The sequence below is a fragment of the Chenopodium album genome, chromosome 26 (genome assembly GCF_948465745.1).
Source record: "Chenopodium album chromosome 26, dcCheAlbu1.1, whole genome shotgun sequence".
Taxonomy (NCBI): Eukaryota; Viridiplantae; Streptophyta; class Magnoliopsida; order Caryophyllales; family Amaranthaceae; genus Chenopodium; species Chenopodium album.
Window position 1 is genome coordinate 29,836,778 of NC_137859.1, and position 72,089 is coordinate 29,908,866.

The 72,089-nt window shown below is 34.6% G+C and overlaps 5 protein-coding genes across 7 annotated transcripts; 3 read left to right on the top strand and 2 right to left on the bottom strand.

The window, feature by feature from the left end:
• Positions 1 to 10,856: 10,856 nt before the first annotated feature.
• On the bottom strand, positions 10,857 to 15,565 carry LOC145617424 (conserved oligomeric Golgi complex subunit 4-like). Its single transcript, XM_081672125.1, has 3 exons — positions 14,798 to 15,565; positions 13,281 to 14,213; positions 10,857 to 11,767 (listed from the first exon to the last, which is right to left on the bottom strand). Exons 1-3 carry the CDS (start codon positions 15,494 to 15,496, stop codon positions 11,138 to 11,140), a joined length of 2,262 nt encoding a protein of 753 aa, XP_081528251.1. The 5' UTR covers positions 15,497 to 15,565; the 3' UTR covers positions 10,857 to 11,137.
• A 9,648-nt stretch (positions 15,566 to 25,213) lies between these two features.
• LOC145618543 (uncharacterized) lies at positions 25,214 to 27,953 on the top strand. The gene is made up of 3 exons (XM_081673315.1): positions 25,214 to 25,425; positions 27,509 to 27,587; positions 27,687 to 27,953. The coding sequence occupies exons 1-3, from the start codon at positions 25,274 to 25,276 to the stop codon at positions 27,753 to 27,755; spliced, it is 300 nt and encodes a 99-aa protein (XP_081529441.1). The 5' UTR covers positions 25,214 to 25,273; the 3' UTR covers positions 27,756 to 27,953.
• Positions 27,954 to 32,291: 4,338 nt separating this feature from the next.
• Positions 32,292 to 41,345, top strand: LOC145617392 (thylakoid lumenal 15.0 kDa protein 2, chloroplastic-like). The gene is made up of 6 exons (XM_081672089.1): positions 32,292 to 32,554; positions 35,193 to 35,296; positions 40,340 to 40,430; positions 40,565 to 40,633; positions 40,715 to 40,824; positions 41,066 to 41,345. The coding sequence occupies exons 1-6, from the start codon at positions 32,368 to 32,370 to the stop codon at positions 41,156 to 41,158; spliced, it is 654 nt and encodes a 217-aa protein (XP_081528215.1). The 5' UTR covers positions 32,292 to 32,367; the 3' UTR covers positions 41,159 to 41,345.
• Positions 41,346 to 54,904: 13,559 nt separating this feature from the next.
• On the bottom strand, positions 54,905 to 55,267 carry LOC145616994 (auxin-induced protein 15A-like). Its single transcript, XM_081671702.1, has one exon. It carries the CDS (start codon positions 55,265 to 55,267, stop codon positions 54,905 to 54,907), a length of 363 nt encoding a protein of 120 aa, XP_081527828.1.
• A 7,034-nt stretch (positions 55,268 to 62,301) lies between these two features.
• LOC145618571 (uncharacterized) lies at positions 62,302 to 71,057 on the top strand. Of its 3 annotated transcripts, XM_081673343.1 has the most exons (5): positions 62,302 to 62,730; positions 64,048 to 64,129; positions 68,411 to 68,936; positions 69,039 to 69,308; positions 69,392 to 71,057. In XM_081673343.1, the coding sequence occupies exons 3-4, from the start codon at positions 68,424 to 68,426 to the stop codon at positions 69,099 to 69,101; spliced, it is 576 nt and encodes a 191-aa protein (XP_081529469.1). In that variant the 5' UTR covers positions 62,302 to 62,730; positions 64,048 to 64,129; positions 68,411 to 68,423; the 3' UTR covers positions 69,102 to 69,308; positions 69,392 to 71,057. The 3 variants fall into 3 exon arrangements, 2 of the variants coding, with proteins under 2 accessions (XP_081529469.1, XP_081529470.1); XM_081673344.1 differs by lacking the exons at positions 62,302 to 62,730; positions 64,048 to 64,129 and adding an exon at positions 67,952 to 68,087; XR_014107947.1 differs by lacking the exons at positions 64,048 to 64,129; positions 68,411 to 68,936; positions 69,039 to 69,308; positions 69,392 to 71,057 and adding an exon at positions 63,264 to 63,472.
• Positions 71,058 to 72,089: the final 1,032 nt, after the last annotated feature.

Below are 72,089 nucleotides of genomic sequence, written 5' to 3' on the forward strand. Positions count from 1 at the left end.
AATCTAAAACTCATAAATTTAGAAAGAAAGGAGTATACCCATCAAAACACGAATTACTAACTCTAAAATTTATATAAATAAAAAGGAAAATTTAAAGATTGAAGGGAAGTGAGGTAAAGAGGAGAGAGAAAATTTTAAATTGTGAAGAAAACTGAAGAGAGAGAAAAATAATAGAGCTAAGGAAGAAGAAGAAGAAAGAGAATTAAGATCATATGAGGAAGAAAAAAAAATTGATGTTCATTTTAACGTCCTACATGTTCATATTTAATGCTGTTGCAGCTAGCTTGGCTGCACTAGAATGCAGCCAAGAATTTTCGTTGGATTGTCTATCCTTCATTAAATGCCAAGTTGGCCTTACCAGTTTACTGGGTCTTAGGCCTGGTACAGGTCCAAGTACCCATACAGACATCAATGCCCCTCCTTCCTTATATAAAAGAAAGATAATTTAATTGTCAATCAATTAAAAAAAAAAAAGAAGAAGAAAGTTTAATTAAATTTTAGCAAAAAATACAATCCAAATAAATGATACCAATCACTACTCATCTATTCTCATAAATGATAAATCAATCAATAATTTTTTTTTTTTTTTTTTTTTTGAATCTGAACAATCATATCATCTTTAATTTAATTCAATAAGATCATTGTTTTTTGAATCCATATATAATCCACTTATCTGTATTATATTATCGGTATGCATTAATATTAATATCAATTATCATACATGGACAAAAAAAAAGTCAAATAACAGTTATTTTTTGTTTCAGATTCAATCACAATAAGAATACTCTATACATTGAGAGCCATAATAAAAAATTTATATACAAAATTTTCAAAATTATCACATGCATTGCGTGCAAAGAAAGCTTTACAGTGATAAGCTTTTGGTTAAGATGATACATCATACCTATCTACCTATCTATTTTATACTACTAAAGCAACACTCACTAAGGACATTTTCCCTTCCAAAATCCCTATCCATTTCCGCCCAAGGTTGTACATTGACGATTATTTTTATTTTTTTTATTTAATTTATTATTTCCCAAATATAAGGTCAATGCAGACATAGTGACATATTTATTCCCCACACAAAATCATCTTCCCAAGGCCCATAGCTCTCATTCCCCATGTGCTTTTTAAAACTTTATTTATGTATTTTTAGACATCCTTTTTTATTCATTGTTTTATTTATTATATTTCCATAACACTAACGTAAGTAATAAAAAAAGAGTATTTCTCTTTCAATACACCATATTCCCCACTTCCCAAAAGTAATCATTTTTTTTAACTCCAGAAAACACATTTCTTCATTTTCCATAAAATTACATATCTATCTATATACTTTACTAAAGCAATAAACGTGGTTTGACATTTTCCTCCTAAAATTCTATCAATTTCCCGCCTAAAACTTCCTATATTTTTTTCCTATTTTGAATAGTTTAGAATGATACACAATTTCGTATAATTTCTATAAGAAAATGTCATGCTACGTATTTTTATCATTTATTCAATCTAAAAAACAGTGCATCGCACAGGTATTATCTACTACTATACTAAAGCAGAGTCCATTATCACAACAACTCGACAAGTGTCGCACTCTCAATTAAAAAATTTCCTGCCTATTTTCCTCACCTTTTTAGGGGGAAAAAAAATCACAATAGTATATTATCCTAAATTTATCTTCTTTCCAAATTATACAAAAAATATGGAATATAATCTCAACTTGAAAAAATATTACAAAAATAAGGTTGTAATGTCATATGAATAAGCCAACTTTTCGATTAACTTTAAATAAGTCGACTTTTAAAGGTATTTTCATTTAATAGGTCACATGACTTACAACCTACCAAACAGGTTAATTTTGTCATTAAAAATAATTTGTTTAATGTAAGTAAATGTTTAACTATAATTATGTCAATTAAATAAATTATAAACTTAAATACAAATAAACACTTTGAAAAAAGCCTAGACACTCCCTCTCCCCCACCTCACCCCCCCCCCCCCCCCCCGCGACTGCCAGCCCCCCCGCCAGTGGTCGGTGGCCGGCGACCAGTACACGAGCCAATTCTGTTTTCAGGCACCGGCGACCCCTTTCACGACAGCACATCCCTTCCTTTTCCCCATTTTCGCTTCCCAACTCCGACATCACCCCTCCTTCCTTTCCCCCTAATCGTAAACGACCTCCCTTTCCGACCCTGATTCGACCTACTTTCCCCTTCTCCACTATGAATCGTCACCCCAAAACCCTAAACCCGACAAATTTGTTTTTGATCGGAGTATCAGACATCGCAACCAACTTGGTTCTACTTGACTAATCCCCGTTCGGTCGTCCTCGGGATGTTTCCAATACAGGGAAAAGGGGGAGGGTGGAGGAACGGGAATGGGCCCGCGTGGGTTGGGTGAAAGAGAGGAATGGGGTCGCGACGGCGCCGGGGATGCATCTGGTCGCCGGCCGCTGGCTGGAGTGAGGGGCTGGGATATAATTTTTTTTTATTGTATTTTAATTATTTAATTGTTCATTGAATTTTTTTATTAATTAATCAAAAAGAAATCTTAATTACTTTTTTTAAAACAAAGGACCAACTGCGTAATGACACGTGTGATATTTTACCTTAATAACCGGTTATATTTTAATCTTAATAGGTTTTGACTCATCTTGAGAAGATATATTATAAAAGTCGACTTATTTTGAGTTAATCGAAAAGTTGGCTTATTTTGAGCTAATCACACAAAGGTTGGCTTATTCTTGACAAATTTTCTAATATTATATTAATTTTAATATTAAATAAAGAGTGTTTTTTAGAGGAAAAGAGTATAGTATAGAGTAAGTTGTTTTATTTTTAATATAAAAATATTTGAAATGGTAGTGGGGCGGGGAGTTGAGAAACACTAGAAATTGTTCATATTTATTTAAATGGTTGTGTGGAGTGAAATATAGCATAAGTTGGTTTTTTTCTTTTCTTTTATTTTATTGTTTTCTAATTTAAGTGATGGGAGGGAGGAGAAGTTAGCGTATTGTTTTTTTGTTATTACAAGTTAAGAAGTGCACGCAATAATTATCTTTTTGTTTAACCTCAAATATTATGACATTATATTTATGTTTAATGATAAGGATTATGATACTTTTTTCATTTTCTTTTCAAATTTATAAACAATTTAAAATATGTTTGAGGATAAAATGATCCATACAAAATTTATCAACCAAACTCATTGTTTGGCTTTAAAGATTAACAAATTTTTGTTGAATTTAACTATTTATATTATTTTATGAGTAAAGATATCTATCTTATTTTTGGTTTAGATAAAATAGATGATGAAGTAAGGGTTTTTTTTTTCTTTTCAGAAGTAACTATGTTTTTAAGAACTAATTATTTTAAAGTAAAAGTTTATACGTAGTAGTGAAAAAAGGTTATGTTAGTTTGTTAAAAAGGAATTAAATAATTAAAAAAATAGTGGATGATGGATCCCAGTCACCCTCACCAAAATGAGAAATGGGGTTTATGTTAAGGGAAAGAATTTTGGGTGAATTAAGGCTACTATATACAGACAGAGAGAGGACTTTTTTATGTTGTGTCTTAGGAACTTTTCTAATACGGTCCGGATTGCTAGCTCCCAGATAAAATAATAATTCCTCCATTATTCATTAAGTACAACTATTTTGTAACGGCCTATATATATATATATATATATATATATATAGGGGAGGAATCCGGTGAGAATAGCTTCATATGTGAGAATTCATACTTATATGAGAACTAATTTAAAATTTAGAACATGTGAGTAAAAATTTAGAACATGTGAATAAAATTTTAGAACATGCGAGTTAAAATTTAGAACATGTGACTAAAATTAAATTTTGAACATATGAGTAATAATTTAGAACATTTGTGCGAGTAATAAGTTTAGAACATTTGATTTAAGAATTAGAACAAGTGATTAAAATTTATAAAATTTGCTTTATGAAATTTTAAACATACTAGTAAATTTTAGAACATCTGAATTAAGATTATGAACATGTGAATAAAAATTTAGAACATCTGATTTAAGATTATAAACATGTGAATAAAAATTTAGAACAAACTAATATAGAATATAGAAAGTGTGAGTAAAGTATTTAGAACATACGAGTAAAAAAATAGAACATATGCTTCGAAATCTGGAACATATAATTAAAATTCTTAGAACACACATTTTAAAATTTAGAACATATAAGTTAAAATTTTGGAACAAGTTATTTAAAATTTATGACATCAAACTTAACTAATTTATGGTTTAGAACATGTGAGTACTAAATTAGAAAATTTGATTTAATTTAGAACACCTAAGAAAAAGTTTAGAACATCAGATTTAAAATTTAGAACATATGAGTAAAAATTTAGAACATAAAAAGTGTTCTCACATATGAAAAATCCTCACATATGAAAAATTCTCACGAGAGCCTTTCCCTATATATATATATATATATATATATATATATATATAACGTCATGTGTCGTCAAAGGCATGTAATTTTGCCATGTGACACCATTACTTGGCATAAAATGTGGCGCCATTTAAATAATACTATTAATGATCGTCATTAATAGTGCCACGTGACGTCATTACTTGGCATAAGATGTGGCGCCATGCAATAATACCATTAATGATCATCATTATTTCCTCAAAAAAAAAAATATTGTTAGCATTGATATTTGAACTTATTATCACCATATTTATTAGGAAATTTTGACTTCTGCTACTTGTGAAAAGGTGTATTTCACTTTTGCAACCTAGGAAAACTTTTATTTTATTTTGCTACCTATCAAATGCCATTTTTTAAAATTTGCTACCACTTAACGGAATCCGTTAGGGTATCGTTAAGTTTTTTTTTTAAAATAATAATAAATTAAAAAAAAAAAAACCAGCCCTTCCCGTTAACTAGAGTTGTTCATGGGCGGGAACGGCCCGCCAAGCCCGCCCAACCCGGCCCGCAAAAAAGGCGGGCTTGGACAACCTTTTTTTAAAAAATTGGATTTTTGGGCGGGCTAGGCCCGGCCTGTTAATATAAATGGGAGGGTATGGACAAGAAAATATGTGTCGTGGGCTAGCCGTCCGGCCCGTTTATAATAATAATAATAATAATATTTTGATAATTTTATTTAGTTAGTGTGATATTTAATAATAAAAATAATACATTGTGTATTTAAGAAAATAAAATAATAAATACAAAGAGACTATAATGAACTATAAGCTTTTATTTGTTACAATTATTTATTTTAATTTTATATTATGACATACTTTGTGTGTTTTTAATTTATATTATCATTATTTGTGGATAAAATAATTTAAGATAACTCTACCAAAATAATTTTAGCACATGTAAATAATAAATAGATTAATTAGTGTTATAAAAAAAAAAAAAAAAATTTTAAGGCTCGTTAGCCCGCGGGCAAGCCCGGCCCGCTTAGTAAGCGGGCGTGGACTCAAGCCCGCATAAAAGGGCTCGGGCTTGATACATGAAGCCCGTTGGACAAAAAAATAAGCATAAGCCCGGCCCGCTACCCGCCCAAGCCCGCAAATGATCACCTCTACCGTTAACCACCCTCCCCCTGCCGGCGGCCGGCGCCAGCGACCCCATCCTTCCCCCTTTCCACCCACAAACGCAACACGATCCCCCAGAAACGCAACCCCTTCCCTTTTCCCCTTCTTTCTTGCTGCCCGACCTTCCCGTTAACCACCTTCGTTCTTGCTGCCCCAGCAAAGGTAACAGTCTCGTGGGCTCCAGAATTGCGCCGGCAAAGGTAACGATCTCGTGGGCTCTCCGGAATTTCGCCGGCGGATGAAACTCGACCCATTTTTTCAATTTTTGGGGGGAATCGGTGTGGTGGCTGGTCGTGGCAGCAATAAGGGGAATTGGGCTGCTTGGTTGGTTGAGGAAGGAATTGTTGCTGCCCTGTGATGCTGGCGTGAGGTGGTGGACTGTACGGCTGTTGTGCTGTTGGGTTGGAGATGGAGCAGCGGAGGTATTGTTGGGTTGGAAATGGAGCAGCGGAGGCAACTGCGATGTTGGTGCGAAGGTGGTGAATGGTGCTGCGATGGAGGGGGAAAGGTAGGGGTGGCTGATGGCTGGGCTGCGTGCCTGCGTTGGTGGGGAAAGGGAGTGGGATGGATTCGCCAGCACCGGCCGTAGCTTTGGGTGCCGGTCGCCGACAAGGGAATTGGTGGCTAGCAGGACTACGGGAGGGGCTGGGCTTGGTGGCTTATTTTTTTTAATTTTTTTTTTTATTTTGGTGGCTGACGGAGGTAGTTAGGTCGGCTAAAGAGAAAGTGGTGGCCGGAAAGTGGTAATGAGGGTGGCTGGATCTCACTAACGGAATTATTAACTGGAAGTGTTAAGTGGTAGCAAAATTTTAAAAAAGGGCATATGTTAGGTAGTAAACTAATATAAAAGTTTTCATAGGTAGCAATAGTGAAATTGATGTATTTGATATGTAGCAAAAGTCAAAATTTCCTATTTATTATATCGTTATGATTCAACTTTTACCACCTTTTCAATAGTTAACCATGTTCTTAAATTTTAAACTTTAATAATATATATATAGATTTTATGCATATATGTTTAACAGCAACATATGGAGTATAATATGATAACAAAATTAATCTCATCTCTTACATTTGCTCAAACATACAACCCTACAACTATTTAGAATACGTAACCCAAAATGTATAGTAATTTTCGTGCTAATTGTTTTTTGGAAAAATTAACTTCGTTAATCCCAACTTTGTTTGTCCTTCTCATTTTAATCCATACTTATATTTAACTCAGAGTAATCCTAATTTTTTATGTCATATTCTCAAATTAGTCTATGAACATTGGTTACCTGGTAAACATGTTACTTACTTTATTTCCCTTCATATCAAACGTAATTCCTAACTGCACCCTTAATCAAAACATCAGTCATCAAAAAAATTAATTTGTTCCTCCATTATTTTTACAAAGTGAATTTTCAATCGTTCAAAAATTTTGTTTCTCCATAATATAAGAAGCAAAATTTAAGGTAAGGCTTAAATTTGTTTTTCAATCGTTGTTGCTTTTGGCGATACAGTGGATAATCGGCATGGTAAGTCTAATAACTTTGTAGTTAATTATGTTCATGTCTATTTTAATCATTGACGATTGAATTAGGGTTTATCATTTACATTATATTCATTTGCCCTCAATCTAGCATCAACATTTGTAATTACATTTAACCTTCAAATTTATCCTTAAACCCACTAAATCAGATGAAGTCGCATACAATTTGCCGCCGAAAATCATGAAAATTCCTTAGATAAAAGATGAGCTTAGCTTCTTAGTTCTTAACCAAAGTCCTTAGCCTAATTTGAGAATATGACATAAGTATTGTGGTGTGGTTTTAGTGGTAAGAGAGTTTACAGGTTTGGTTGTTGGGGATTTGAACAAGAAGTTGGTCTTGGCTAAGGTAAAGTGTGTATGTTGTTGGAGTGGTATTGGTTTGGTTTTGATTCCCTCGGTTGTAATGATTTTTGTGATCATTACTCTTGAAATTTGTTATCTGAAGCAGGGGCCCAAACTTTGTTTTAGGGTTTCTCGAGCCCCGACGTTGTCAAAGCTTTCTTGCCAACAAGGAAAGCTATTGATTGAAAGGTCACTAGTTCAAGTGACCTGTTTGATGACCTTACTTGGTGATGAGTTGATCCCGCCAGGTAAGGAAAAGCTAGCCATGGTCAAACAGTTTCAATTCTCTCCATTGCTCTCTTTATGGTGTGTAGAATGTTTTTGCTCCTTGGTTTGTAAGGAGTCCCTTATTTGCAACAGGTGCTGCCAACTCAAGTTTATCTTTATTTCTAATGTCAAAAGTTATTGTAAAGGCTTAAGTGTTAAAAACCATGCTTTATGTTTGTTGTAAACTCTGATTTTATAAATACATTTACTTTTGTCAAAATAAAAATAAATAAAAATAAAAGAGAGAGAATGTGACATAAACAATTAGGATTAAAATAAGTTGAATAAAAGTATGGATTAATATGAGAAGGGTAAACAAAGTTGGGATTATTTACGTTCATTTTTCCTTGTTTTTTTTTTCAAAAATTTCATTTTAGGAGAATTCTTAGTACAATTGGAGAACAGTAGATACTCACTATTAGATAATGAAATTTGATGTTCAATAATTTTTGGAAAAAAAAAAATACAAGTGCTTTTATATAAAATAATAATAATAATAATATAAATAAAAACAATAATTGCTTAAAAATATTAACTAATCTATAATTATATTTCACGTAAATTAATCATATTAAAATTTAGTTTCAATATACATACCCGCCGGGTTAAAAACTAGTTCTTATTATTTCTCTTCTCGTAACCACAATCTTTACTATCAACTCCTGTCACTTTCTCACAATATATAACCCTCCAACGAACTTCACTTGCATTATATAATAAAGCTCCTAAAACTCCTCACATAACCTAATGTGTCACTTACCAAAAAACAAAGGGAGTACACAACTTTAGGTATGTTATTCTATCACCTCTTCCTCCTCCTTTATTATCATCAACATAGCTTTATACTGATAACAAACTTCTGCAACATTAGTTCCCTTTCTAACAGAATTACTATGAAGAGCCCATTGTACCTTTAATGCCACATTTAGAATATGTTAGCATGAATTGGGATTTGGGGCCGTGAGCAGAATCACAGAAGGCTGCCTGATCTTTATCATTAATTCTCAAGAGTGCAGAAAACCGACAGATCCAGCAACAATTGTTCTCTATCACACCACAAAATTACAATGAAGTGCACATATACCCTTAAGTTTCATTCCTCGTTGCTATATAAATTTGTCGGATAGATGAGTAACATCTATACTGCTATACACCAACAGCATGAGCTGTTTTATCAAGCTCGAAGAATCCTCAAGTATATATCCCCTCCATGCCATAGGAAAGCTATATGTATTATGAAGTACTATTTTCGGTGTCCCATATTAATTGGAACACTCTTTTGTGCAAAGGTTTTCCACTCTACTTCTAAACTTGGGCCCTGCATGCCCGTTCTCTTCTTTCATCTTCAATATTCTTAATATCTGCATATCTCAACGTAAGTATTAATATGGGACTTAAATTTTATAGAAACCAGTAGTACAACATGGATGTATTATCTTCATACGAAAACCAGGGTTTGTAACAAAGTTTGCGACTTGCTACCATCTATCTACGGAAAAATCTACAGGCAGAGGATCAGGGTATGGACTTTAGGGAACTAGGGAGGAGAAGATTTTAGGGACTGCATACAAAAAGAGAAAAGAAGACGACAAGCACACGAGCACAAAGATGGCAGTCATCGCTTCACTGAAATGCTAAGCATCACATAATGCAAAACACATTACACAAAAAGCAGCATTCTTCAACATATCATAACACAAATTCATACTACCTCTGTTTTGAAATAATGTACAGTATACAATTTCCTAGTTGTCTAGAAAAAACTGTTACTTCTTTTTTTGATGTAGAGAGAGCCACAAAAGACAATGATATAGACGGGATTTGCTCCCAAATTTTGAATACCACCTCCCAAAACTTTTAACTAACTAAGCTAGTTGGCATCCACACACACACACACACACACACACAAAAGGTTCATTTCCATACTCTTCTTGTACATAAACGATAAAGCACCAAAAATAAATCCAAAGTGGGGAATCGAACTTGAGACCTCTCTCACCATGTAAAGCTCCAACAAACCAACTAGGCTATCACTAACAACATGGTATGTAGGACAAATATTAGCTATTTATTAGTTATTCTAGGGGGGGGCAGACTATATATTACATCACCAGTTGGGCCACGGGGGCCGGGCCTCCACCCCCCCCCCCCCCCCCGCCTGCCCCGCGGCTCCGCCCCTCCACTTTTGGGTCCACTATTTATTTATTTATTTATTTTTGTTATTTTTTATTATTATTATTACAAATATTCCACTTTATCCATTTCTCTCTCTTACTTCCCAATTATTTTCTTGAAAAGTGAAGTGTAAATCGAAAAGGAGGGAGTATATGAAACCAGGCAAAAATTTAGACTCAAGTGTAGTCATTATATATTTGAAAAAGGAGTATATGAAACAAGGCAGAAATTTAGATCAAGTTCAAAGCCACTGACCTCAACCACAGGATCCGACCCTTGAAGACTATCAACTCTGCAACTGAACAAAAGCCATCCTGAAGTCTTAAAATCCTAGTTATTACTCAAACACACCAATATAAATCTTCAAACACTACGACCACATATCATTACCCTGCAAAATCCTAAAATTTCAAAAACACAATTCACAATCAAATATACTCAAAATCCTTGTAAGAGATGCTTGAGTAAACATTGAGATTATACACAAAGAAATTATTACCAGGACAACAGACAGAAATAAAGCCAAGCAGTAGCAAGGTTTTTATAAAAACCTTAGATGATGGCACCTATAGTTTTGCACTTTCACCTTCTTCAAACTGCAGAACCTACCTCACTAAACTGAAAAACATCAAGCAAGGAGCTAGAGCAAAGTTTTAGAACAAAGTAGACAGCTGAAATAAGCAGAAGGGTGCTACTTTTGAGGGGTGAAAAAATGCATAACCCTTCTACACTTTTTGGCATAATGTTTCTAGCTGCCAAGAATAAGCAAAAGGTTAATATTACCTGGAAGTAAATGTAATAACACACAAACATGCACTGATTAGCTACATAACAAAACATGTAAAATAAAAATACAAAATAAAACAAGGGCTGCACAAGATATGGAGCCAAAGAAGGATTATCTGAAGAACTATCAGAATGAGCTAGAAATTAACTGTTTTATCAAGTGAAAACTTCAATAACCTCGGTAACTAATACAATAAAATGTCACTACACAGCATGACCAAGAGAAAGAGCCTCGTTAGGTTAGCATAGAGAGTGTCTAAAGTACAACACAAATGCGTAAGAAAAGAACTTCTATTGAATCAAGGTAAAAACTCTGTAAATGTTACAGGTTGAGAGTTTGTACATTCTTAGCCGCAAAAGATGCTCATTCACGTATATAGAAAAATGGGAAAAAAGAATAAGAAAGATAACAAGAAGATATGAAACAGAGTAGACAAGTAAGAAACCTACAAAGAATTACAGCTTCAAAGCAGCAATTGCTTCAGGCTTAAAATCAACCCTCAGACCCAGCACTCTCCTCACGTCTGCAGGAGTTAGTCTCCAAGTCATTGGCCCTGAATTCTCACCCCAGAAATCCAAAATCTCAGAGACCTTTTCCAAGTTCAAAATGGTGGCCATCTGGGTAAGTCGAGCAAATTTATCTCTCACGGTTCTTTGAGTCATGCTTGAGAAATGGCTTACCAAAGTCCTAGTATCTCTGTCAAGCTGTAAACCTCCAAGTTGACTGAACCTTTTCTGCATCATTATGAGTTCAAGCCTCTTGGTGATAAAATCTATGATGAGATGGACAAAGGTATCATAGTTGTTGGCGGTCATTACAGGCTGAAGCCACGCTGCATTAGTTTCAACAGCATGAAGAAGCCTCTGGACCCATGGATCATTCACCTCATTATCTGCATATTCAGCCTCTGATAACTCATAACTAATGGTTCCCACATTGTCCACAATTGGTCGTATTCGAGGAGTAATAGTTCCAACAAGTTGATCCATGCCAGCATTTAATGCCTGCTTGAAAATGTTGTTCGTTTCTCCCAACATGGACAGACAAGACTTTATTTTCTCTCGATCAGCTGGTGCCGGAAATACCTATTAAAATGGACAAAGGCTCCTCAATATATGGAACTCAGAATCAATCCCTTGACAGGAAAGACATACATCTAAAGAAAATTGTGTGTAAAGATGACTAAGTAAGCAAGTCTTGCAAAACATAACTTGAAATGACTAAGGTCTTACTTGAGTAACACATCAAAAATACCGATTAATATCCCAGAAAGACAAACACTACTAATCTCAGTGGGAAGGACATCACACGGAGATCCTAATCTCAAAAAGAGGGAAGAGGAGGGGGGGGGGGGGGGGTAAGGCGAAATCGGTAGACGCTACGGACTTAATTGGCTTGAGCCTTAGTATGGAGACCTACTAAGTGAAAACTTTCAAATTCAGAGAAACCCTAGACTTAATAAAAATGGGCAATCCTAAGCAAACTCCTCTTGTCAAAAGCATGAGATTCCTTGTTCTTATTCTTAAACAAGTTCCCGAGAGGGCTTAGTTGATCCATGATGTATCTTTCATTTGTATCGAGAAAAGAAAGAAATGTATCGATCAATTCTGATTCTTTTTTTATTATTATTGATCCTTTTCTGATCGAGATGTATGGAGACTGACATTATACGGTTATTGACTCTTAGTAATCATTAAAGAATATGATACTATCTAAACTTCAATCTTCCTCTAATTTCAATGTCCTACAAAAACAATATTCTTAAGAAACTTGACCAACTGTGAATAATCATTGATACATACATAAAAATGCAATTATAATGATAAGAAAATACAATGAATCAACCCACACTACCCATTGTCTACACGCACAGCAGGAGGCCGCAGAGACAGGGGAATGCTCACAACCCACAACTACAACATGCAACAATCCACAAAAGCTGCAAGCAGCTGTTTTGGCTTATTAGCTTACTTATTGACTTATTGTGCTCTTGGGATGAAGACAAAGTTAATTAATGTAGTAATTAAGGCTATATGCCACATCATGTAATAAAGTAGAGTAATATGAATAGGAGAAGCTTAGGAGAAAGAAGGCATTCAGAAATTTGTTTAGGAACATTGGAGAGTCATGACCTAAAGCCATTAGTTTGTATCTTGAAGCCATTGGCTATTATCTATCAATCATCGTGTCTTTCCCAATTCTTGTGCTTGATCTTGTTAGTTAATTTGTTCAACCACGAAGTCCGTTGCAGAAAAGATAAAAAGAATGAAGTTTCAACATGAATAAGGTCTTTCTTTTTGGGGAGAAGGTCAACATATTAAAGTTCAAAATAGAAGATTGAGTTTCAAAAAACATTTAAAGTTTTATCATCTAAAATCACATGTAAAGTTACGTGAGAATATAAAATGAGCTCAATCTATCATGCAGCACTTTACCTAGTCAACAAGTTCCTCGAAAATAGTCAAGATACTAAAATGAAGCATACATCACATCAGTTCAATTTTCAGACATACTGTACGCAAGCAACAAACATATCAGGAAAATAGGTATATTTTCATTGGGCAATAAACTAATTTAATTAAGCAATCTACGATTTACCTCTGCACATTGCTCCTCAATCTCATGGCGTAGTTTAAGAATGTATTCGCAACTGACGTCTATATTATTCAAAGCTGTGGCAATTTCTGTTCCAGTCTTCTGAACACCAACACCTCCCAAAAACAACTTTGCACCTAGATTAGGCTCCCTCATCTTCTGCTGCAAAGCTTCTAGATACTCATTACTCAACAAGTTGGCAGCACCATTCAAAACAGAAACCACAGACTCGCTTTTGGAAGTGGATATCGCCCTTCGACAACAACTTTGCAAGACATAAAAAACATCATCCACCATGGACGTTGTCAAGCTGTCGGACACATGCTCATCGATCTTAATAGCCTTTTTTACATTCTCCACCATGAAGAATTCCTCCAAGACGACATAATACTCAGTTACCTCATGAAGACCTGTACTAAATTTCCCATTTCTAAAAGCCTTGGTAGCTCGTGGGCCAAGCTCTAGATCAATCGAACTAAGCCCTTTGATCTTTGACACCATATACACAATGTAATCCTCACCTAATCGGGTGAGGGACAAAATCTCCTCTAAATAGAGCTCCACCTCCCTTGGATCAGGACCCTCCACACTCCCAACTGAGAGCAGATTCTCGCTATAAGAGTTAATATCTCTGGTCAATTTCATCAATTTTCTATACTCCATATACTTCTTCAAAATTAAGAAACCCCTTGAATCACACTCTTCTTGCAGCTCACAGATGGCATAGACTATTCCATCCTCCCCACACAATATCCGCAAAACCTCATCATTTTCCTCAATAGCCAACACAATATCCGTAAACAAATTAGTCAAGCAAGCAACAAAATTAACCTGGCTACTGCTATTCGTATAACTATTCTCCATCAACTCCACCAATTGATCAAACTCCATCCTAGACCTCATAGAAACTACCTTCTTCAAATAATTCACATATACCTGCAGCACACAACAACAAAATTATTCAAATTCATACACATTCACTCACACGCCAAAAAATTTCCAACATTAACAATTACAATAACCTACATTTCCCACATAAAAACTACCTACATTTTGCCCATATTAACAAATACAATACTTAAATTTCACTACTTACATAACCCAATCTCATATAAATTGAAAACAATCCAAACTTACACATTAATCATGAATCAAAAACCATTATTGTAGCTAAATAAATACTAAAACCTTCTGCAACACTCAAAAAGACAAATAAATAAATCCAAATTCTTACTCATCTAATCACACATTCCTACATTTCCCCACATAAAAACTACCTACATTTTGCCTAAATTAACAAATACGATTCCAATACTAAGACAACAACCCAATTTCATATACCATGAAAACAATCCAATTCTACCCATTACACATGAAACACAACCATACCAAGCATCGCGATTCCAATACTAAAATAACAACCAATTTCATATACAATTAATTTAATCCAATTCTACCCATTACACATGAAACCCAACCATAATTGCAACATGATCAACACTCAAAATCTCAAAATTTACCTGCAACCCCTCTTCTTCGATTCCGAGAAGGGGATAAAGGCGAATAAATCGAACAACAGAAGGATGATCCCTTTGATCAATAGCAGCAAGAAGCTTCTTCTTAACAATACCCTCCAACTGTTTCTTATAAGCAAGCAATTCCTCCTTCTGAGACGACCCAGAAGAATCCCGAAACTTCAAATCAATCTCCAGAAACTTCTTAACATGTTGAGCAGCCGATTCAAAATCATCAGACTCAAGCGAAGCTTTAACCGAATCAATGCAAGCAGATTTCTGGGAAATGGCATCAAGTCGCAAAAGGGTGGAAGAAACGCGGGATTGAGCGAGGTCAAGTTCACGGACTTTAGCAGAGACATTGTCGGCGAGAACAGAGGTTGATTTGACGGAGGAGAGGATGTGGTCGGCGTCAGATCGGACGATGGAGAGGACTTGAGAGGATTTGAGGAGGGAAGAGAGATGGGTGTCGAGGGAAGAGCGCTGGGAAAGGAGGGATTCGAGGTTGACGTCGAGGGAGCGTTGGTAGGCGATGCATTCGTGGAGGAGACGAGTCATTGTGCCGACGTCGGTGAGGGACTGGAGCTGGGAGAGGGCTTCTGGGGTGCCGAATTTTATGGAGAATTGTGGTGGTTGTGTTGTGGTGGTGGGTGTTGATGGGGTGGTGGTGGTGAGAGGGGGTGGTGGAGGCGTCTTGGACGCCATTGATGAGATCTGGAAAGTGGAAGTGAGAAGTTTTTTTCTGGTGAATTGAAATGTGTCGACGGTTTGATGACTGGTATGAACTTGTGAAGTATGAACTGTTATGGAGTCACTTTTACGGATTATTGTACAATTTAGGCCTATTCCGATTTAATGAAAACAATTAAACTGATTGGAGCTAAATTGAACTAAACTGTTTATGAGATTAAGAAATTAGGAAATGAACTGAATAGAACTGAAAATAAGCTGAACAGAACACGCCCTTACCACTAGCTGAGAGTTTGAGGCTGTAATGTTGAATCGCAGACGTAGAGCAATTACCTGTTGATCATGGATTCATGGCAATTCTAACCTGACCCGTGACTAGAAACTTGATTCGAAAACAACAGCCCAAAACTGATATGAAATCCGAAATCTACTCGAGGCGTCCTGAAAGTGGAGTTGACTCGATACCTGAAGTTAACCCAATTTGATTTTAACCTGAATTGCTTGACCCGAACAAACCTAATACTCGAAATGTCCCGAATTAAATTTACCTAATGTTCTAACTAAAAATGCATGGTGCCATACTCAAATTGTTTCATCCCAAACTGTAATTAAACTCACAAAACAAATAAAATTAATGAATTGAGCTTGATCCATAGTATCTACACAAAATAAACGACCCAAACATGACCCGACTCGAACATACTCGACTCGAAATTGACCCGACCTGAACATACCCGAACTGAAACTAACCCGACTCAAACTTTACCTTACACTTGACCTAAAACATACCCGAAACCCAAATTGACCTAACCCGAGCCTGAACCCAACTCGAATGACTTGTGTTGCTTGGTGTGGTTGAGACTATTAAGGTCTTTGTTTTCTTCACATTATTTTTCTGCTGAACTAAAATTAATTTTATTGCTTCTCTATCATATTTCGTATTCCTTCTTTACATTTACTGATTTTTATAGAACTAAACTTATTTTTACTGAATTGAAATTATCTTTACTAACTTTAAATTATTTTTGTTGATTCTCTATTAAATTTTTTCTTTACATTTACTAAACTAAACTTTTTTTTACTTAACTAAAATTATTTTTAGTAATTATTATTTTTTAAGGTGAAGAGAACATGGCTTTGCTCGAAAAATTTGTCAAGTGCATGGATTACTCTTCATTTACGTAGTACATTTAATTTAGGGATTAATCTTCTCTTGATTAATTTAATTTTCAAATTATCATTTACTATATTGATATCTATAATTATTTTTATGTATTAAAAAGAGTTTATATTGTTTATGCGTCACTTGTCACTTTCCTTTTTAGCTACACGATTGATATCTACAATTAAATAGTCAATAATTGTTAACATTTTGGAGCATAACATGCAATAATACTTTGGACATGATTTTCAAAAAAAATTACGAAATATATAGAAAATTACTATAAAAAAAAAGAGAGAATAAAAAACTCCAAATAAGTTAGCTTCATATGTATATATTTTCAAAATGTGACACTTTTTAGATGATTATTGTAAAATTAAGAAGAAGAAAAGTCAAACATATATACTTAGGCCCCGTTTTTTAGATCTGCTCTGCTCTGCTGAAATCTGCTCTGCTCTGCCTGCTCTGCTTAAAAATAATACTTAATACTGAATTATTATAATAAAAATAATAATTAATATTTAATAATAATAATAATAAATAAATAATATTTAATATTTAATAATAATAATAATTAATTAATATTTAATAACAGAGAGACTTTTGAGGTATGTCTTCAGGCGTGGTATTTGGATGACGGCACTATTATTGGAGACACTTTGGTGGTAGGGAAGGTTCTACAGTTGATTATGGAGGAAGGACATCGTTCTGGGTTACTTCTTAATGTGGAAAAAACAGAAGTATTCTGGCCTACAGAAGACCCTCGAAGCAGGCTTGTGGGTGTTTTTCCACCTAATATTGCTCGACCTTTGCGTGGTGTTAAGTTGCTTGGTAGTCCTGTTAGTTCTGATTCTGGTTTTAGTGGTGAGCTTGTGATGCAGAGGGTTACCAAGACTATTGCGCTTATGGATAAGGTTGCTATGCTGGATGATCCTCAGTGTGAGCTGTTGTTACTTACGGCATGTACTGGAGTTTCTAAACTCTACTTTGCCTTGCGTACTTGTCCTCCAGGTGCTTTCGAGGCGGCTCAGCGCGTTTTTCGACGAGGCTCTTCGATCTTCCTTGGAGCGTATTAATACTACTTTAGGGCCCGGGTTTGGTGATTGGCAGTGGCGGCTCGCCACCTTACCATTTGCGTTTGGAGGGCTTGGTGTTTATTCCGCAGGTGATGTTCGTCATTATGCTTTTCTTGCTTCTCGGTTGCAATCTGTTGGGTTGCTGACACAACTTTTGTGTCAAACTGGTATTGTTAGTCTTGGTCAAGCCTTTGAGGATGCATTGGGTCTGTTTAATGGAACGGTGGAGTTTGACATTTTGAGTAATCCTAGTGAGGTCACTGCCCTTAAACTCATGAAGAAATTGGCAGATATATATTTCACAAAGGTTACTGTTTCTGCAGAATCCAACTTTTCTTTGTCTCCTCGGCAGTCGGCATTGTGGAAGTCGCAACAGGGTGATCACACCTCTGCTTGGCTTCAGGCAGTCCCTATTTCTGGATTGAGTCAGACGATGAACGCTAAGACATACCGATGTGTGTTGTGTTATCGGATGGGTGTTCCATTGTTCTCTGTCTCGACACCGTGCTCTGCTTGTTCGACGGTTTTTGCTGGGGATATTTTCGGTGATCATGCGGTGTCTTGTGCTGGTATTGTGGGTGTTCTCTATTGACAAAAACAGGGCTTTCTGACTTTGTTTCGGGACGGGTTGTGGCTGATGCGGCTCATCGGAAGCGAGTTAAATATGAAGCACGTTGTCTGGCGATTGGATATGGTTTCATCCCCTTCTCATTTTCTTCGCTTGGGGAATTGGAGAAGGAGGCTGTTGCGTTGCTGAATCGGATTCAAAGGTTCTCAACGACGCAAGACATTGGGGCTCGTGCTGCAGCTCATATATTCACTAGGGTAGGCTTTGCTATTGCTAGAATAGTGGGGGCCCAGATTGTATCTCGACTTCCCACTAATTTATTGTAGGTTGTATGACTTTTGTTTTTGATATACAATAATAATAGTAGTAGTAGTAGTAGTAGTAATAATAATAATAATAATAATAATAATAATAATAATAATAATAATAATAATAATAATAATAATAATAATAATAATAATAATAATTGATTTTTTATAATAAAAATTAATATTTAAAAATAATAACTAATATTTAAAGATAATACTAATTATTAATAATCATAATAAAAATAATACTTATTAATTTTTAATAATAATTAAATAATAACAATTATTATAATTAATATTTAATAATAAAATTTAATAATTATAATAATATTGCGATAATATTAATCATAGCAATAGTAGTAGTAGTAGTAGTAGTAGTAGTAGTAGTAGTAGTAGTAGTAATAATAATAATAATAATAATAATAATAATAATAATAATAATAATAATTAATGTTTAATAATAATAATAATAGTAATAATAATAATAATAATAATAATAATTAATATTTAATAATAATAATAATAGTAATAATAATAGTAATAATAGTAATAATAGTAATAATAATAGTAATAGTAATAATAATAATAATAGTAATAATACAACAACAACAACAACAACAACAACAACAACAACAACAATAATATATAATAATGAAATCTGCTCGGCTCTACTCTGCTTCAATCTGCTCTGCTTTGCTGAAATCTGTTCTGCTCTGCCCAAAAGCTCAAAAGAACGGGGCCTTATTAAGCAAAACGAGTGTAGCATATTCAAAATAATAACGAACCCGAGGCATTGTCAGAATTACACAGTAATTTTGTTGTCAATTTAAGAACAAGAAATGTGAAATTATTTGTGTTTGCATGTTTGAATCTTGTATAATTTTTATATACCACACTTGCAATTTAAAATAATGAATGTTGGAGACTAGAAAGTGCTTCATGGCATGTAAATTTCTTTAGAGAATTTTCTTAAATAGATGATAATATAATTTAGCTTACAATTTGATAATTATGTCTTACAATATAGCAATATATGGTTAAATTTTACATACTGTAGACTTAATTTTTCTATAATTTTAAACCTAATAGCCAATATTGTTTGAATTTATAAAAACCAACTTAGGTAGGTAACATATTTTTTTTTATAGAAAACGTGATTAAAAAAATCATTTAAAGCGTCATAAAGAATGATATTTTTATATATTTTCATATGATATATTTATAGTAATTGTTTTTTTTGTTTTGATGTTAAATTTTCACTTTTAATCAACAAACTATTTTGACATATATTTTGTAATTATAATTAAAAACCAATGCTCCCTCCATTTGAAATCAAGTCGTTTTATCTTATCAAGTCATGTAAGCTGGACTTTCGACTCTAATTTGATTATCGATTTAGGTTAAATCATTCAACCTAATTTTTCCACATTTGTTTCCATTTCCTTTTAAAAAATAAATAAATAAATAAAAGCTAGACCTAATCAAAGCTAGTACATCCCAGATCGAAATAATGTTGTGTTTGGACAAATTTTTTGGGCTTGAATTTTGGGCCCAATCTGGCTCAACTTCATTACAATTTTTTTGGACTTGGTTTAAAATTATAGTTCGGCCTTAAAAGACTGCTATATTGAACCCAAAAGGGTATTCTGAATTGGGAACTGTTGATAAGTCTATTTTATTTATATTTTTGTCCCCCGTCCCACGGTCATATTTGTGCATATTTGAGCTCTGCGGAGCTATTTTTATTACTAATATACGTTTTCTAGTGTTTTTGTAGAGTTGGTATTATTTCGTAGGAATTTGCAGATTTATTATAATTCCCCGAGCTTATTTAAGCCACTACAAAAATATTGGAGACGGAGCGTATTTTATGACCGTATATTTTAAGCCCAAGGCCGAGTTAGAGAAATTTAATCCGGTGATTAAGGGCTTGATATGAGAGAAGGTCCAAGATTTTACAAGTTATTATATCACGGACCAAACAAGTGAATGAATTTGGGCTAATGAACTCTAAAAGACCAAGTCCAAGATCAAAAGGAAGGTAAAGCTTCGAAGCCCAGCTTGCAGCCCAAGCTAACCGGGCCCAATCGGGGAGGCATGGCCCGATCGGGCAGATATAATCAGCTTCTCACTTAGGTTCTTTAAGATATTGGGCCTACAAATCCTTGGGCCTTACTTCGCTGAATTCACGTCTTTATTTGCTGAAGGAGTTTGTTTGGTAAGAAGTTTGAGTGGGAATAAAAATCCTTTAATAAATTCCTTTGACTTTTCTTATATAAGGGAGGCTTTTACGTAGGTTAGAGATAGTTTTATACTACCTCCGTTTCTTTTTAGTTGACACGTATTCCTTTTTAGGAAGTTTCTTTTTAGTTGACACGTTTCCTTCTTGGGTAAATTTTTTACCTTGCATTTACAAGCTACCCCACTTGCTTTTTCATTCTCTATCACTCTCTCTCCTCTCCTTAATATATGTGCCTAAATCAAACGCGTCAACTAAATAGAAACGGAGGAAGTATTAGTTTTAACTTCTTTTCAATTATTTTGTTTTCATAGTTTTCGTTCTTTCGTATTCTTTAATTTTATTTCTCCGTATTACTTAGCTTTATTCTTATTTTGATGTTTTTAATTATGCTTTGTTTAGTTTATTTTTAATTATGCACGAGTAGTTTAATTTCTAGGGTTGTGGGATCCATGAATAATATGAAGGGGTAATTTATTTTTGTTAATTGTCAATGCTTAATTAATTTCCTATTGATTGATTTAATGCTATGCAATTAGATTTGGCCAGGTTTAATTGTATGAGTTTAGCAATATTGATTCGAGATTCGAGAGATGAGAATTGATGTTTAGGCTTAGTTTCAATAGGCAGGTTAATTTATAAATGGTTAAGTCGAGATTCGAGAGATGAGATTTATTACCGGTAGATTAATTATGTGATTGTAATATGTAGCGAAAACCCTTTATGATCTGATTAATTATGCACCGATGATTGATTATTATGTTTTACTCTGGAATATTATTTATTGGTGAATCTATGCCCTAGGTCTTTTATTTATTGATTTCCTCCTACTTTATTTTCCCCGATCACATTCTTCGTAGTATAATTCCGTTAAATAACAACAAATTGGTTACCTTAATAATTTAGATTATATTAATTAATTAGGAATAGAAAGACCAGTTTCCCTGTGGATTCGACCCTACTTCCCTATCTACTTTAGTTAGAGGACTTAAGTAATTACTTTTGATTAGGGGATACGACTCTACCCTGTCAAAATTTGGCGCCGTTGCTGGGGAAACGGTTTTATTTTTATTTCTAGTTGTTATTAGAGTCTAGATTATTTTTATTTATTTATTTATTTATTTTCTTATTCCTTATGAGTTGAAAATACTCATGCTTACACTACAAGAATTATATGATTTTTATGCAGCACCTGACTACTGTTGTTGTCAACGTCTTTGTCATGAAAATCCTGAATGCCCTTATAGTGAGTTTTTTGTGCGTGCTCCTGATGATTTTAGAGTCTTTCCATTAACATATGATCATATTCGAAAACGATTAGTTGCTAATGAAAGGTATTGGAAGGCTTTTGATGAAAAAGTCTATGGACACTATAATAATACGAATGTTATTGAGGATGAAGAACCCGTTATAGAATTTGTGGTTGAAAAATCATTGGTTGACGAATCGGTGATTGTAAAATCATTAGTTGTAGAAACGGTGGTTGAAAATTCCTTTGTTGATGATGAGGTTATTTGCGAGGGTAAAATTTTCAAGTCATTATTGGATGATAAAGACAATGACTACCTCCACGTTCGTTCTATTAATTCTAAATTTTTAGCGGGGGAAGTAGAAGGTTGTGGTGTATTTTCATTTCTTTCTTTTGATTTTTCCTATTACCTTGAGTTCTCTTTATGTGCTCCTAACCTTTTCTTTGTAGGGGTTAATGTGCTTGCAATTAAGCCCTATCTAGTGCCTAATGAAATGTTTGCAGGAGCGTTTGATAAGTTACTCATCCGATTGAGAGAAATAGTATGGTTCATGTAATACTAATTGCATTTTTTAATAAGTAATAATAATAATAATAATAATAATAATAATAATAATAATAATAATAATAACAACAGTCATACAACCTACAATAAATTAGTGGGAAGCCGAGATACAATCTGGGCCCCCACTCCTCTAGCTATTGCAAATCCTACCCTAGTGAAGATATGAGCTGCAGCACGAGCCCCAATGTCTTGCGTCGGCGAGAACCTCTAAATCCGCTTCAGTAACGCAACATCCTCTTTGTCTAATTCCCCAAGCGAAGAAAAGGAGAAGGGAATGAAACCATATCCAATCGCCTGACATCGAGCTTCATACTTAACCCGCTTCCGATGAGCTGCATCAAACACAACCCGCCCAGGAATGAAGTCAGATAGCTCTGACTGTGTCAAAGGAGAAGACCCTGTCAAATCAACACAGACATCGCGACCACGATCCCATGAATAAAGTAACACATCCGCAGGTCTGAGGGCCTCGTCGTTCCCTCCAGCCAACCCAATGTCAACCTCTTTTCTCGCTGAAATTCCAGAACGATAGCAAATATCAACAAGGGTATCCCGAACAACATTATGCCGATGTTTAATACCCACAATACCAGCACAACACCGCGTGATCACCAAAAATATCTCCAGCAAAAACCCTCGAACAAGCAGAGCACAACGTCGAGATAGAGAACAATGGAACATCCAACCGATAGGACAACACACAACGATAAGTCTTGGCGTTCATCGTCTGACCCAACCCCGAAATAGGAACCGCCCGAAGCCAAGCAGAGGTGTGATCACCCTGTTGCGATTTCCATAATGCTGATTGTCGAGGAGTTAAAGAATAAGCAGATTCTGCAGAAGCGGTAACCTTTGTGAAATACATATCTGCCAATTTCTTCATGAGTTTAGGGGCAGCGACCTCACTAGGATTACTCAAAATGTCAGACTCCACTGCTCCATTAAACAGACTCAACGCATCCTCAAAGGCTCGTCCAAGACCAACAATGCCAGCATGCCGAAGAAGTTGTGTCTGCAACCCGGCAGACTGCAACCGAGAAGCAAGAAAAGCATAGTGACGAACATCACCTGCAGAATAAACACCAAGCCCTCCAAATGCAAATGGTAAGGTGGCAAGCCGCCACTGCCAATCACCAAACCCAGGCCCCGAAGCAGTAACAATACGCTCCAAGGAAGATCGAAGAGCTCCATCAAAAGTGCGCTGAGCCACCTCAAAAGTACTAGGAGGACAAGTACGCAATGCAAAGTAGAGTTTTGAAACTCCAGTACATGCCCTAAGTAATAACAACTCACACTGAGGATCATCGAGCATAGCGACCTTATCCATAAGGGCAATGGTCTTGGTCACCCTCTGCATCACAAGCTCACCACTAAAACCAGAATCGGAACTAGCGGGACATCCAAGCAACCTAACACCACGCAAAGGTCGAGCAATATTAGGTGGAAAGACACCCACTAGCCTGCTTCGAGGGTCTTCTGTAGGCCAGAAAACTTCAGTTTTTTCCACATTAAGACATAACCCAGAACGAGGTCCTTCCTCCATAATCAACTGCAGAACTTGCCCCACCACCAAAGTGTCACCAATAATCGTGCCGTCATCTAAATACCAAACCTGAAGACATACATCAAAAGTCTCTCTGATTTTACACACCAGGGGTTGTAAAACCAAAGAAAAAAGCAAAGGACCAAGGGGATCACCCTGCTGCACCCCTTGAGACGACCATAAGGTTTGGTCCCCATAGTACAACCTAGCTGGATTAGAATAACAGAATTCAACCCATCGCGAAATGCCCGGACAACGACGAAGTACCTCACGTAACATGACCGAACGATCAACCAGATTGAAGGCATTTTGAAAATCCACCAACAACATAGATAGACCAACATCAGATGCACGGTCCTCAATCAACCGATTCACCGCATGAAGAATTGCCTTACCACCTGAAGAAACCCCAACACCAAATTGAAGGCCATCAAAGTAACTCCCTAAAGACTGACCAACCATAACAACACCCACCTTCGAAACGAGACGCCACCAAACCGTACCCACAGCAATAGGACGGATACCACCACCGGGCTTGACAAGTGGCGTAAGAGGAGCACTAGCAATGTACTCTCCTAATTCCATAGGACATATTCCAGCTAGAAAGAGATTAACCACCCCGATAATAGATTATTATAATAATAATAATAATAATAATGATAATAATAATAATAAAAGTAATAGTTATAAACATATGTATTAAAATTTGCTAAACAACTACTTTTAGTTAGTTTGTTGCATTTTGTAAAAGTCAAAATTGTAGGTTCTGATTCCAATTCTCATTTTTCAAGAATCTGTTCAATAGATTTCGATTTTGGTTCTCATTCCGATTCTTGAGATTTTAACAAGGTACCTTGCTATGCTCACCACACCTCCCCAAAATAATGGGTTTGGCAGTTGGCACATTTTTTCAACTTGAAGCCTTTGCTCAAAATGGGTCAATATTTTGGACAAAATCCAGCCCGGCCCGTGATCACCTCTAAAACCTCTCATATATTCGAGAGTTCTCCTTCATCCCTCACACCCCCCCAGTCTATCCAAAGGCAAGTGAGATTACCTAGAGCAGAAAAGGCGAGAGAGAAATGGAGAAATACTTTGGAAATGCTTACAGAGGAGACCCAGGGATTCCACACACAGACCCAGATCGTTTCTTGAACATCTGGATTGGTTCTGCTGCTTTCTCTGCTCTTGCCTGGTTCAATCCCTACATGTGGCAACTCACCAATCAATGGAAGTTCTGTTTCTAACCCCTTTCTTTCTTTCTTTCTTTTATTGCTTGTAATTTTGCCCTTTTTTCTGCTTTAATTATCTCTTGCAATTCCCCAATTCCCTTTTTTTTTTAATATTTTTTTTTATTGGGGTTTGTTGGGTTTTCTTTGTTTTTGGATTTTGAAAGTAATGATGAATGCAATTGTGTGTTGGGGTATTTGCATGATGAAATTAATTTGTTTTGAATGTATTGTGAAGAGCTTGTAAAATTTTTGACAGTGTTATTTTAAGGCTTGTTTGGATAATGTTATAATTCATCTTGCATCTATTTGGGGAAAGAATTATGTATTCTTCACTTCATACTTTTACGAGTCGTTTGGTAGGGATTAATAAAGGAACGTCATGAATGATTTTAGATGCAATATGAGATTGGAACTCTGAAATTTGATGGAATTTGTTAATAATTCAAAGTTCAGTGTCCTCTTCTTATTTGGCTTAGTAATGACTTTTAAGATTCTTAGTGTAATGCTGTAACCAATGAATCTTCCTCCACTTTTGACTATTGATGCTAATATCTTCACCTTTTTTTTTTTACCCAAATTCATTTTTAATTTAGTTTCTACTTTGATTATCCTTTAGGCTTCAATTGTTTTGATGGATAAAAATTTCAGGGAAAGTTGAAAATAATGGAGAAAAATGAAAATGAGGGTGAAAGGGAGAGGAAGGATAGAGGAGAGAAAATAGAAAAGCGAGGAGTAAAGAGAAACATGCATTCGGCATACCTTATTTTAATTCTTTCAATTTCCTTCCGTTTTTTAATTTATAAATTTCCTTGCTTCAAACCTGCATTTCTGTTAATCCTACATTGAGTTATATGACTAGTATTTCAACTACCCAAAAGAGAATAGAGAAGTAAAATCAAGCTTTGTTGGTATTGAATGGTGATTATTGTCGTTACTGTGTATGATCAATAGGCAAGAGTGTAGTTTTCATTTGTGATATGTACAAATAAATTATAGGCTTAAGTTCACTATTTCAAGGATCCGAAAATTATTTATCCCCAGTTCATTATGTTTTGGATGGTCATTAAGATTTCATTTCATTAAATCATGATAGACTTAAAGTTCTTTGTCCAACTGCACTGTAGGAGAAACCCCTTGTTCAAATCCCTCTCTGAATTTAAACATGGTGCCTGGATTTGACCATCTTGAATTTTAGGGATATGATTACTTATGTTTAGAAATATTACATCAAACTATGCCACATTAGCATTCTAACTGATGGTGATTGTTTTGACGTACTTTAAATATAGCTATATATTCTATGACAATGTAGAGAAAAATAGCAGTGGTTATTGATGCAAAAAAAGACACTAGTTTCATAATTCTGATTGAGAATGCTGCAGTTTCCTAATTGCTAACTTTGTTGTTATTGTGAAGTTTATTAGTACAAAGGGAGAATACCGGGAGGTGTTAGTTTACTAAAAATGGAGAAGAATTAGGTGGATATTTAGTTTTCTTGGTGATTGGAAGCTATAGGATTTTTTGTCTGCTTTTGAAAAAAGGCTGGTTAAGCTTGATTTTGCCCAAATATTTGTTGAAAGATATTGCGCCTGAGCTTGTTTGAACTTGTATTTATCCCACATACCTATTTAGTGATACTCATTTATAAGTGTTTGGGGGAATTAATTCCTTTGCATTATGTCCTGAGGTAGCTGATCTTCTGAAGCTGCTGAAATTCCCAAGTCTTTTAAGTTCCTTAGAAGAAAACCTCCTGTATTTGTCTATAGTCCCTACTGTAGGACTAGGATGTAAATCTGAAACTATATTGAATTTTTATGGCGTGTATTTGTATGATAAAGGCTTATAATTTTTTTGGGTCACCGAAATGCTGCTTTGGCTGCCTGAAAAGCTAATTGCTGTTGCATATGCTTATCTTTTATGCAGCCTGACTTTTTACTTTTTTTTTTTTTTTTTTTTTTTTTTCCTTATAAGTAAAGATGTTGCATTCATCTTTTTTCTTTTGTATTAGTATATAAATATTTGGTACTACATAATTTTCAAGTGTATTTGGGTCAATGTTCTCATGCTGTAACTTGCAATTTGTAGTTGGCATGATAAAGCTATGCTGTATGAGCAGCATCACTGGAAGAAGGCCATGGCTAAGAAGCAACCTTATAAATTCAAGGTACATTACTTGTTGCTTGAGTTTATATGCTAGGCTAGAGATGGTGGTATATGATTATGGATAGTCTTTGTTCAAATTCTTATTTTTCTTGTGTTGCAGTGGAATGAATACATGGACAAAGATGCTCGAGACTCTTACTACTTCAACTGGCCTGTATATTTTCCCTAGACTATCGTGTGATCTTACTGCTTCGTCATGTTATTTGGTCATTTAGACTTATTGTGTGATCCTACTGCTTTGTCATGTTATTCGCTTAATTTTCTGGAGCATCTCTTTGATTTCTTTTAGCCTTTTAGGGCTTGAGGGGGGAAAGTGTCTGCAGTACAACACTATAATTTCTGTTTTATCTATATAATCTGGATAAAATTTTTACCTACTAAATTATCTGAAGTTAGACCAGGGATTTTTTCTGTATTGCCTATCTAGATACTGATAATTTGTCAGCCTGTGAATTCGATTAAAGTACTAAGTACCCGTCAAAAAAAAAAAAAAAAAAAAAAAAAATTAACTTACTAAGTAATTACTTTGCAATAAGAAGTTAGCAGGCTGGATAATGAATTTTATGTATGAACATTCATCAAGGCAAAGTAAGCAGCCAATGAAAACTTGGCAGGGAAGGTGTAGACCTGATCAAGTTGAGCTCAGCCTACCGATACGGCCTGATTTTGGCGGGCTTTAAAAAATTTGGGCGGGGCAAAATTTATGCGCTTTTAGTTGTTTTTTTGGCCTGGCTTGAATTGGCCTGAAAAGCCCACACGACCCGTATAGTTTGCGCGGATTTGGTAATAGTTTATCCTTAGACCCGAGACTAGAGAAATCTACCTAAACACCTCATCCACTTTCCTGCATCCTGCACCAAAGTGACCCAACAAACTACTACCTACCCAACTCCCCAACTCCCCAAACCCCTGCACATAAAATACTCCCATTTTCTTTCTTTTGCTTCCCTTCCAAGCAAAATTCATATATTTTTGATTGCGTACTTCGCCTTGATTGGTTTAAAGGAGCCAGTTGGTTCTCCGTTCCATAAAATTCTCAAATTTTTAGATATAATACAGTTCATAATTATGTCTACATAATTTTGAGGCAATCTCAACTCAAGTAGGGAATCTCTAATGAAGCTCCATCTAAGCCTATTGTAGGCTTTCTCAAAATTGATTTTCACTGCCATCATTCCTGTACGCCCTTGTTTATTTCTCATCATGTGAAGCATTTCTTAGACGATAATTCCATTGTCTGTAATTTGTCTCTTCGAAACAAAGAGCATTGAGTCGGGGAAATCAACTTGGGAAGCAATAGTTTAAGCCTTGGTAACCAATTTATAAAAATTTTTACACTACCCTATGGGTCTAAATTGATTAGTTTTTTAAGGTACTTGGACTTTCAGGATCAACACCAAAAATACATCATTAAACCCTATGTGTCCGATGGAGTTAACAACAGGCGAGGAATAAATACTTTGTGGCTGATGATTATATTATATGATTTTTTATCGCATAAATATCTTATTTAAATATGAAAAATTAATTTTTCTTACAAATCAACTAGATATATTTTTTATTTCAAATGAAATCTAGTAATAATTTTGATATATGATTTTATATAAGTCAAGTAGAATATTTTATTATATCTACTAATAAAGAATATATAAAGATCCTTTGTATAATAATAAATAATGGACAAAAGTTTGGTATGATATATATTACTCGTGATACGCATCAACCATGCTATATCAGATTTATATCCATATACATAAAGTAGGCTTTTCATATATCTAACAAAAAATAGTAAGATTTATAACTCTATATATATGTATATATACAAGATGTATGAATAGGTCAAAAAAAGTAGCGTGTGCGGCCGGCTGACACACACCAAAATAGTAAATAGGTGACCCTTGATTGATCGAGTAAACCCTGATCAAGAACCCCCCCCCCCCCCCCCCGACCAATTAAGAATCTAAGTATAGGTATATATATAGTTATTATTAACAATAAGGAATACATACTCCACATTGCTTAAAAGATTGTTTAATTACTTTGGTTACAACAACTTTCCTATCTAATTCAAGGATAATGATAAAAATCGTACAATAATTGATGAATACCTTATTTTATTATACAGGGTACATATAAAAAATATCTATGGTTAATGATATTTAATCTAATTACGATTCTTCTTCTTCTTCTTCGAGGTCATCGGCTAATTAAATTGGTTGAGAACTGTTAGAATCCGAGTGGTCAGAAGCAAACGTTTCATCATCGTTGTCGTTTTGTGCATAAGTATGATCTTGCGAGCGATATTCGGCATCTAACCAATCTTTGAGACACATACGCATTTCAAGTGTTTCAGGTTTTAGATTTGCTCTTTTGTCGTCTAAAACCCTTCCTGATGGACTAAAAGCTCGTTCGGATGCAACGGAGGAAACTTGGATAGCGAAAATATCACGTGCCATTGTTGCCAAAACTGGATGTTTTGTGCTTTGTGCTTTCCACCAATCAAGGAGGTCGAGACCGTACTTTTCTTCTTCCTCCATGCCTTTCATGAAGTCATAATTTAAGTACATTTGCAACTCCAAAACATCGTTTTGTGTTCTCCTAGACGATGATTCACTACCTGAAAACTTAGACATCATGTTAGTAGCTTGTGCAAATAAACCTTTGGTCCTTTTACTTACGTTTTTGGATGATTGAGAAAGAGCAAATCGAGAAACGGTTTCATATTTAGATTCATAAACTCTATATAATGCAAAAAACTGATCGGTCACATTAGCTTTATAAGACTCAACATCATCATCAAATTGCATGAATTGAAAATAGATATCAATTAATAGAAATGTGCCATCATACTTTTGCCTTGGATCTAATATAGAAGCAAAAATATAAATCATAGGAAGATTTGTGTAATATTTACGCCATTTTTCCTCCATCGATGGAAGATATTCATCATAATCTTGTTGTGATCGATGTTCAGCGAAAAGTTGGGCAAGTAAACATGCATTGCTAAGAAAAGATTGAGAACAAGGATTATAAACTGAAGAAAAATAATGTGTCATACTATATAATAAATGTAAAAATTGCATATATTTTTCACAATTAGACCAATCTTCTTCTAGTAAAGCAAATTGTGGAAACTTTTGATTAAAAAAAACTGTTAGTGGAACCTTGTACTCGATTGCGTTACTCAACATTTCGTAGGTGGTATTCCACCTTGTTGGACAATCCGTTTGGATTTTGATACCCTTTATTTTTTGTTGCTTAAGAAAAGTTTTCCATTCCTGAAATCTCAAGTTAGAACTGTTAATAGAAAGAATAGCATTTCTAATTTTGTGATAAAATGGACCAATTGCATTAGTTCCATCCTTCACACACAAATTAAGAACATGACAAATGCATCTAATATGAAGTACATCTCCATCTAATATGACGTCGGTCAATTGTTGTTTAACTAAATTTGCATTAAATATTATGGATGTTACATTATCAAATGTTATAGACATGATTTTGGGCCTAAGATTATATGCATTAATAGCCTGTATTAAATGATGAGAAATATTATGACCGGTGTGTGGGTATTCTAGCATTTTAAAATGGATAATGCGTTTTTGTAATAACCAATTATTATCCACCCAATGACATGTCACACACAAATAGTAACATCCATAACTACTTTGCCATGCATCTGCAGTCAAAGAAACTCTACAAGTAAGATTACTTAATTCTTCAACTAACCTCATTTTGTACTCTAAGAAAGTTTTCATAGCAGTTGAACTAACAGTTTTTCTAGAGATTTTTTTGTGTTGGGGTTGTAGTGCTCTATTAATGTAATTGTTAAACGAATCATTTTCGGCAAAAAGAAAAGGTTGTTCAGTATGTAGTAACATTCTCCCAAGTTCATCCCTATCCCTCTCATAATTGTAAGTGAAGCCATGTGGATGACATTGAGAAATTTGGGGTTTGCTAGAGGAGGAGGAGGAGGAGGAGGAGAGGTTTGGGTTTGATGCCATGATAAAAAATACCACAATTAATTAAAATAAAAAAATTAATAATTAATAACAATAATAATAGCAATAATAATAATAATACAAGTAATAATAACAATATAATATAATAATAAAAAAAATAATAAGAATGATAATAACAATAATAATAATAATGATAATGATAATGATAATAATGATAATAATAATGATAATAAAAATAATAATAACAATAAAATAATAACAATAATAAATGAAAATAAAGATGAGTTAGATCTTACAACCAAGCTTCGATTGCTTTCCACTAAAAAAACTCATGAACTTCATTTTATTTTATTTATTTTTTTTAAGAATTTCAATAATTCAGATTTGAGAGAATTAAAGGTTATAAGAGATTAAGAGAATTGAGAATAAATGAATTGTGAAAAGAAAAGGATGATGAGATGATGTATTTATAGAGAATTAAAGAAAGTAGCCGTTAAATGTAAAAATTAGTCGGTAGAAAGCAAAATTTAGCCGTTAAATTAGAGCTGTTGGGAAATATGGCCGTTGCTCGTGCCGGGCCGTGCCACCCATGGGCTCGTGCCGACTATTTCTGACCCTCGATCCACCGAGATGAGTCGTGAATTGTGTGACATCCAAAAGGCAAAAAGTAAATACTCCGTAAATTAGAGGCGTTACTGCGTTAGACGTTAGTGCGTTACAATAAATGGGCTATCAGGCCCAAATAAAAAAAATAAATAAATAACTAAAAACAGAATTCTGGAATTGTGTCTTATCCCACTTCTTCAAGGTAAAACAATGGCGGTCCGTCCTCTTCCCTGGGCTATTAATGGCGGAAGACCGGCTAAAATTACTGTTCAAATGACAACTCCTGCAATCCCAAAAGTAAAATTGATCCAATTCAAGAATTGGGTATCTGAAGTTGGGTCCAAATCTCTGAAACTTGCTCTTTCTAGCTCTCTTGCTCTTGCACTCTCTTTTAATGGTAATTTCTGAATCTCCTCTAATTTTCATTGTTTTAGTTGTTCTTCAACTTTTCTGTAATGTATATTATGGTGTATGTTTAGTGGGTACATTTTGTTTTGATTGATGATTCAGTAGATAGGAATATCAGCTTGAACTTAATTAGGAATGAAATGGAAATGATATTTTATTTATTTAATTATTTATTTTTCTGGTATGTATTATTTTGCATTGTTATTTAGTTGTAAATTGAAATTAGGTAACTTATCTGCACTCGTCTGAATTTTGCTTGAACTTATGTGAATTGTACTTATTAACCTTTATTTGAACTTATTATTATTTCGAATAAGTGGAAATACCGGTGAATAAACAAGGCCTCGTATGAGCTATGTTACTCGAACTCTATGATATCCAACAAATTTTTTCACATACTCAGGCTTGGACACTCAGGTACCCCCCCTGTGGTGGACCGTTGTTATCCAACATGTGTGATCAAGTGCGAGTGACATAGATTTTGGGTATGGTTTGTATTATTGAAATATTGAAATATGTTGTTGTGAGTTATGCAACATAGAATTACAATAGGTAAATGGTTTTGTACTCCGATTTGGCATGCCAAATTCGTAAAAGTCTTTTTGTGCTCTAATTACCTCTATAACTCATTTGTTGGTTGATGATATTTAACGAAAATAAATTATTAATGAGTAAAATTGCTAGAGATGTCTCATGAGTCATGGCAATCTCTATGATAATGCTTCTCAACATTTGACTCTGTGTTTCACTTCCTTGATTTTCAATGCAAGCTCTAGGACTAGGAGTGATACTGCTTATGATAGTAATGGTAGTCTATGAAGAAAAGCACATATTTGAGGCTGTGGGGGCATAATCGGAAATAGATGTGCATTAATATGGTCATTGACATAAGAATTTAGTCACAATCATTACCATCGTTTGTTACTTGTTATTACCTATCAAATGGGTTGTTGAGTAAAAGCCTTCTTTACGGCTCTAGAAAAAATGGTGCATATCTTGAGGCTGAAGCTTGAGTGAGCAAGGGGTTTATTTTGTTCAAAGTTATCACATATATACCATTGTAAGCTCATTTCTTCTTAGGGAACTCTATGGATTCATAACTTTATGACAAGAATATACTATAACAGTTTGAAAAATGACTACCACATTATTTTAGTGATATATAATATGATTGGTTTATTTTTTCATCTTATAAAATGGTCACAATTAGTCTTATTATATCTACAATGTAAATATATTTTTAAAATTTTCATTCCAACATAAAATAAGTTTTTTTCTAGAAACTAAAAATAAGAATAAAAATTACATAAATGAAACTAAAAAATCGATAAATAAAAAAAAGGTGATAAAACTATTTTATACCTCAAGTAAAGTAAAATAATTAATTACCTGGAAAAAATATATTAATTATGAACTATATAACATGAAAACCTTATGGTAGTCATATTTCAAATGAAAACTGTAAAATTTTCAAATAGTTTGTTCATCTCACCAGGTCCTAGCAACTTTCTGTTACCAAAACTTAACCTTAGCAGTTAATTAGTGGCTACCTTGAGAATGCATACTGGAATTTTCCTTCAAAAGTTATTTTTGCCTTCTTTATTAAAGTTAACCTTGTTTCATTAGAAAAGATAGTCAGGTAATTTTCAAAGTAACCACTTAAATCATAGGACATGATGAACACATAGTTATGTGTATAAAACATCCTCTGCAGAAAAGGGAAGAAGAAGATAGTAGGCATTTGTTGCATATAACCAGGAGCATATATATATAGTGACCAGGCTCCATATAACCAGGAGCATATATATTTCATTGGCATTGCATTGGATTTTAGAAGGTGGAAACTGAAAAGCTAAATAAGGACTGGAATGGCCAGTAACCCTAACAGTTTTTTAACAGACCGACCAAACTCTGGACAGGCATGTAAAATTGTAAAGGGATCTTATCATATTCTAATGCATCATAAGCTGCTTCTGCATATATCATGTACAGTTCTTAATTACAAAAAAAAAGGCAATCTTAATGAGCATAATATACATGGTGAATACTTTATTCATTAACCCTTAAATGAGGCTAGATTTGCTGAGATTAATTTGAAATTACTCTAATAAAAGGCTGTAACGAAGTACCAGGTTTCTTAGCTTTCTTGTCGCAGTTGTTTCACAGAATAGCACTAATATATAAGTTTCTCCTTTCTATTCTTCCATAAATATTGCTTTTGTAGGGCTCTCCTTTTCTCCTTATGGTCTGTGGGAAAGCTTTCATTTATTTATTGACTTCCTTTTATCTGATGAAATTAATATACACATGTAAGTTATTATTTACTTCAACAACTTCGTAGATAAAAAAAAGGTTCCTTGTCCGGGATGAAGCATTGACTTCAAATTATTATGATTATTATTATTATTATTATTAATTTGTACATAACCATAAGAAGCATTTTCTTAGTGTTATGTTTAGTAAGAAGTTCATGATCTTGATGCATCTACCTTGATAGTTTCTGGATCTCTATGTTGGACACTGTATATGTTTTACGAAAACTCTTCTATGGTAATCAGTTATGCAATTTGCTGGATACCTTTCTTTGCCTAAGCACCTGAAATTGGATTATGTATTACTTATTGTAGGAGTTCAGTATGCTGAAGCCAAAACAGGTGTTAATAAACCTGAAATGCTCCCTAAAGAATACACTGCTGTTATTGATGTGGCTGGCTTCCTTTCTGCTGGGCAGGTCTGTTATTTTCCCATTCTTATTAAGCTATATTATGCAACTTCCTAGGATTTACCTATTGACATATTGAGCTGCTCCTCTATGGAATATTTTCTATATCGATTAGATACTCGCATCAGATTTATCATATGCTTTTGGTCTAAAAGGTGTCCTTCAATTACCTTGTCAGAGTTCTTTGTGATTAGAGCAGATGACTTTCGGTTACAAACCTATATAGACGATATCCAGAACACTATGTTTGGTGGAAACTGGAAAGACATACTTTAACTTACTTAAGTGGGACATTGTCTCTTGAAGTTTCTAATCTATGCCTCCTTGATTTCTTTATTGTCACTCACTGGTTAGGGGCAGGATACAATTAGCCATATCACCATGCCGGTTGGTTACTCTAGCGATACAACTTTATTAACTCCTAGATATAGAAACACCACTAGGATGTAGTAGAGAGAAATGATGGATACAATAACACCATGGAAATATAGAAAACTTAATTATGTAACACTATTGTTCAAAAAAAAAAAAAAAAAAAAAACTTAATGTGACACTACGTAACACCATGTTGGAAATATAGAGAACTTCACAAGTTCACAATAGTATTAAGTTATTAACTCTTCTGCATTTATGTCTTTAGTTGTTATTATACCTAAATTAAGGATACAAATAGCCTGGATGGAATTAGTAAAACTCAAGCTCTGCATCTGAAAAGTAAGCAAACACTTATTGTTCTAAGGCTACCCATTGGTGGTGTTACAGTATCCAAGGTTTTGCTCTGCTACTTCCTAATGGTGATCTTTGTCCATAAATTAAAAGAGTTGTATCGTCATAGTGTGGTGATTGACTATTGTTATCCTACTTCTAGCTCTAGCCCATACGGTGTCAAATTGGTACCGAAAGCCTTCTTTTACTTTTTGGCCACCCTCCATTGAAGTTCTCATGTTGACAAGACCGATGACGCCACTTCAATACTCATCTTTGTAGAACTCGGTTTAGTCACCCACATACTGTCGGCCACTATACCACCTCACCGTTTTCCTGCCACTTTCTCCTCGCTTTTTTATTCCCCACCGAAAGAAAAGATTACCTCCGCCATAACCCCTACTCCATCGCGCCTTCACCTTTACTTCGTCCCACCCCAAATTGCTAAGGACCCAATAATCTTACAACCTGTTTACATGAATCTTACTCTTCCTAGGTAATTCTCTTACACCTCATTTTGTTTCTCAAAACTTACACAATTTTTTTTTTTAAACTTTATTGGAGACTCTAGTTTTCACGCCCATAACACCATGATCCCTTATAAGAGAAATATTGTTTTAACTTAGGCCCTTTTTGGCGGTTGTGGTAGTGGATAGTCTTTTAACTCATTATTAGGAAAAAAAAATAAGAGAGTTTTATAAGGTAGTGATTTAAGTAGCGGTAACTGGTAGAGAATTAGAGATATCTCTTGAAGTCTTGAGTATCTTTTATCAAATGTTAAAAATATCAGCGTTTTAAAGGTATTGGGTAACATTTGTCATTTTTTTTTTTTTTTTTGAAAAATTGATATTCTAATCACTAATTTTGCCAAACACTCATAGTATCAACCGTTACTTGATCGCTAATCCCTCCCTACTACTAATCAATAGATATCGATCCTGTTTGGCAAAAGTAGCGGTAGCGGGAAGCGTTTAGTGGTCGGATAGTTGGTAGCTGTTAAGGTAGCGAGTAGCGGTCAATTAGTAGTGGGTATAGGTTAGCTGTCAAAGTAATAGTACGAGTGTTTGGCAAAAGTAGCGGTTGCAATACTAAAATATATCAAAATTCATAAAAATATAGTTTTAAAAGTAATAAAAATTTTGCCAAACGCTATCCGCTACTTCTAAATGCTGTTATTTTTAACGTTTGTGAAAAGCTATCTAAACGCTACCTCTATCGCCAACCGCTACTAGAATCGCTACCTTGCCAAACATTCTCAAATTTTTTCTAGTAGTGTTTTGACCGGTCAAAATGCTAACCGCTACCACCAAACAGGGCCATCGTTATTCTGCCATCGTTATTCTGATATGCTGGCCGCTACTTGATTGCTAAAACCTACCCCGCCATTGCTAGTTTTGCCGAATAAGGCATTAGCTTTATATTAAGTAAAAAAAAAATGGCAAAAAGAAAAGGTGAATAACATGTGTATAGAGAGTGTAGCTAGAGTTTTTGCTTATTTTCTGTGGAGAGCATCATTAACTATGCCCTTTTTATGACACGCTCACAAACAAGAGAAATCCAAAACTTCAAACGTCTTACATGTTATAAATTTACCACTTATTTATCCCTTTAACAAGATGACGAACAATCGGATGGTGCAGATGATGATTTCATTCCATTCGAGCAAATCGATGGGGATAATTAAGTGGAAAAACATTGAATTCTTGTCGAATCCATCATCCTCAACACCTTGAAAAGGAATTTGGAATTAAAGTTTAAATTCCTGATTTTAAAGGAGGTTCTCATTTAGATAAGTTCATCGAATGACTCCAAACCGATGAACGTGTCTTTGATTTTAAGGATATCCTACATGATCACAATGTCATGTTAGTTGCCATAAAGTTCAAGATGCCTGAATCTAGTTGGTGGGAAAATCTAAGTTAGACAATGTGGAACAAGAAGGCTGTATTATAATTTGTACATTGGATACAATGAAGCGTGAACTCAAGTATAAAATTTTTATTTTCCCTAGTCACTATTGCCAAGATATGTTTCTAAATATATCGCTGAATATGAAGACTTGTCAATGTTGTGACAATGCTGAGGTGAAAGAACAAATCGTTGGAAAGAATCTTGAAGGATTAAAAAAATCTCTAAAGCTGTATGACTCAAACAATTTTGGTTATTTAACAATGTCACCAAGCTTGTTTAAAAGCTAAAAGCCAATAATTGCTGGAGAAGACAGGATTCAAAGTTGTCCCTAAGGATACTTCAGGTCAACTATAACACCACCACGAAATCAGTTAAATACTTCACTGCTTTTCCAAAAGTTGGTCTTAAGTATTATTTTAAATCGTTTTCATTTTGGCGTTGGAATTTTCAATAGTTTTCGTTGTGATGAAGTTTCCTTAGGGAAAACTTAAAATCCATCTTCTCCTTCAAACGTTGGCTTTAAACTTTTATGTTTGGTAACGTCGTTGAATGACCAATATAGTTAAAGTTGTACAAGTTTAGAGATTTTTTAATACAAGCTTGTCAAGAATCTTGCAATGGCTTGTTCTTTTGACTCGGCATTGTCACACTTTAGTGACAAGTCTTCAAACATTTAACGACGTGGAGCCATTCGATGAACTCATCAAGATGAGTACCTCCTTTACATTCATAAAATTCAACTATGACTCTAAAATCCTTTTCTTAGTGTCCAGGACGATGTGTTCGCCGGCAATTCAATGTTTATCCACTTAAGTTTCACCATCGGATTGATGTAATGGATTGCAATCATCATCTCCACCATCCAATTGTTCGTCTTCTTGTTGATAAGATTGATCAATGGCATCTTCATAATGTGCAAGATGTTTGAAGTTTTTGGATTTCTCGTTGCATGTCAGCTAGTGTGGTTGTCAACAAAATGTCTTCTTTTATTTTCTTTTCAAATTTCCTTTTTATTACGTTCTTAATTTGATCTATTTATTAGCTAAGTTTTAGGAAATTAGTTGTGACCAAGTTAGCACGTTTCCCTCATGACGTTGGATCATGTCCTAAAAGTACGGGAACATGATTGTTGTGGAGGAGTGAGAATTGGGCTGTGAGTTTATTGCTTCTCTATATTCATAGAATCCATCAAACCTCAAACAAACAAATTGTCTGATTGTCTGACTTGCGTACATTCCGTAATTATCTAATTAAAGCGTATCACAAAGAAATATATTTGTATTCCACAACTTAAACAATTAACACAACTTCCAAGCTCCTAAATATTCATGAATTTCTATTTATACGAGTTTAACCAACTATCAAGTGTGTATTTGGGATGAGTTAAGCAAGGGTTTAAGGGTAGGGGCTTGTGTTCCTTATACTTCATTTGTCTTTATGGTTTGCCCCGTTGTATTTTTTAGGCTCAAAATTTAAAAACTTTGATCGTAAATCCTCACTAATCTATAAGATATAATGTAGTAATGTGCGATCGTGTTAGATTTGTTACGATGTCTACTGATAAGAATTTCAACTCATTATCAAGTTTTTATAAATTTTGTGTGTATAGAATTTAAGATATTTATGTTTTGAGACGTATCTTAAATACCATGAAAAATAGTAGAGTTTAAATCCTGAGTGGTTCGTGGTGGTTCTTCTTTGTTGGCAAAAGAAGTTTCTACCTAAAAATCTCTCTTGCACTTCATATTCCTTATAGCTTTTTTTATTGCATTAACAGTGCTATAATTTCCCGTCTACAATCCCCCCACCACACTTGTAGACTTGTAGTGTTTCATCTAAATTACATAATTCAACTTAAGAACACTCAAAGAGTTTGTTCATTTTTATATGCAAAGCCTGAGTTCTATTGATTATATCCATGGCAATTTAGGCACTATTATAACTAAAGAAATACATTCAGCGAAGTTAATACTATTGTGAAGTATTCTATATTGCTGCCGAATACTTTTGTGAAGTATTCTATATTGCTGCTGACATGGGGGCTACTAGGGGGTTCTATAGTCAAATCTTATCATAAAAAACAGTTATTAAAAGTAAATCACATTAGGATTCTTTTGGCCCAAACAAATGCTGAAATGCTGGAGATCTACTTCAACTGTTTAACTCAGGACTTCATTAGCAAGTGTTAAGATAGGGAAGTCTAGTATCGTTTTATCTGACCTCAAGCATAGAAATGTAACATTGGTTATTGGTTAATGTAAATGGATTGGATACCCTCATTAATTACTGCAAAAGAGGATAAACTATCTATAGCATTTTGATTGTATATGTTGTAGATTAATTATACAGAGCGTACAGTCGTACAACATATATTATTGGCAAAACAATAAGTATTCTCTTTAAGAGAATATTCATACTGCAGTGACAATTTTCCAGGAAAAGAGGCTTGCAGAGGAGATTGCTGACCTTGAGAAAGATACAGGATTCAAGTTGAGAATCTTAGCGCAGAATTACCCAGATACCCCTGGTAATCACAGCTTTCTTTCCTTGCTTTTTCCCCCCTTCCAAATTATAATTTTGCTTAGAAGTCTACAAATTCTGATTTCCAAAATTTTTTGGCATATAACTTTTTAAAAGATTATAACCATGGTCTTCACACAGGGTTGGCTATCAAGGATTTTTGGCAAGTGGATGATAGAACAATTGTCTTTGTTGCTGATCCTACTTTTGGTAAAAATACTGTTTTTGGAACTCCTCTTGAATAAATCTTGTGCTGGTACATTATATGATTAGAATGCAACTGATTGATAGGGAATATATTAAATTTCAATGTGGGAGCTCAAGTTGATCTTGACATACCGCGTAGTTTCTGGAGTCGTTTAGCTGGGAAATATGGAAATATATTCTACTGGAAAGAACAGGTGAAAATCCCTTCAATCTCAAAGCAATACCTTTTGTTTGCCATCATTTTTACATTTCAAGTTCAGTGACAAGTAGTTTTGGTTGTGTAATGTAGCGCGTGGAAATTACTTAATCATGTCGTTTTGAAAATGCCTAATTACATAGCTAGTTAGGTATCTATTAGGGGTTCATTCCTCGATTGGTCTGTTACTCCTTACCCAACTGAATCTGCATGACTCCTTGATTTTATATTTGTTGTAGGGAGAAGATGCATCGATTGAAGCTGCCGTTAATGCTATATCTTATTGCTTAAGAGAACCTGTTGGTCCGAGTAATTGCTCAGAGGTAAGATGAATGGAATGTTCTTGGAGACCAAGGAAGAAATGCCCTGTTTTGATAGCTTAAAATAGTGATTATTGTTACATAATTCTTTTGGAAGTTGGTATGCTCATAGAAGTTTCCTGTATGTTCATAGAAGTTTCACTACAGAATATATATGACTTGTAAATTTAATTTTAAACAAACATTTGTCTATTGATTATATTGAATCCCAAATTAGCAATATGCAATTTTAATACTTAATGCTTTATGCTCAAAATTGTCTTGTCTTAGAATTTGTTCTGCAATATCTTTTGTAGTTCCTGTTGATAACCATACTCTTCTCTTCTACGCGTACTTATTTACTTGTATGTACTAAGACCTAAGACATGCATTGTTGAATAAAAACAAAAATATAATCCCTCCGTCCCCAAATGATAGTCCCTTATGGGCAAAAATTACGGGAATTAAGAAACTTAAATAAAAGTACTCCCTCCATCCCTAAATTACATTCCTCCTTTCTATTTTTGGTATTCCAAAATTACATTCCTCCTTTCTATCTTTGGTAAGTTATTTTTTAGTAAATCAGTTCTCTTTTTTTGTTTTATATTTAATGTTTTCTCATTCATCCTTACCTAATCTCACTCATAATCCTTGTGCCAAATTACAATGAATATGATTGGTTAAAAATTTTGAATTAGGAGCATGTGATTGGTCCTTTTTTTTGCAAAGGATTGATGACATGTCATGAGTAATAATTATTCTATCTCTGTACTTCCCATTGCATTATCTAATTATTGTTATTTGTCTTATTCTTCTCTCCTTAATTCCCGTGTAAATTTCCAAAGAGGAATGTAATTTAGAGACGGAGGGAGTAGTAACATTACACCGAAAAGATAAATTTACATCGGGTATGTAAAATAGTAGAGTGAGAAAGTAATAAAAGTACATTGAAAAACAAAATTTACATGTGAAAATTAAATTTGCACAAATATTGTTGTAATTGGAGGAAATTTTGATAAAAAATTGATATTAATGGTACTTGAAAAAAGCAAATGGGACTATTAATTTGGGACTAAAAATAGGCCATAAGGGACTATCATTTGGGGACGGAGGGAGTATGTGCCTAAGATGCGTTTATTTCATATGAAGTACGAAGTATTAAGTTACGTTTCTTGCTGTTTATCGCAATTTCTATCATACTCCTGGAGTACCATGTACACGGTACTCTAAGTTTTATAAAATTCATATTATTTTGATGTTAACTCTTTGTTACTTCAAATTATGTATATGTTATTTTTAAATACATGTTATTTTCCCTTTTTCTTATTCATCTTCCTCCCGCACTCACTCTATCTTCCTCTCAGCTACTCCAACAAAATCATACACTTTCTCTCTCCTTTCTTCTTTCAAATTTCTGGGTTTTTGAGGAATCACTCTCACTCTCACTCTCACTCTCTCTTCCTCTCACTACTCCAACTCTAACTCAAACACACTTTCTCTCTCCTCTTTTCTTCTTCTAATTTTATGGGTTTCTTAGAAATCAATTGATTTGAAGGTAATTTAAAGGTTTAAATGTGTTTATGTCCAGAAATTTAGTATCTTCTAAAGTGTTTGATTCTCTTCACGACGCTTTAAAACTCAACAATGCTAATGTTATTTTGATGTGAATTTATTATTATTTCAATATATATATATATATATATATATATATATATATATATATATATATATATATGTTGTTTTTAAATAAGTATATGTTATTTAATGTAAATTAAAAATAGCATGAGTTGAGGCTGAATTAATAAATAACATATTGTTGTAACAAAATAACACAACATTTAAACAAAATAACATAAAGTGTGTGCAAAATAACTCACATATATTGTGTAAGGAGTACCATGATCCATTGTACTCCAGGAGTATATATATAATACTATTGCCTACTTATGGTTATTTATTCAATACTATCAATTTAACATAAATATTTAGCTATTAGGATAAAATAATAAAATTATTATTTAAATGTATTGAGGATAAAATTCAACCACAATAATGTATTGTTTTTCCATTCACATATTTTTTTAAAATTGAAGTAAATTATAAATTATATATAAGAATTTCGGATAAAGACTATTAGAATAGTATGAGATATACAAGTAATAAAATACAGAGTGAGTGACTAAGTAGCACATAGGGGTGTAAATGAGCCAATACGTTCGTGAACTATTCTCGAACAAGCTCGGTCAAAGCTTGGTAAAAACTCGTTTGTTAAGCTAACAAACAAGCTTGAACAAAAATCTTAAGTTCATCAAATAAATGAACAAAGCTCGAACATCATCATGTTCGACTCGGTAATGTTCATGAACAGCTCATTTAAGTCAATTTATATTTTTTCACGCCCAATTAAAATTCGTAAAATTTATATATCTTTTATTAATACATATTTGTAAAAAGTACTAATTATTTCATCATGTAAAAGCATGAAAACTCCGTCATAACCTTTTCCTATAGAAAGAATTGAAACATCTTATATTAAATTAAATGGATGTGTTAAAATTTGAAAGAAACCATTTTTTGAATGATAAATTAAGGCTCGTTTATTTCATCAAGCCCGACCTGTTCAAGCTCAAACTTAAACTCGAAATGTAAAAGAGTATGTTCGTGAACAAAGCTCGAACAAGCCAAATAGTTAACAAGCCCAGCTCGAACAAGATTTTTAAAAGCTCGTTCAAGCTCGAGGTAGTTCGAACATGAATAGTTCTTATCAAGCTTAGCTCAAACAGACTAAAACTCGGCTCGAATCGTTTGCAGCCCTACAACACATAACCTTACATTGATCTCAAGCAAAGGGGGGGGGGGGGGGTGGGGGGTGGGGGGTTGTGTGTTATTATTTGAGAGGTAAATAAAAAACCATTTCCCTAATCTTTAATAAAATATTACACATGGGTAATTACATAATTGTAAAATAAATAATTTTCTTATTCTCAAATTTGAAATGTAATTGATTTTATAAAGATAATAACATAATTCCATAAAAATACTAAAGTTATAGTGCCGGAAAAGGAAGGGTAAAATGTACATAAATTAATTAAAATGGGGATTTAAAGGAAAAACAGATAGATTTTAGAGAAAATCCAAGTTTCTTGTTACATTTATCATGGTAAAAGTATCATATCGTTCTATAAAGCAGGGTCCTTTTTGACATTTAAGCCTTTTAGTTTCTCACCGAGAGAAACCTCGGCGTCCACTTTTGTCAAATAGTTATGCAACTAGATTAGTATGTACCCACGCGTTGTACGGTGGTTCATTAGTAATTTTTCGATAATTTTTTTTATCTTTTGTTGTTGATAATATATGATTTGGCTCGTTATTTATTTTTTTTTAAAAAATTGTTATATAAATATTAAAAAAATACATGTACAACAATTGGTTATTGTATAATGTTGCACCATAATGTAATACGTAGTAATATTTACTATGTTATTAAAAATATACTAAAATGATGGTTAGATTAAATATATTAATGTTGTTGTATAATTCATTAAGCTTATACGTTTAAAGTACAGTGAAAACTAAATAAATATGTATTTACTATTTTTAAAAAAAAAATTTAAAATGTGTATTAATTTGTTCAAAAAAAATGTGTATAATTAGCTACCTATTTCTATGTCTATTTAATATTGTTGTATTATGAATATCCAAAAGTAGTGTGGAGTATATACAGACAATACAGTAATATTGATGTCAAATTCAAGTTTCACACTTAATTTTTTTTTTGGTGTTTAGTGAGCCACAAGGGCGGATGATGAGAATCGATCCCAAGATCTCTTGGAACCGGGAGGGGAGCTCTAACCACTTGAGCTATCCCTCACTCTCAAGTTTCACACTTAATTGGTCATATATAGTTTCTAGCTAGAAAAGGAAAAGAAGAAGAAAAAAAAAAAAAAAAAGAGATGACATCATATGTAAAATTTGGAGGGAAAAATTTTTAATGAGAGTTTGACACATAAGCACTTTAAAAAATTAATGACATCATCAACCTTTTGTTTTAGTAATAGTTAATAGATTTAAAAACTAACTAGCCTTCTGCCCCGTGCAATGCACGGCTTGTTCATAGAAAATTGAATTGAGAGATGAGTGAGAAAATACCAATAAATAATTATGAGTGTAATTTGTAAATAAAAACATAATTCAAGAAATAAAAATTTTGGGACTTTAATATAAAATGAGACTTAATAGAAAGAAGATGGAGGGACTAAAATCAAAAAGAGTAATTAAAAGGGTTGAATTAAAGAGGGGAGATGAAGATGAAGTGTTTAATGAAAGAGTTAAGAAAAACTGTATAATCAAAAATAAAAAATGTAAAACGACACGTGATACGTTGAGTTGAAGAAGAAGGTAGGGAAGTGTAATATAATGATGACACATGTTTTTTTTGGTTTGCTTTTTTAAATATTAAGTATAGATATAGATTATAATCTTTTTTAAAATTTAATGTTTTCTTTTTTTAATTTTTTTTAATTGTGCACGGTTTTTCAATTACATCTTCATTTTCAATAAGTCGAATACTAAGATTTTTAAATTATTGGATTCACTCTTGTTACTGGATTACTAATATCATAGGAAAATTTGATTCTAATAATCCCACCTTTCGCCGGTCTTATTCTATTAATCCTACCTTTTGATTATTCTTGATTAATCTCACCTTTAGGGGTCATCTTATTCTATTAGGCCAACTTGATCGGTTACCTGTTCTTTAGGTAAATTTTTTTTTTCAATTTTTAACAAAACAAAAAGAATTTAAAAAAAATAAAAATAAAATTCAGCAACCACCAATGACCCACCGCCCATGGATTCCGGCAGCCTAAATTGCCCGGCAACCCAACTAATTATGTCCGGTTCCTTTCCTGCCCCCTAAACTTCCTTGTCCCCTCTCTTTCCCCTGTTCCGGCCAGACCTTCCTTCGAAAACCCAATAAAAACTTCCGGCCACTCTCTCCCCTTCCCCCTAACCTCCCTTTTCCGGCCTACTGGTCAAGACCCTTGAAACCCGAAACCCCACCCACCGAAAACCCTTGAAACCCGAAATCCCACCCACCGAAAACCCTTGAAACCCGAAACCCCACCCACCAAAACCCTTGAAACCCGAAACCCCACCCATTTAAACCCTTGAAATCTGAAATCCTTCCAACCGAAACTGAAAAGGAAAACTAGGTGGGGGGTTTTGGATTTTCGCCGAAATATAAAGAGGGGCGGGGGGAGATTTTGGTCGTGGTTGGTGATTGGGGTGGCAAGGGAAGTAGGGAAGGGTAGTAGGGTGGCTACTGTAGTTTGGGACAGGCGGTAAAGGTGATTGGGGTGGTTGAGAGTGTGTCGGCTTTCATGAAGTTGAGGGCAGGGAAGAGGGTAGAGTAGGGAGAATGGAATGAGAGGGGAAACAGGAAAGAGGAAATGAATGTGAAAAAAAAAGTAAAAAGATTTTTAAAAAAATAAAAAAAATATTTTTAGACCAATCATGGCACGACACGTGGACTGGCAACTTATTATAGAAGGTGGATGACCTGTTGCGCCTGATAAAATAGAATGGGGTGTAAAGGTGGGATTAATCAGCTATAATTGAAAGGTTGGATTAATATATTAAGATCGGCGAAAGGTTGGATTATTAGAATCAAATTTTCCTATCAATTAGGAAAATTTTTGTAATATACGTAACTATACAATAATTTATACTTACTCTTTTTTATTTTATTTTATTTTATTTTATTTTTTTATTTTTTTATATATATTTGTAACTCACTATCTGACAAAGTAATTATACTAAATAAACGAACAAATTAAGCTATGCAATTAAAACCGTAGCAAACTTTACTTTATTCTTATCGGTAGTAAAATTTTGTATATTAATTTATCAATTTACCTATAATTTTATAAAATAATTTTATGTAAATTATTGTTATTTAAATTTTTTTTCATGTAATTATCTGTCAAATATATATAAAATGATCAAATAAACTATACCTTTTTTGCCAATAAATAATTTTTCACCATAACTCATATATAAGAGCTGAGTATATTTTTATGCCTAGAATAACTTGACAAGAACTGTTATAACTACCGAGAATACAAGCATCATTGTAATAACTGTTATTCAACAAATGTTCAAATACCAACTTAGGAATATAAACGTTCTCAGTGTTGTGACATATAACCAGAATTCGACGTCCAATGTTATAAAGTATTCAAAAATTGTCGTAAAGAGTTTTGATTAATGTTTCGTTTCCTTCCATCATCTCCATTAGATTATTAATTTTCACACTTCATTTGCTAATTAGATGATAAATATTATGATTCAATTTCAAATTATTATCCATGTCCGAATAATGGTCCCACAAGCTATAATAGGCATTTGTGAATTCATATGTTTGTGTTAGGAAAATTTGTCTAGAACTACCCGCAAGATAGGATGATTTATTAACAACTACCCAAAATTTATTTAATTGTTTACAACTACCCGCAAGATAGATAACGTTTAGGTAGCACTACCCATTAACGTTTTCCGTCTAATTTACACGCTATTGGGGTCCACCATTACTTTTCCCACCCAATTTACTCCCCCAATTACCTTTTCTTTCTCCTCTAATTTTCCTCCATTATAACTCCACCATTTTCTTTACTCTCTTCAATTGACCTTCAACCTTTCTGAGCTAAGTAGCAAATATTCACCATCATCTTCGTCCCTTTTTCAGAAATTTGCAGCCCTACCATCCCCATCTTTGCTTCATCTTCTCCCAGGGTTTTTTTTAGTCCACGAATTCTCCAGTTTAGGTGGAATGCCACAATTGCACTTGTTTGGATGAAATTGCATAGCTGAATGGTATGAAGAATTGGACATCCTACAAATTAAAATGTCAATTTAGTTATTAAAATGGTTTAAAATTCTATCTCTAAGCCAGCATTATTGATTCCCATTACTCAACTTACCCCCCAAACCCTAGAAATCAAAAACCCCCCAATATTATTGAACACATAAACCCTAAATTGAAATAGTAATTTAAACCCTAATTCTTGTAATTCTAATCAATTAAAACTTGTAAACAAATGCGCAAATCAATGAATTAGAAGGAACTTGTTAACCGTTCACAGAGTGAAGATTACACCTCTTCACGATCCATGAGATTGCTAACTCTATAGTGGTCTGGAACCATGACTGGATATTCGAGGATGAAGGTAAGAATCCAATCTAAAAGAGAAAGAATCCGCCCAAAAAATAGGCCTCTACTTTATTCTTCTCATATTCATGTGCGCAATCTGAATAACATGCAATCATTAGATTAACCCTAAACCTGTTTAATCTATGTTGGTTGAATATTAATGCACAAACAAATCTATTATTGGCGATCACTTGAATTAAAATTATAGTAACATAAACCAAATTACTAATTATCTTATTAAGCGTAATTTCAAGTACAAATTCCCTTTAAACCTGCATAAAAGGCGTGATCAAGCAATAACAATAATATATATCAAACAACATAATTATAAATATTATATATTGTCACAACATCATCATAATAATAATAAAGCTTAATAATAATAGCAAGACCCTAGGCATGATACTAATAAGATTAATAACAAACCCTAGCATGTCACTAAACATTAAAGATCAAAACTTTAACTCTAACAAGATACTAACATGATATAAGAATAAGAAGCAACCTAAACATGATACTAGGAAACAATAATAGCATCCTAACATGATACTAGGAATATAAAAAATATCCTAAACATGATTCTAGGAATGAAATAAATCTAAACATGCTTTTTGTATCAAAAGAATAATTAAGTAATCAAATTACTTACTTTGTTGCCTCGTATCTCTTTCTAATAACAAAATACACACGTTAGTAAACTTCAATAAAACATTAAATCAAACAATTAAATTATATAATTGAAATAGGGATTTGAGACCAAACCCTTAGAAATTATCAACCTTTCATGTCGAGGGCGAATGCAACTTCGAATTTGGCTAGGTGTGTCTAGAACTAATGAATGCGGTATGGTGTTTGTAAAGGCTAGTTAGAAAGCATGAGGGAGAAAGAATAAGCTATTGCTTAAGAGAGAGAAGATAGAGAGAATTGGTGATCAAGCTTGTTGATGATTTCAAAACGAGGAATATCAACCTTATTTATAGAGAAAATAGTTTGAAAACGATAGAATATAGTTAGAATTCAAATCGGAATAAAATTGGTTCTGTCACAGAGCTGTCGTGCGCGATAGGGTCTGTCGCGGTGCGACAAGAATCACACAGCGCGTGAATCCTGTCGTCTCGCCCTGGAGTCGGTTTTTTGTAGATTTTGTTTTTATCATATGTATTGATACAGAAGTCCAAATAAGTCATATAATATGTCGTTGGAAAGCTCGTTGGAACGCTCTTGAAGTCTATTTTCCAACCCAATTAGAATCAAATTAAAATCTTTTATAGAATAAAAGATATGGCCGAAATAGTGGGATAGTGTCAGTTTTGGATAGAGTTTCGTATTTCTCTCATATCTTTTTTGTTATAGCTTGGAATTAATATTATTTCATCCGTTATTATTTTATTGCACCATTAGGAATTTTGTAACTATTCACTTAATCTTCTTTGACCATCATTTGTGATTTATTCATTAGGGAAAATATAGTCATGTGAGATCTAGTTAACTTCGTCTCGAAATCTTCTTTTCAAATATCAAATTTTTATAATTTTTACAAAAGTATAATTGAAGATATTAATAGCTGCGCTAATGTAATGCATTGGCAAGCGTGAAACCCCTCATGGTGCAATTAAAAAAGAACGGAGGAAGTATAACATATCATTGGAAAGATAATTTCAAGATCTATCCAACCATATAAGATTTGGATAAAGATTACAAGACACGAAAATAATATCTGAACATATTCCTTTTCGTACAGAACAAGGACTCTCAAAAAGAGAAATTTTATTCGATTTCAAACTCTTTGATCTTATCTTTTCAAAAAGGATAATTAAGATTTTTTAGAAACTCATAGAAGCTTCTAATAAATCCTAATTAGTTTAGGAATGAGATTAAACCTTTGGACCCTCCTCATGATCATTGGGTCGTAGGTAAAATCCGGTTTGGGCCCACTATTTTGGCTATAACTTCCTCATTATTTATCGGAATTGGCCTTATAATATATCGTTGGAAAGGTCTTTAAAAGCCCCATTCAACTACACTATTATTGGACCCATACCATGGACCAAACTAACCTGAGTTGGATGTTTTTTCATAAACAGGGTACGAAAAGGAATATTTTCGAAAACAGAAAGAAGTATTTTTTATTAAAAACAACCGTATCACAAGACTTTTCACACTTTCGCTTTGTTCGATAATCAATGACATGAAAGATATTCATCATTGGGTTTGGTTTTTGGGGAGACACATTTGGGTGTCTACAATAACAATCTTATCAAATATCTTGTAGAGACCCGGAATCGGGGTAGTACTTGGGTCTCTTTTTCGTTGTAGTGTCGCGGTTACATTTTCATTCTAGTGGTGCTCCGACCACCGCTGCTCCCCTTGTTAGGGTGTGAAGTTGATTTCATGAACCTTTTGTTTTCAGCGACTTACTGTTTATGTAGTTCTTTCATGTTGTTTTTTTTCTTCTTTTATCGCAAGTAAGGGTTTTGGATCTCTGATTTTTTTAGCCTTCCTTCAGCTCTTTGGTGGTATAGATTGCCGTAAACTTCTTAATCATGCTCTTATGCTTACTCACTTGAATGATGATTATGATGAAAATATTATCAATTTTGCTATAAATAATTGCCCCAGAAATATGTATAATCAAGCCAAGGTCTTGATATTGGAGGGTAATGCTTATTTTAAAGATGGAGAGTTTGTTTGTGCTGGAGCTAAATATGATAAACGGCTAAAATTTCTATGTTTTGGTCTGCCAAGAAATGAAGATCTAACAATAAAAATTTTATGGAAGCTTGCTATTGCACTAGAGTTAAATCTTGCAGCTTGTGTTGTAAAGGTCCGTGACTTTGAACAAAATATAGAACTCTGCTCCCTAGCTAGTCATCATGTTTGATGTTAGTAATAATGTCAAAGACCTTTACAGAAGGACCTTAGTTGAAATCAAACTCTACCAACTAGAAAGAGGCTGATAAGGACCTTGGCAAGGCAGCAAAGGTTGAGCCGAATAACCAGAACATTCTCCTTGAGATGGATAAAGTGAAGGGCCTATGTTGCAAGCCTAGCAATCCCATTGGCAAGAGAGGTACCGAGGATTCCCGATCTGACTCATTCACACAACAATAAAAAGTGGAAACTTAGTGAGTTGTTGGCTAGCCTAGTGTGTAATTAATTATTTGTACTGACAATCAAAGTAGTGTTAGGAGCTCGCCTGCCACGGATTTTGCTAGTGATATGGTAGTAGAGAATTTTGTCCCTACTCACAATACTTAAGCTTCTTTGGAAATTGTGGATGAAGATCAAACAATTTTTCAAATAATCGGAAATCTTTGGAAATTGTGGATGAAGGATCAAATAATTTTCAAACCAGGAAAAAACCTATGTTTTCTCTAATGGAACGTATGAAGTTGGTCCTTAAAATTTTTCGAAATTTCTTTCTCGAAACTCATGCAAGGGAAGACTTTGATTTTCTTCAATTGTTCAACTAACTCACGGATGACTGCAAAATGAAGGATATAGCTACAATACAAGATAGGCCTTCTGATATTTACAAGGCATGGTGCCCCAAAGGTCCAACAACCTTGTCCATGCCTACTAGGATGGTGAGCCTAGTTGAGAGGAAACGCAACAAAAAGACCCTAATAAAGGAAAAGGTCGAGATCTATCCTGATTTTGAAATGGTCAACCATTACGTGGGTCTTCTGAGGGCAAAAAATTTTCCGTTTTCTCAACGTTGACATGAAGGCCGAGATGAGGTCCCTCCGCCAAGATCAAATCCATAACCTTTTCTACCACCAAGGTGTCACCAAAAATAGTGTTGTTATCCAAATACCAATCCTGCAAACATAAGCCAAAAGAATCCCTGATTCGGCACACCAACGAATGGAGAGTTAAAGCAAAGGACCAAGAGGATCACCCTATTGCACTTCCTGACAAGACCATAAGGTATGCTCCCCATAAAACAGTCTGACCGGAGTAGAGTAATAGAATTCAACCCAACGCAAGAGAGCTAGACAATAAAGACAAACCTCACGCAACATAGCGGTATGGCCAACCAAATTAAAGGCATTCCGGAAATCAACCAGCAACATAGAGAGACCAACATCACCACCACGAGCCTCAACTAAACGATAAACAACATGAAGAATAGCCTCACCACCCGCCGGCACCCCAACACCAAACTGAAGACCTCCTAAATAGTTACCTAGACGCGGACCAATTAAAGTACCCCTAACCTTTGAAACCAGACGCTACCAAACAGTACCCACAACAATAGGCCGAATACCACCACCAGGCTTAACAAGTGGCGTAAGAGGAATACTAGCAATATTCTCCCCTAACTCAGCAGGACGAGAACGAGATTAACCAACTTTATAGTAGAGCCCACCAACTCATGTGAAATAGCAACTGCAGCACCATTCAAGCAATCCAGAAGGTGCTGAGCTCTCAAGTCATCTCTGCCGCATGTGACGCGGGTGCATGGAACTTAGTGGAAGAAGTGGAAGACATGCCACGTGTCATGACACGAAGTAGGGCCAAGCTCCTTGGAGGTCACCTTTCGGGGCTAACCATCATCACACTTGAAGACAAGAAGCTTATCAATATATGATGCAACTACTTCATTCAGCCATATCTCCTTCGTTACAAGGAATTTTTAGGTGATTCAAGTTGGGGGTGAAAGTAGAGTTCAAGAGCTTTCCAACGACTGGTCACATGCCAAATTTGAGCGAGAAACGAAGAATTTATGAACGTTTGAAGTTGAGCTGTCCAGGAGCAGGGGAAGTTCGGCCGAACCTACACTGTGGTTCGCCCGAACCTTCTAGGCAGTTTCTGAGCTAATTTTTGCAACTTTGCAGGAGTGGCCAAACTCCAAAAGTTCGACCGAACCTACCCACAAGTTCGACCGAACTTACCCAGAGTTCGGCCGAACCTTTTCCCGTTTTTCTGTCAGTTTGTGCGAACTATTTAAGTTGTTTTGAGACGTTTTTGCATATTAATTTTTGTTGAACTTTGTATTCAAGAGACTTTCTCTCTCTACCATAATCTTTGTGATTATCTTGCTTTCTTTGTGATTGCATCTCTTGTAATCTTTGTGGTTACACCTTAATCTTAGCCTTACTTGGTGTTGGCTTTGATTAAGACCCCTATTTCATCTATCTTTGTGAATTTGAGATAGGTTATCTTGGTTTGTTGGTTTGAACTTGTTGTTACTTGATTTCTCCTCCCTTTTACTTGTCTTTCCTTGGTTATTTCATATTAGCATGGCGTACCCTGTGGAAACCCCTCATCTGGTCCAAAACATTAGTCAGAGTAGCGATAATGGTGATCAACAGGGATATCCGGTAATATAGGAGCCGGAAAGGAAGGATGCTTAACTTGTAAATCTGCAAGAGTAACATCATTGTACGAGACATGACCAGAAGACCAAAGAACCTTAATCGCAGCAGTGTAATGTCCGTCACAAATCTTTCTCTTACACTACTTAATATTACGCTCAGACAAATCATGATCCTCATCAACATCCAATTAAGGTGGAGACACGTCAGCCAACATGTCCCGCACAAGTAGCACAAAACCACTAGGCTCACACTAAGAACGAATAACACCGGAGATATACTCTTCTTGCCGTTGACGCCTAACACCCGAAGAACACTCACGACTACTCCGCGGAGAAAAGGTTTCAAGGACACAAAGAGGCAACACAAACAATTGAATCCAACACGAGATGTCATCAGGCTTGCAAATCACCCTATCAAGCGCTCCTTTGAGAACCCGAGAATAACCAAGAGACACTTTGGAGTGATAGATTTCACCGAATGAAACCGCTTAGATTACAAACTATCAAGTAGAGCAACATCGAAAGCAAAATGAGGCACACGGGGCACAGTAGGAACACGACCAGAAATCATGGCTAATTAGTGTGTATTAGCTTAGCAAAATGAGGCACACGGGACACTTTATTATTATTATAAAAAAAAAACAGAAAATAAACAGATGGAAAAACAATGCGATTAAAAAAGTGCATTTATTTTATTTTATTTTACTTTTTTTTTTTTGTGGCCTAACAAGAATTAAAATGCATTGTTGCTGCTATAATCGATAAAAAAATTATTTAACAGTTGACAAGGTACATATCCTCACAAGAGTCACAACCATGACTAACTAACCATTGTTGCTGGCCTTGCTGCCATTGTAGCGTAGTTGGTTTGTTAACCTCATGTCCAAAAATATTGAATTTAATTACAAAAACAAAATAATGTATACATAAAGAATTATTTGAAACACCATATACTTGCCAAATAATATATGAATGAAAAAGAACAATAACATATCTGTATTTAATCCCAAATATAGCAGTGTGCATTTTAAAATGTAATGCATCATGCATATATAGGACGGGCCTCATTTAAAAAGAATACAAATCATATCAAAAACTAAAAGAAAAGAATGCATATGCATGTTTTACATTTAATCCAAAAGAATTATGCTAAGCTAATTAGTGTGTATTTGGAAATTAAAATCTAACTAGACTACATTAACTAAACAAAAACTTAATCAACAATAAAGTATAAGAAGTTGTTGTCTTAGAATTTGTCCTCCAATATCTTTTGTAATTCTTCAGGCTTACAAGGTACAACCAATGCACCTTCTTGTTGAAAACCATACTCTTCTTCAGCTTCTTTTAACAACTTTAGAAGTGTAGGGTTTCTTAAAAACCTCAACTCCACCACAAACTTCCTCAGCTCGGTCTCCTCGTCGCCACCCTTCCCTGCTAACACCGCGAAGTGCCCTTTTGGTGGCAATGCCGCCTTTTGGCCTAGGATCTCCACCAACTCTTCGTTGCTAGGGATCGTTCGAATTGGTTGCAATTGTAACACTTTCATGCACCACCTTAGCTTGTTTACAAACTTCTTGAGCTTCATTAGATTCATCATTTTTCCTACCATATTCTTTTTGGATTTACTTGCTTACTTTTCTTGGTTATAGAATTGGAATATATTGTTTTAATAATGAGTATTTGTTTTTGGTGTTTGGGATTCTTGTTAAGGGTTATATATATAACGAGGTATGACATAGAAGTGCAAGAAAATGAAGGTTCTATGAAAGTGATGTGGGATCATTGTATATGGACTATAATAATTTATTAGAAATAAAATAATAATAATATAAGTTTAATTAAAATTTGCATTAATTGCAAGAACATTTGTTAGTCAGATGTTATCCTGAGTCTTACAAAGTAGGGTCTTAAAAATACGCGGTCTACAGTTTCTCATGTCTTACCTCACCGCTCTTAACTTGCTGGCTACACTACAGTGTTCTTCTTTAGGGCGGTTGGATAATTATTTTATTTTTTCTTTTGATTTTTTTTATATTAGACTTGTTTAGAAATATTTTTGAATAATGATTTCCAAACTGTCATTGCTAAATGCTAATGCACGTTTTTCGCCTATGAACGAAAATTGTTTGTTTTACTATTATTACTATTATTATTATTATTATTATTATCATTATTATCATTATTATTATATCTCAAAAACAAAAGTCATACAACATACAAAAAAATTAGTGGGAAGCCGGTGTACAATCTGGGCCCCCACTTCTCTAGCTATAGAAAAGTCTATCCTAGTAAAAATATGAGCAGCAGCACGAACCCCAATGTCTTGAGTCATTGAGAACTTCTGAACCCGCTTCAGCAACGCAACAGCCTCCTTGTCTTCCCCAAGTGAAGAAAAGGAGAAGGGAATTGAAGGAACCCATATCCAATTGCTCGACAACTAGATTCATACTTGCTCCGTTTCCGATGAGCCGCGTCAACCACAGCCGTCCAGTGACAAAGTCAAATAGCCCCGACTGTGTCAACTTTAGGGGGTATTAATTTTTATTGTATTCCTGGGATCGTGGTCGTGATGACTGTGTTGATTTGACAGGGTGCAATAAAAATTAATACTCCCTAAAGTTGGAAGTGATAGATAATAATCGAAAGTTCGGATTAGTTTGGGAAGACGAGGTAAATTTCAGATTAATGGGAGCAATTTTTCCATTTCTGAAAGTGCATAATTTTCATATTTAATTAAGAAATTTCAATTAAATTATATTATTATCTATTGTTAACAACTTGTAAATAACTAAATAGTATAATATCTGTAGAAAACCCAAAATTTATAATTTAAAAATTCAAATAGAAAATATTTTCAAAGATATGTTAAATAGGGTAGCTTACAAAAAAAAAAAAAAAAAAAAAATACTACGTATATGACATCATACTTGCATTTTGGAGGGAAAAAATTAATTAAAAAAGTGACACATAGGCAATGATGACATCGACGGTTGTTATTTTAATATATATACTAGGTTAGAACCCGTTCGATGCACGGTTTTATTTAAAACCTATTTTATATTTGTACATTTTTAAAAAAAAATCGTTATGATATATGAATATAAATAAGAATTACGTATATTTTGTAATTTTAAAATTTTTTATTTTCATCAAAATTATGTTTTAATATCTTTTCAACGTTGTCTAATTCATTGTTCAATGTCCTACGAAAATTGATAGGTTTTAGTGTACTATTTAAAATTGTTTCAATTTTCTATGATAAATTGATAGGTTTTAGTTGTAATGTAGAAGCTTTCAATATTTAAATTTCAAAAATGTTAAATATAATAGCTCTACAAAAAAAAAAAAAAAAAAAAATAGAGAGAGAGAGAGAGAGAGAAGATGACATCATTGCATTTAGGTGGGAAATTTTTTTTATTGAGAAAGCGACACGTAAGCAATGATGACGTCAACAACTTCTGTTTTAGTAATAGTTAATAGATTATTTTTCATTAGAATTGTTAAAAGCCTTGAATTGTTACTCCGTATTATGTAAACTACAAAGTGTTTTTTTTTCCTCCAAAATTAAGCACTAAGAGTTTTGTCATTATTAAAACTCAAAAATAATCTATAACTAGTGTGTACCCCGGGCGATGCCCCGGATTGCTAGTTTATGTACATCTTTAATTTAATAATTATGTTCGACTATTTGTATAGTTAGTGTGTATAGTGATTTAGGTGTTGCCTCGGGTGTCACTTTTTTTTTTTTTGTTTTTTTTTACATCACATGTATTATATATTCTAATTTTATGAAAAATAAATGAATTATATTACCTCTAACTAATTTACTTAATAAATGAAAGGAATATATAATATTTTGTGAAATTAAAAACATTAATATAAGTTGGTTAAGATGGTATATGTATCACTTGATGTATCAAAGGTTAAAGGTTCTAATCTTACTGTAGCTTTTAATTTGAAAATATAAAAATAAGTGTTTTTTTTTTAAAAAAGTAACAATAAATATAAGTTTTTAGACATTTCATATAAGCTTTTGAAAACTTCATACAAGTTATTGGATGTAGTATAGATTTATAGTGCATATACTTGTATGATATATCAATTTTGGATTGGTGGACTCGCCATTAAATTGACTCACACAATACTTTGTGAAATCAAAATAAATTATCCCAAAAAATAAACGGAAATTAATAGAACGCGAAATGGATACGGAGTATCATATTCTCATGACTTATTGTCTAATTGACTTAACATTGGGCGGTTTAGATAGGATGAGATGAACAAACACAAAGTACAAATGCTTTAATCAAACACATGTTTACTACTGTAGCATTCATTGATTAGTATGTACTCCGTACAACATGCAGCACCATAAACGTACTCCGTACAAGAGTAGCTCAACTTCTTTTTCAGATTTTATCGTCTTATTTAACGTCGGCAAACAATTAAGCTTTACACTTTTGCCTGGTTTGAGACTATAAGTTGAATTGGGAAAATGATTTTGGCACACCCCTATGTGAGAGCACAGTTTTCTAGGCTCTTCTCACATAGGGGTGTGCCAAAATCAATTAAGGGTGTGTCAAAATCAATTTCCGTTGAATTGATGTGTCTTGAAGAATAAGTGGACAAATTTATGTGTAGCTCTAGAGCAAAGTTGCTACTCACATGTAGTCTTTGACATGTTTTGTTCTTTGAATTATAATGAAAACGAACTTCTTGTTACTTCCTCCGTTTTCTTATACTTGCAACAGTTTGACTTTTACACTATTCATGTATTCCACTTTGACTAGCTTTGACGATTTATAGCTAAGAAAAAATATAGTCATGTGTGATCTTGTTAGATTCGTCTTGTTTTATACTATTTTAATATCTAACATTTATATTTTTTACATATTGCTAATTAAAAATATAAACGATTGAAATAATACATCGACAAGCGTGAAAAGAGAAGTGTTGCAAGTAAAAAAAAACAGAGGAAGTATATTTTAATCAATAGGGGATAATGTTTTCGGTTACCTACTTGTTCATTTTTATGTAGCTATTTTTATGAAGTTCAAAATGGCCAACTTAATGAATCATTGTAGTATGATTTGCTTAATTTGTGCTCTACTATTTTCCATTTGAGTTGACGAACTACAGGTGATGATTATAGTATGCAGTTCAAGGATTGCAACATATCTACGTGGGATGAATTTGAGCTAGAATGAAGCAAAAAACACTAGAAAATTAAAAAAGCTAGAATTGATAATAAAACTGACTCATGTTCACTTTTTTCCTCATTAGTTTTGATCTTCAAATGATAATGGAGTTATTTTAACTTCGTTGGAAATAGACTTAAAAGAGATTTCCAATAATAGGTCACATGCTAAATTCGAACAAGAAACAAGAAAGTTATGATGTTTTGAAGACAAGTTGTTTGCAATATGATATATTGTAACCTAGGCTACCCGATAAGAACAGTTGTTTGCGAAATGATGATATCGTAACCTCGGTCTGACCAAATGAAGCTTGTTTCTAGACGTAAAATTGTTTGTGAAGAAGTTTTTAAGGTCAGGTTTGTACTTGACAAGGCGAGATCGCCCAGTAATGTAGGCCAAAGCTTCGCAAGGCTCAAAATCATTTGTTTTTTGGGATTTTAATCCTCTGCTTATAAATACTTGTAAAAGCACTTATAAAAGCATCTTTGATAGGTGCAGAACAAATTGGCCTCAACACTCTAAAATATGGGTTGATTGCACCTAGCACCGTGTACTAGTAGTCAAAACACCACTAACTAATGACATAGGTGCAAAGCGTGTTTTTAATGAACATTCTGACCACTAATTATTCCACCATAGTCAGTGAAAGTTTTATTTTATTTAGTTCTTTTGTAATTTTTTTCAACCCTAATCTAAATATTTCGTGAATACTTTCTTTTTTCTTTTTATTTGCTCCTTGTCTCACTTTATAAAACCAAGCTTCCCAATTCTTCCACAAATTGAAAACCCTAAAAATTTTGTAAACCCTTTTTCCCCAAATTGAACCATGAGCTCAACATCATTATTACCGTTTAAAACTTAATCAAATTCAAGTGGATGGTACCCATGCTAGGTTGCATTGTGGACATTGATTACCTGTTATAGTTTGTACTGCGTGGAAGTTCAATAAAAAAAATAAAAATAAATAAAAACCAAGGAAAATGTTTCAATGGCTAGTCGATGATCTTTATAATATTATTTTTGTTAGGTATGTAACCGTCTATCAATTTAATAACTTCATTTAGACATAGAACAGAACTTGCACAAATAGGTTAAGTTTACCATTACACGAGAAGTTCAATCAATGAAAGACTTCTACAAGCTTGGCAAGTGTTGAAGAAACCATACATAGTACTTCGTTGTAAATCGAATATGATATTAGTTTTATGATGATTTAAGTCAACAATTCGTTGTAAATTATCATTACTCTATATAGAACTAGTATATATCTAAAATATAAGTATATGCATAATCTAGTGTTGTTGAGGATTCTGATGAATAATAATGATGATGATAGTCTAAAGTATGTGTGTACACATTATTCTGGTATTGACGTGGAGATTAGAGGGAAGAATTTTATGGGTTGGCTTAGATAGTTTGACTTTGACTTGTATTTATAAAAATTTTATGGGCACTAATTAATAACACCTTCATAATTGTAACCACTAACAAGTAGTCCTACTTTATTGAGTTCATATATAAGTGCCAGATGGGAACGCGTACGGCGTATGGTGTACGGATAAAGGACAGTTGCTGATGCAGAGATTATTGGAAAAAGGGGTGTCTTACTGTCCTAGTGGCTGGTGCAGGCTACCATGTAAAAGATTAGTGTAGATTAGATTGGACATGAGGTATTCCGATTTCCAAAGGGATAAAACATCTCATACTTCCCCGTTTTCATTTAGTTGACGCGTTAAATTTAGGTACACGTATTAAAAAAATGAGAAAGAACGATAAAGTAAATAATGGTACTCTCTCTGTGTTTTAACAAGTGTCACAATTTGACTTTGTACAATTCACACAATGGTATTGACTTTAATATTTTACTAATTTTAAGAAATTAAAACAAATGATATTGTATAATACATTGTTGGATTCTTCATAATGTATACTTTCATAATATCGTATTTTGTTATAATTTTACTAACATATAATTTAAAAAATTAATGGTCAAAGTTGTATCTCGACATGTGTCTTTGGTCAAATTGTAATACTTAAAAAAACAAAGGAAGTACACTAAAAAAACAAGGTATAAATCTTACCTAAAAAGAAACATGTCAACTAAAAATAAACTTCTTAAAAAGGAATACATTTCAATCAACTAAAAAACAATGGAGGTAAGTACTTCCTCCGTTAATGGTTATTTGCAACAAAGGAATATTTTATATCTCACAAATAATACCCCTTTGTTGCAAATAACCATTAATGGAGGAAGTATATAATATGGGTATATAAGTAATTACATGTATAGCCGTATACATAGGCAAATGCAAATCTTGAATTTAGAGCAGTACTCTTTTCGTTTTTTTTTTTTTTTTAAAATGCATCCCTTTGATTTTTGCACTATTAACATATCATGGTTGACTTAATTTTTTCACCTTTTAAAATACAAATGTTATTATATAATATATCACACTAGTAGAAAAATTGAAAGATGCACCGCCCAATGGCCACCGGTTTTTGAAAACCGGTGGCTTATTAAATGGGCGGTTTGAGGCAAACCTAAAAAGCCACCGGTTCAAACCAAACCGGTGGCAATAATCATAAATGCCACCGGTTTGAACCGGTGTCCTTATAAAATTATATTAAAAAAAAAAGTCGCGCCCTTCTTTTCTTCCTCCCTCTTTTCTTCTTCCTTCTCTTTCCTCTTTCTTTTTCCTGTTTCATTCACCAAAACGCACCACTGCTAACCAAAATTCTCAGTTCACGAAAACCTAGCCACAACCACTGACGCTACCGCACCACCCTCCACCACCGCCGCGCACCCCTGGCCTCCACCTCTGAAATCGGCCTCCTCTGCCTTCCATTGCCTCCTCCTGCTCTAGCACAAGCAGCAAGCAGCCGCGAGTACAGCCGCCTCCACCATTGCGCGTGAGTACAGCCGCCTCCACCAATCTACCACCTGCACAGCCGCCTCCTCCTCTGCGCCACCTGTCCAGCCGCCCATTCCACTTTTACTTAGGGTTAGTGTTTAATTTTTTAGTCATTTTGAACATTAATTTGAAGTTATACCTATATTTCAATTTGCAATTTGAATAATTATTGGGCATATTGAGCAAACTAAAATTAGCTAGGGTTTGAATATAATTTAACCCCAATTTTGATTATTGGTAGTTAAATTGTGTATTTTATATGTTTGTTTTTGTATATGTTTCTTTTAGTGAATTTTAGGTGGTTTCACTAGTAGAAAAAATGAAAAAGACAACGCTCAATGGCCACCGGTTTTTAAGAACCGGTGGCAATAAAAAGGAGAAAAATGGGCGGGGATAGTAATGCCACCGGTTCGGTTCGAACCGGTGAGGAAAATATTATTGCCACCGGTTCAAAACCGGTGGCATTGTAATATTAAAAAAAAAATCGCCCCTTTATAAAACCCAAACCCTACTCTCTCCCCTCTCCCCTCTCAGCCGTTTCTCTCTCCCCTCTCCTCCTCTTTCTCTCTCCTCTCTTTCTCTTCTCCTTCAATCGATCTGCCCCAATATACCCTTCTCCTTCAATCGATCCACCATACCCTTCTCCTTCAATCTGCACCGTACCACCTCTTCTCCTTCAATCACCACCGTACCACCTCTTCTCCTTCAATCTCCACCGTACCACCTCTTCTCCTTCAATCTCCACCACCACGGCACCACCTCTTCTCCTTCAATCTCCACCACCATACCCTTCTCCTTCGATCTCCACCACCATATCTTCTCCCTCGATCTCCACCACCATACCCTTCTCCTTCGATCTCCACCACCACCACCAATTTGTCCACCACTCCCGCAACAATAACACCACCGCCGCTACAATACCACCACGAACACATGCATGAGTAACACCTACTTTAATCGAGGTTAGGGTTTGATTTTAATCGATTTTTTTTAATTTTAATTCAATTTTAATTTGGTTTTACTCGATTTTAATTCGAACTTTATTTGATTTTAATCTATTTTATTCGATTTCTTCTTGGTTTTTCTGGGTTTTTAAATCCAATATATCTGGGTTTTTAAATCGAATTTTTCTGGGCTTTTTAATTCGAATTTTCTGAGTTTTAAAATCGACTTTAATTCGATTTTTATTTGATTTTAATCGATTTCTTCTGGGTTTTTTTGGGTTTTGAAATTGATTTTTTCTGGGTTTTAAATCGATTTTTTCTGGGTATGAAATCGAATTTTTCTAGGTTTTTTAAATCGAATTTTCTGAGTTTTAAAATCGATTTTATTTGATTTTAATTCGAGCTTCTGGGTTTAATTCGATTTTAATTATGGGTTTTTTTCTGGGTTTTTTTTTAATGATTGTAATCGATTATGCATAGTGTTCTGAGTTTTTTTTTTTTTTTTTTTTTATTTTAATCGATTTGTTTTTTTTTTGTTTTAATTTATGCAGGTATATTGATTTAGATCTTAATTCGAAGAATCAAGATTTAGGATTATTGATTTAGATGTTGCATGGGGTTTTTTTTTTTTTTTAATTTTGATGTTGTAATTTTTTTTTTTGATTTATATGTTGTAATGGGTAGATATTGTAAATTTTTTTTTTGATTATATGTTGTAAGTTTGCGATTATATTGAATGATAAATTGATAATATGATATTGGGAATTTTTTTGTTGGTTTAATTGTTTGATATTGGGATTTTTTTTGTTGGTTTAATTGTTAAAGATTGCGATTATATTTATATTTTGATACTGGGAATTTATTTTGTTGGTTTAATTGGTTTAATTTCAAGTGAATAAAAAAAAAATTAAATGGGAGAATTGCCACCGGTTAACCGGTGGCATTAAATTTAATATCAAAAAAAAAAAAAAGTGGGAAGTGAATATTGCCACCGGTTAACCGGTGGCAATAATTAATTTTGCCACCGGTTTTGAACCGGTGGCTTTTAAAGGAGCTATTGCCACCCCCCAACTGACCACCGGTTCAAAACCGGTGGCATTGGGGGGTTTTGAACCGGTGGCCAATTCATATTTTCGCCTAGTGTTTTATTGGGAAAATTTAAATATATTGTGGTTGAATTAGTTTGTTAGTTACTTGAGCAATGTACGTAGGAATGAATTAGAGATTAGTAACCTAGTGACTCAAATTTTGTAATTACAATATACTTTAGCAATGGTTGTAGTTATTAAATAATCACTAACTTTTGTGTTTTGTTTTATTTTTTAAAATTTTTAGATTGATATGTAGTGAAGCACAAGTTTATTAGCTACTCAAGTGGGAAGTTCGTGACATTACATCCATTATAATTGCTATATTGGTATGAACTATAATCTTTATGGAGCTATATTTCTTTCTATTTATCCATTTGATAAAAGTTTGTTCATGATATTGCAAGTTGTGTCTTGTTGAATGTTTGCATCATCATATGCCTAGATACCCGTTCAAGGCTTTCTCATTAGGAGAAAGTCTTAAATAGTCCCCGGTTGGGACTGTTCTTGAATGTTTACTCTCACTTAGGTGGTGAATGTATGTCTTTTTTTTTATTTTAAGGAACATCTTGGCTTTCCATTTCTTCACCATGTTCTCTGGGTACATATGTGGGTAAGTAATTATCTACATCGTGTACTTGGAGAACTGGGGGGAAGTGCTGCCGGATTTTCCTTAAAATTGGAAAGTTGACATACATTCACTAGTGAGAGTAGACATTCAAGGATGGGTTAGGTTGTAGTGATAAGGACACTTTGGAAACATGCATTTTTTCACTATATGAATGGTTTATTCACGGTGTGTACTTGAAGTTGATTTACGTAAAATATGTAGCAATTGTACATTATTCATAATATGTTTCTATATATGTTTAGAGACACTACTAAATGGAGAAGGCTCGTGGTTGGATGTATGGTAGACGTGATACATTGGAATTTTGGAATGGGGTTCAAGAGTTTTGCAAGACGGCTTTATCTTACCAGCGCAAAATGGGTGAGGAAGACCTATATTGTCCTTGTGTTGATTGTAATAATGTGAAGGTGGTCAATAGTGTTGAGATCATTAGAGATCATGTACTTTGTCGTGGGTTTAGACTTAAATACGATGTGTGGATTTGGCATGGTGAAAGTGGAGAGTATAGTGGGGATCTTGATGGGAATGATGTGCATGACAGAAGCAATGAGATTCATGTGGACGAGGAATGTGAGAATGATGAATATGTTTTTGAGGATGGTGAGGATGGAGCTGAGGTTGATCCAGTAGATGAGGTCGAGGATGAGGACGTGGATGAGATGTTGCATAATGTCGAAGGTGATGTGTTTGATTTAATTTCGGAGGCTTCCAAAAAGCCTTTGTACCCTGGGTGCAAAAAATACTCCAAACTTTCTGCCGTGCTAACACTTTTTAACATTAAGTCGAAGCATGGGTGGACGGACGTCAGTTTCTCTTCTTTGTTGACCGCATTAAGTGATATCTTGCCTGATGGGAATGAAATTCCTAAGTCTTACTATTATGCAAAGAAGCTGATGTGTCCATTTGGTTTGGAGTATAAGAAGATACATGCATGTCCTAATGACTGTATTTTGTATCGTAATGAGTATGAGCAATTGGAGGAGTGTCCACGATGCAAGCAGTCGCGCTACAAGCGCATGAGTTGCAAACCTGGTACGACGGGTCCTCCTGCTAAGGTGTTGTGGTATCTTCCTATTATTCCAAGGTTTAAGCGTCTATTCTCAACTCCAAAAGACGCTACAAACTTGAGGTGGCATGCCGAGGGAAGACAGAAAAACAGAATGCTAAAGCATCCGGCTGACTCCCCGCAATGGAAGAACATTGATTTGAAGTTTCCGGAGTTTGGTGATGAAGTCAGAAATTTAAGACTTGGGTTGTGCACAGACGGGATGAATCCATTTGGCACTCTTAGTACCCAACACAGCACTTGGCCTGTTCTTTTGGTGATCTACAATTTGCCTCCTTGGTTATGTATGAAACGAAAGTATATAATGCTTTCATTGCTAATAACGGGGCCTAGGCAACCTGGAAATGACATAGATGTTTACCTTGCGCCACTAATTGACGATTTAAGGAAAATGTGGGACGAAGGGGTTTCTTGTTTTGATGCTCATAAGAACGAGATGTTTACATTGCGTGAAGCCCTTATGTGGACCATGAATGACTTTCCTGCATATGGCAACCTGTGTGGGTACAAGGTTAAAGGGAAAAAAGCATGCCCCATTTGTATTGATGACACATCAAGCATATACCTGAAGAATTCTCACAAAGATGTGTACTTAAGGACTCGAAGGTTCCTTAGGCGTGATCACCCGTACCGTAGGCAGAAAAAGGCTTTCGATGGGACAGTGGAGGAGGAGATTGCGCCTAGGCCATTGAAGGGTGTTGAGGTTTATGCTCGAGTTAAGGGTATACGAACGGTGTTTGGAAAATATGAAAAGCTCCGGTCTCAACAGCTCTTTTTAAAAAAGAATCAATCTTGTGGAAGCTTCCGTACTGGAAAGAACATGATGTTAGGCACTGCCTTGATGTGATGCATATAGAGAAGAATGTGTGTGATGCTCTTGTGGGAACGCTTTTTAATATTTCAGGCAAAACAAAGGATGGAAAGGGTGTACGGCTAGATTTGCAAGAGATGGGGATTCGTCCGGAATTATGGCCTCAGGACAAGGTTAGAAAGGGGAAGGATAGAAAGGGAAAGGAACCGGAACAGGAAAATGTAAATGTTTCGAAAAAAGGAAAGGGGAAGAGCAAGGGAAAGGGAAAGACCGCGGATGCTTCAAAGAGTAGAGATGATGAGGGTCGAGGCAAGGTTGAGAAGAAGTATTTATCACCGGCTTGCTACACATTGTCACGGGTAGAAAAGTGGATGTTTTGTGCATGTCTTTACGGCATTAAGGTTCCCTCTGGGTACTCATCTAACATGAAAAGATTTGTATCCTTAAGTGGCGAAATGAATTTGACAAGTATGAAATCCCATGATTGTCACATGTTGATGCAAGTATTTCTACCGATTGCAATTCGTGGTATTTTACTGAAGCACGTAAGGGAAGCTATTACAAGCCTATGTTCGTTTTTCAATACAATATGCAGCAAAGTGCTTGATCCTTGTACACTTGATGCTTTGCAAATGGATGTGGTTGTGACTTTGTGTAAATTTGAGATGTATTTCCCACCCTCATTTTTTGACATAATGGTCCACCTCATTCTACATTTGGTGCGTGAGATTAAGTTGTGCGGTCCAGTTTTCCTAAGGTGGTGCTATCCTTTTGAAAGACACATGGGCACATTGCAAGATAAAGTAAGGAATCCGGCTCATCCGGAAGGAAGCATGATTCAAGGGACCGTGAGTGAGGAGATTGGTAATTTTGTGGCCGACTATTTAGCTGTTGCTGAACCTATTGGTCTTCCTACATCTCGACATGAAGGGATACTGGATGGTCATGGCACAATTGGGTCGAAACGAATGTCACCTGATCGAGATCAGTTCTTACAAGCACACCTTTATGTGTTGCATCATGTTGCAGATGTTCACCCATATTTAGATGAGCACATGGCTAGTTTGCGTGATGAATTTCCATCGAAAGGTGAAAGGGCACTGATGCAGTTGCATAATAAGAGGTTTGTGAGTTGGTTTAGTGAACGAGTGATGAGTCGTTTGGATGATAGTGTCACCGATACAGTAAGGTGGCTTGCTTATGGTCCTAGGGATGATGTTCGCTCATTTGAGGGATATGACATCAATGGGTACACTTTTTGGACAGAGGGTCGGGATTTGAAATCTTCGTCGACCCAAAACAGTGGAGTAACGCTTGTGGCATCGTCAAGGGAGTTTGCAAGTGCAAAGGATAAATCTCCTATCGATGCAAAATTGTCATACTACGGTCGAATTCAAGAAATATGGGAGCTTGATTATTGTAACTTCACGGTTGCACTTTTCAAGTGTAAGTGGGTTGATAATATCAGGCGTAATGTCAAGTATGATGACTTTACTCTTGTAGATCTTGGCCACTTGAATGATACTGCGGAACCGTTCATCCTAGCATCTCAAGCTAAGCAAGTGTTCTTTGTCACTGACCCAGTCGATTCAAAATGGTCCATTGTGCTAGCTGGGAAAAGAAGAATCCTAGGCATTGGAGATGTTGAGGATGAGGAAGAATACGATGCGTTTGATGATTCAGCACCTTTCACTGTTCCTAGACCTATTGCATCAAATGATATAGACGACCAAACAAGTTATATGCGGTCAGACCACAACGAAGGAATGTTAGAATGAGGTACTACAACAGTTAATTTGAGATTGTAAGCATTTAAAAGTATTATTTAATCATAAGTTAAGTTATTTTATTAATAATTTTGGGAAAAATGAATGAAAGTGTTAACTTAGTTGCTAAATTTTTACAAGTTCTTGCCTATTTTATATGCTAACATGTACTGAACTTAGTTGCCTATTTTTACAAGTCAATTTGATGAAAATAGAATAAAAATGATCTATATGTGAACTTACTTGCCTATTTTATATGATTACATGTAGTATGACCTATATGTCAACATTTTTATCTTTTATGGAACTAATATCGTTTTATGTTTGTAATGACAGGTTTTTATAACTCATGGAGGACGATCATGACCCACTAGTAGAGGATTTGGAGGATGATGACGATGGCTATGATGGTGAGTATGAGGACAAGGACGAGCCATATGATGTCAACAAGGAGACTGATTTGGGTGAGCCAGAAGATCAGGAACAAGATGCTTTTGAGCGCAGGCTTGTAGAATTTGAATTGTCAGCTGAACGTGCGCCTCCTATTGATTCTACAATTGTTGAGGTCGTTGGTGAGAACACTACTCCTCAAACTGATAGCCAAAGACATGAGCAATTGAACACGGGTGGTGGAGGGGGGTTAAAGGCTCCTGCTAAGAGAAAGGGTAGGGGTCCGACAACAAGTTTTAGGAAGCCAAACGGTCCCATGGTCCTGGAGTATGACAAAAGAGGACGACCTACTGGCAAATGGCTTCGGAATTATGCAAACCAAGTTGGCATGTGTGCGCGCAAAATCCCGATTACATTTGGTTGGCGGCAAGTACCTCCAGGCTTGATTCAAACATTTTGGGATGATACCAGGGCAAGTGTTTTGTTTAAATGCACATTTACACAATTACAAATACTTTCACTTAATAGTTGTTAGTGAATTTAACATAATAATTGCTTGTATTTGTGATTGCAGAAGCTGTTTAATATTCCAAATGATCCTGAGAAGAGAAGGGTGTTTGATTCTTTAATAGCGTAGAGATTCAGAGGCTTCAAGACCCATTTGACCAATGGATGGATCTATAAGAAGAAGAAACACAAGAAGAAAGCTTCCAAGGGGAAGGGTGGTGAAGGTGGAAATGAGGATGTTGTTGAGGAACAAGAACCACCGTGGAAAATATGGCCAAGCGTGACGGAGGAAGAGTGGAAAGAATTTGTTATTCAAAAAACAAGACCCAAAGCAATTGTAAGAACTAGTAAATCTAATGAGAATTGGATAATATATTGACTCTTTTTGCAGTAATGATTCTAACATTTGTATTTATGTAGGAACTTCGAGAGCAAAACAAGGCAAATGCATTGCAGAAGGAGTACCTTCATAAGACGGGGGCCAAGACATTTGGTGAATGGAGGCCTACTTGGTTGAAGGAGGGTATATACCCTACTTTGCTGCCTGGGTCATCCAAAGAACCCTCCGGTAGCTTAAAAAATGGGCGGGATTAGGCATATGTACATTGCCACCGGTTCAAATCGAACCGGTGGCATAAATGATAAAGGCCACCGGTTTTGAACCGGTGGCAATAATCAAATAATAAAAAAAAGAAAAGCCCACCCTTCTCTTTCCCCTTCCTTTATATACCCTAACCCTAGTATTCTCTCACCTCTCACGCCTCTCCTGCTCTCCTCCCTCTCTCCTTCGTTCTTACTCCCCCTCTCTCTCCTCTCCCTCTCTGTTCTCTCTCTCGTCGATCTCCACCTTTCTCCAGATCTCTCTTCTCTTTTTCTCTCTCGTCGATCTCCTCTCCCTCTCTCGCGGTTTCTTCCTCTCTCCTTCCTTCGGCTCGTCCACCGCCGCAACAACAACCACCTCCGCATCAACCATATCCGCCTCCAACGACACCACCAAGCTTATTGTCGCACTTTCTCTCTCCTCGTGATAAAAATACGGGTTTTCTGGTCAAATTCGACCATGAAAATTCTAGATCTAGAGTTTTCATGGTCGAATTTGGCCTCGTAAACCCTATTTCAATGTTTTGTGTGGATCCGTGATGGTATGTGTGTTTTTTATTTTATTTTTCGATTTTTCCGTTTTAGTTAATTTGGGTTGTTATTTTGCGTATGCGGTGGTTTTAGGTGGGTGGTGTGGTGGTTTTAGGTGGGTGGTGGGGTGAGTCGGTCATTTTAGGTGGCTGGTGGGCACGTTAGGTCGTTTAAGGTGGGTGGTGGGGTGGGTCTTGGGTTGTGGGTGGTGGGTCGTTGAATTTGGGTAGTGGGTCGAGGGTTCTGGGTGGTGGGTGGTGGGTTGTTGGGTCGTGGGTTGTTGGGTGGTTGGTCGTTGGTTGTGGGTGGTGGACATACGGGTCGTGGGTTGTGGGTGGTTTGTGGGTTTTGGTGGTTTTTTATTTTTTATTTTTTTTTATTTTTTCATATCTAAATTTTTTGTTTATCAATTCTGATGTTTAATTTTTTTTGCAGATTTTTTTTTTTTTTTATTTTGATTTTTGAATTGTGTTTTAGTTTTTTGTGATTTTTTTTTTGTATTTTGATTTTGAATTGTGTTTTTATTTTTTGTGATTTTTTTGCAGATTCAAGGTTAATTCAAAGAGAAAACATGTAATTTATGATTATATGTAATTTTTGATTTTTTTGTTACATAATATATGTAATTTTTTGTGATTTTTTTTTAATTTTTGATTTTTTTTGCAATATTACTATTTATTCATTGATGAATATTTTATGTTTGAATGAATGTATGAATGTGTGTTTTGGGATGAAGCGGAGAAACGAGCAGCAATGATGTGAGAAACAAAAAAAAAAGATATATATTATGATTATATGTGAGTTTGTCTTGATTTTTAAGTGAAAAAAATAAAATAAAATAAAATTTTTTTTGTTTTTTTTGCCATTATTGCCACCGGTTCCACCGAAAAACCGGTGGCAATACTTATTAATACCCAAAAAAAATAGCGGGAGTGTTATGGCCACCGGTTAACCGGTGGCAATAAGTCATTTTGCCACCAGTTAACCGGTGGCAATAAGTCTTTTTGCCACCGGTATTGAACCGGTGGCCTTTACTTTGGTTTATTGCCACCCCCCAAATGACCACCGGTTCAAAACCGGTGGCCTTGGGGGGTTTTGAACCGGTGGCCAATTCATATTTTCGCCTAGTGCTAATTTCATAATATAATTTTGATACAATTTTACTAAGACAATTAAAGATATCAATGGTCAAAGTTGCATCTTGACAAAGGTGTCGGTCAAACTGATGTAAATAAAAAAAAACAGAGGGAGTATTATTGGGTGATTAAATAATACCTTTGAATATTCAGTCGTACTATATATGCATATAATGGTTATTTATATTTATAGTGATACTAATTAAATATATATGTATATAGTATCACTGAATATGCAATTGTAATACAACCAGCTAGTCAAACCAATTAATACAACTGATGTGGATTTAAATCCTTTAACCTAATAAAGAATCTAAATATCACAATTAGAACCAATTATCCGAACTTGATAGGAAATTCGAACAATTTGAAAAACAACAAACCGGATATGACTTGTAATTCGACCACTCCTGGAACGAATTCAAGACTACTCAAATTACTTAGACTACTCCTAGAACTAAGTATTTTGATGAACAAGACTTAGACTACTCCTAGAATTAAGTATTGAACGTTCTAATTATCAAAACAACTCCTTGAATTGAAAACTAGCAAAAGATTTGGAAGCAATTAAGTAAAACAAAGCTATAAAACTTGTATTGAATTTTCTGGTTGTGTGTGAAAGAAAGGCCACGACCAACCTCTATTTATAGGTGTAGGCGTCGTTTGAAGTGCGCCTATGTAAAAGCATGGTGTGAATATGCTTGGCACTCATAGGAAGTGGGAATTGACATTACGATAAGGGACAACGATTAGGGACAAATAAAGTAGGGAGCCGCCAACAAGTTTTTAAGGAACTTGTAAACCGTTCACGGATCATTATAAGGCAACCACGAAAAGGGACAACGAAGGCA

Bases quoted from the DNA above. Each gene is read 5' to 3' on its own strand.
- LOC145617424 (XM_081672125.1), bottom strand. From the start codon at position 15,496: ATGGCGTCCAAGACGCCTCCACCACCCCCTCTCACCACCACCACCCCA. The intron at 14,214-14,797 runs GTAAATTTTGAG...TGTGTGCTGCAG, and splicing joins TCGAAGAAGAGGGGTTGCAG to GTATATGTGAATTATTTGAA. The intron at 11,768-13,280 runs GTAAATCGTAGA...CCATTTTAATAG, and splicing joins TTGAGGAGCAATGTGCAGAG to GTATTTCCGGCACCAGCTGA.
- LOC145618543 (XM_081673315.1), top strand. From the start codon at position 25,274: ATGGAGAAATACTTTGGAAATGCTTACAGAGGAGACCCAGGGATTCCA. The intron at 25,426-27,508 runs GTTCTGTTTCTA...TGCAATTTGTAG, and splicing joins CAACTCACCAATCAATGGAA to TTGGCATGATAAAGCTATGC. The intron at 27,588-27,686 runs GTACATTACTTG...CTTGTGTTGCAG, and splicing joins AGCAACCTTATAAATTCAAG to TGGAATGAATACATGGACAA.
- LOC145617392 (XM_081672089.1), top strand. From the start codon at position 32,368: ATGGCGGTCCGTCCTCTTCCCTGGGCTATTAATGGCGGAAGACCGGCT. The intron at 32,555-35,192 runs GTAATTTCTGAA...TACTTATTGTAG, and splicing joins TCTTGCACTCTCTTTTAATG to GAGTTCAGTATGCTGAAGCC. The intron at 40,431-40,564 runs GTAATCACAGCT...GTCTTCACACAG, and splicing joins GAATTACCCAGATACCCCTG to GGTTGGCTATCAAGGATTTT.
- LOC145616994 (XM_081671702.1), bottom strand. From the start codon at position 55,267: ATGGTAGGAAAAATGATGAATCTAATGAAGCTCAAGAAGTTTGTAAAC.
- LOC145618571 (XM_081673343.1), top strand. From the start codon at position 68,424: ATGGAGGACGATCATGACCCACTAGTAGAGGATTTGGAGGATGATGAC. The intron at 68,937-69,038 runs GCAAGTGTTTTG...TTGTGATTGCAG, and splicing joins CATTTTGGGATGATACCAGG to AAGCTGTTTAATATTCCAAA.